Below are 72089 nucleotides of genomic sequence, written 5' to 3'. Positions count from 1 at the left end.
CATAACCAGAGGTTTAGGGTCATTCACAACATCTTCAGGAGATCAATGGAGACCATCTCTAGATACTTCAAGCGGGTGCTTTTTGCTATTGGGGAGCTTAGAGGAGAGATGATCAGGAGACCATCTAGCCAGACTCCGCCCAAGATTCGCGGAAGCCCAAGATGGTATCCATACTTCAAGGTGAGCATTGACAATATAGACTTTTCATGGCTTGATATGCTTGTATTGTTCAAGTTGAGCACTAACACAGGCTTGTGATGCCATTTTCAGGATTGCATTGGGGCAATAGATGGTACTCATGTCACTGCCAGAGTTCCGAGGTCACAGTCAGCAGCATACAGGGGGAGGAAGCACTACACAAGCCAAAATGTGCTTGCTGCTGTTGACTTTGCTCTGAAGTTCGCAAATGTGTTGGCTGGCTGGGAGGGGTCAGCGCATGATGCTAACATTCTCACTGACAGCATGAGTCGACCTGATGGGATCAACATCCCCGACGGCAAGTTCTAGCTTGGAGATGCTGGCTATGCATGTCGGCCGGGTATTCTTCCACCCTTCAGGAAAATAAGGTACCATCTCAACGAGTTCTCTGGTAGGAACTATCCTAGGACTGCACATGAGCTGTTTAATCTCAGACACTCCAGCCTTAGAGTAACTATTGAGAGGGCATTTGGAGCTCTGAAGAATAGGTTTAAGATCCTGGATCAGAAGCCATTCCACCCATACTCCACTCAGATTAAACTAGTTCTTGCTTGTTGCATTCTGCACAACTGGATCCTCCAGTGGGGCTTTGATGAACATGTGCCTGAGGAGGAAGATGTCGAGCCTGACGATGTTGTTAGCTCCGGCCATGGTGTCGAGGCATTTGACAATGATGGTTGGAAGAACAAAATGTTGGAATGGGCAGTGGCGATGTGGCTTAACAGAGGTCAGTGCAGGATTTGAAGAAGATGGAAAAAGAACAAGAAGCAGCAGCAGCAGAAGCAGAAGAGGAAGAGGAAGAGGTAGATCTGGTAGCAGCAACACCGATGAACTATCCTCTATTTAGCCAACGGCTCTTAATAATTTGAACTGTCATTTTATAGTAGTTAGGCTGAAATGTCATTTGTTTAAGTAGATGGCACTACACGTTCAGATTCTGTGTGGTAAGCCCACCACTAGTTAGAAGTGGTGACAACACCTTATGTAGGTTGCAACCAAACACCATGTCATATGTGCGCCTAATGCAATGCGGGCAACCAAATGTCGGGTCGAAAATGGTTGTCTCATGCAACTAGGGGCATGCAGGCAACCAAACTATGTGCATCTGGGGTTATTTGGCATGCATCCCCTCAAACCGGCTCAATAGAGCTAGGCTCACCGGGCCAGGCTCGAGCGACAATGTAACCAAACACGCCCGCAGTGTGCAAATTGTACACAATCACATAAGGTGGGCTAGTCATGCTGGTTGTCGTAACTCCATGTACTGTTGGAGGTTGTGGGTTCGATCCCACTCCAACCGTATTTCTTTTTCTTTTTTCAAACTACAAGCAGTGTGTGTGTAGAAGCGGAGAAGCCGCTTCCTTATTAGTAGGCGATTAAGACGGTGAAGTGTACCTTATTAGTTGATTTTTGTGTTTGATCATCGGGATGATCGACTATACACTTGTTTATACTATGGATAATGAAGCTACAAAATGATATATTTCCCCACACTTTGATGTGATAGGAATTAGAGAGGGTACCCTTGGAACCTCTCCTTAGTTCAAGCAAATGAATATGATTGAAAAGTTATCTAAACACTAAAAATATAGTTCATTTAGTTAGACCAAATAGGGCTAATTAGAGAATACTCTAAAGGATACCATTTGCACCTGGCCTTAAAATGAACGCAAACTAACCCTTAAATTCTGTCAAACGAGGATTTTGGCGGATATCCAACTTCAGAGAGTGGAGGCTAGATTGTTAACATAAAAGATCACTTCGTATAGCGGTTAATTATTTTCTGGTAATATCCTACCTCAGTAAAAAAAAGTGTATTCAAAAGCATGCCACCTAGCCAAAATCCTATTTAGGGGGCCAATTCATGACGGGAAAATGATATTGTAACATACTTTCCCGTAATAATATGAACACCTAGGGCCTGTGAACACCCCACCTTCAAAATAATAATATAAACACCCATGTGTATGTTTAGAAACAATGGATACATATTGTCATGTACGGAATTTTGATTTGTAGCTCAGACTCCATGTAGCCTCTTAAATGAAAATTTTCAAAAATCATTTTTCAAGTTCTAACAAATTTTAGAAAAAAATCCACATTTCTTATGTGTAAATTTTTATTATGAATGATTTAATATGTGAGCTACAAAAAAATTGTGGAGTTTTAGTGCTCTCTATTCACTATTAAAATCTACGAATTAGTTTTTTTTGGTGTGTAACTCACATCTTAAGTCATTCCAACATGAAAATTTATAGGCGTGTAAAATACATTCATATGGACATGTGGATTTTTTTGCCGATACTTTTTTGAAAACTGTAACTTTTGATTTTTACCTTTTTCGGAAGTGTTAGAAGGGAGAGAGAGGTTTGGTGGAATAGTTGTTCGTTATATTGCTTGAGCCTCGTGGGCATATTTATAGGAGTACAATGACCAACTTGGAGTACAAGACAAGGCAGGACCAAATCATAGTCTATCCTATACTTCCTAATAATCATATACTCAATATCCCCCGTAGTCACAACAGTAGCGACGCAGATGGTGAGACTGGAGAAGAATCTGAAGGCAAACCGACGAACACCCCCCCGCAGTCGTAACGGTCGATGCATCGCGGAGTCGTGGTTGGAGTGGAAACCGACAAGGTTGCTCAAGCAAGGCGGTAGCCCTTTGTGTCGATCTCGATGTAGCCGAGAGCGTAGGGTGGTGTAGCCGTTGTTGAGGTAGCCGTGCGAGGGATGCCGTGGTCGATGTCGAGTCGGGGTGGCCGGTGTCGAGGTAGTCGCCATGGACCGGGAAGAAGAGCGGCGGCGGTGGCCCGAGGAGGTGGCGGTGGCGGCTAGGTCAGAGGCGCGGCAATAGTGCTCGAAGTAGGCGAGGAAGAACCCGACAGCGTGACAGAGACCGGCGCCGACGGTGGCGTTCCCGCGCCAAGGGAGGCGGCGCGACACATACCACGTAAAAGTAGACACGCGGGAAAGTGGACCGCGCGTCATGACACTACGGCCCGAAGGGGCGACGGAGCTGCAGCGCGTGGGTCGATCGAGGCGATGACGGGGAAGACCTTAGGGCAGTTGCAGGGACCGCGTGCCACGTTCGCTAAGGACCGACAGGGCGATGCAGCGGCAGCGCGATGTCGGTGTCAAAACCAGCAGATCTCGGGTAGGGGGTCCCGAACTGTGCGTCTAGGCCGGATGGTAACAGGAGGCAAGGAACATGATGTTTTACCTAGGTTCGGGCCCTCTTGATGGAGGTAAAACCCTACGTCCTGCTTGATTAATACTGATGATATGGGTAGTACAAGAGTAGATCTACCACGAGATCAAGGAGGCTAAACCCTAAAAGCTAGCCTATGGTATGATTGTTGTATGATGAAGTTGTCCTACGGACTAAAACCCTCCGGTTTATATAGACACCGGAGAGGGTTAGGGTTACACAAAGTCGGTTACCATGGTAGGAGATCTAAATATCCGCATCGCCAAGCTTGCCTTCCACGCCAAGGAAAGTCCCATCCGGACACGGGACGAAGTCTTCAATCTTGTATCTTCATAGTCCTGGAGTCTGGCTGAAGGTATAGTCCGGCTACCCGAACACCCCCTAATCCAGGACTCCCTCAGTAGCCCCTGAACCAGGCTTCAATGACGACGAGTCCGGCGCATAGATTGTCTTCGGCATTGCAAGGCGGGTTCCTCCTCCAAATTCTTCATAAAAGTTTGTAAACACCAAGAGTAGTGTCCAGCTCTGCAAAATAAGTTTCCACGTATTGCCACAGAGAGAATAATATTAACACAAATCTAATCCGCTGACGTATTCCGCAGCGTGACATCACACTACGGCTAAGCCTTTATTCGAATCGTTTTCACTTTTCCACCTCAGCGTGTTTTGCGAGGCAGTTTCCTCGGCACGTCTTGTCAAAGCAGAGATCGTGTCCCCTTTATTTACGGGATTCTCATCAATACGGACGTGGGTAACCCAATCGTGCCCGTTAGCATGTCTTCTCGATTAAAGGCGAGTCCCAAACGGTTACGGGGAGGGCTCCTGGTATTCAACCTCTTATAAAGAGACCAAGGCCTTACTCCTTTTCTCCAATCTCAAAACAAGTTCGCCCGTCGCCTCGAGTTCCAACACCCTAGGCTCCAGATTCCAGGCGCTTCGGACCTTCGACAATGTCCGGTTCCGACCTTCAAGGCCGATGGATGACGGAGGAGGACGTGCTAAAGTTGATGGAGGCTAAGTTCTTGACCGCCAAAATTTTGCATAGGTTGCCTGCTCAAAGGCAAGCTATTCCCAGTCCCCAGCCCGGTGAGAGCGTAGTGTTCATGTCTCACTTCCTTCGGGGGTTAGGCTTCCCGATGGATCCCTTCGTGAGGGGGCTGATGTTCTATTATGGGCTGGAATTTCATGACTTAGCTCCGGAGTCCATCCTCCACATTTCCTCATTCATCGTTGTGTGTGAAGCGTTCCTCCGTGTTACTCCTCACTTCGGATTATGGCTCAAGACTTTTGGAGTGGAGCCGAAGATGATTGAGGGACGGCACGCAGAGTGCGGAGGCGCTATCATAAGTAAGAATGCTGATGCCCCATGGCCCGAGGGCTCCTTTCAAGAGGAGCTCAGCTTGTGGCAACGAGAGTGGTTCTATATCACCGCTCCCAGGAGCACCAAGTGGGTGGCGCCTCCTGCCTTTCGCTCGGGTCCCCCACCACGGCTAGCGTCATGGGTCAACAAAGGATTAGATTGGGGGTTATCCAAAGACGTGCCCTTGTTGCAGGGCCGCATTAGGGATCTCTTAGAAAGAGACCTCAACCTGGTCAAGGTGATGCAGGTCATGCTGATTCACCGAACACTTCCCGGCAAACGTCGCTCCCTTCGTCTGTGGGAGTTTAATCCGGAGGGACCACGAGCTCTCCAGCATTTTATGGGCGCAACGCCCGTGGAGATGTATAAAATGTTCTTCGGATCACAAGCAATGTGTCCGGATTTGACCGAGGACGCAGGTTTAAGCTGCAATCGCCTGGATACTCAAGTAAGTAACCTTGTGCCCGGACTCGCTATCCGTAAAATTGTCATAAATTCGCCCCTAAAAGAGCTGTCCTTTTAAACAGGAGTGGATAGCGAAGGCAAAGCTGATCAGGTGTCCGGCTCCCCTTCCTGAGACCAGGCCGGATCCCGTGCTAGTCAGGATGTTGAAGATCGTGCCTTTGGAGGGAAGTGAGGGGGAGGACAAGGAAACTATGGCCTCCTCGAAGGAGGCTGCTCCGAAGGGAAGAACCGACAATTCCTCTCCTAAGGGGAAGAGGGCCGCCTCTGACGACCCGGAGACCATGGCCTCAAAGCGGGGGAAAAAGTCCTCGTCAGAGGGTCCGACGTCGGGGAGATCCTCGGCTGAACTATGCCCTCAAAGGGATCAGCCCTCCAGCGAGCCGTAAGTAGAGAAAGATTTTCCTTTAGAGGGATGAGAGAAATCCTTGCTTTTCATCTGAGAAGATTAACCGAAATTTTACTTTGTAGCTCGGACCTCAGCCCTTCTCAGCAGAGCTCGTCTTCGGGGGATCTTCTTCCGGAGATGATGGAGAGTGGAACGCCTCCCCCTGTCGTACCGCCTGGCGAGGCAGGCGACCCTGAGGTGTCGTCGCGGAGGGTTTCTCCGAATCCGGCAGGGGTGGAAGGTAGCCATATGTCCCCCCAAGGTTCTCCACGTCCGGCCTTTGATGGAGGTCATAGGACGAGTCCGGCACCGTTCGATGCGCGGTCGGAGGAGCTGATGATTCTGCTGGGGCGAGCTTCTATCTCAGAGGAGCACCGTGCATTGATGGGTACGATGATTGGAAGGATTTTGTCCGCAGAAAGCGGATTGCATGAGGCCGTCAGAAGTTTGCTGACGGGTTTTGAGGTACGTTTGATAATTTACTTCTTTGTCAGTTGCGCATAAACAAGATGTGCCCTGTGTAGATAGTAGCCCCTGAGACTCTGTGCGTTGTCAAAATTGACGGCGCGCAGAGGATCATAATCCCAGGTCTAAAATGTCGCCTTTGTATACAGGTGGCGAAGTGTCCGGAATCGAGCCGAACTGATGATTTTGCCGAACTAAAGCGGCAACTTGACGTGGCAGATGCCGACATCGCGCTCGTCAACGAGCGGCTTGATGAGGCTCAAGGTATGCAATTCCTCGGGCGGCATCTGGTAAGAGGAGCTTTATGCCAGTATCTTACAATGTGTGTGCTTGACGCAGATGGTGCGGCCGCCGTGGAGAGTCTTCGGGCGGAACTTGCCCGAGCTAAGGAACAAGCCAGGAAAAGTGATGTGGCTGCCAAGAAGGCCCTTGAAGAGCTGAGAGCCGAACAGGCTGCTCACTGCCGAAGCAAGAAGGAGATGGCCGTGATGGCCGTGAAGTTAAAAGGTGCCGCTGACCGTTGCAAGTTTCTTGAGAAAGAAGACCGGGCGAGACAGACGGACTTAGAGAAGGCCGTTGCTGATGCCAAGGATGCTCGCTCTGCGATGAGGGCTGCGAAGGAGGAGCCGCGTCAGGCCGGACAGATTGCGGCTGGAAAGCCCTTTATGCTGCGGAGGAAGTTTTGCGATCCGAAGTTTGCTCCGTTGGACCGGATGTGGAGTGCGGAGGACACCTATCTGGATTTGGCAGCGAGTGCTGCTGATGCGACCGAATACTTTCGAGATCAAGAAGATCGCGAAGTGGAAAGGCTTTTCTGGTCGCGGTTCCAGAATCTAGAGCGTCCACTGGCAGTGGACGATCGTCTGGCTCAATGGGCCGAACTGAATACATTGTCCGGACTCGCCGTGAAGTACGTCATGGGTCATCTATGGCCGGGGAGATCGGAGCCGAAGAGTTATTTCAGCTTGGTGCAGCAATTCCTTGACGCGGTGCCACGTATCAATGCGATGAAGAGGTTAGCATGCATAGAGGGCGCACGGATGGCTCTTGCCCGTGTCAAGACATACTGGGCAGAGATGGAGACCATCGTTGTTGCATCCCGAGATTCAGACAAAAGCCGAGTACCCTCCGAGCACTATTTTCAGGAAGTCCTTGAAGGCGCTCGTGTAATAGAGACGCAGTGCTCGAAGGATACTATGTTCTGATAGCATATGTAATTATAAAGCAATATTTTGATGAATCTGAAAGATTGCGGTCGTTGGCTTTAGCCCCCACGCACATAGTGCGGGGGTGCTCGCAGAAGGCGCATTTTCACACTTAATCCAACGTCTTGGTCCTACAAAGGAGGTGATAGCGCAGCGAGCTAGGCAACCGGACTATAATGCTTTAACACTTTCACTTAGCCATAGGAGCTTGACAATGGGACTATTTAGGTAGCCCCTAGTGGCGACTACGCTCGCCCGAATTCGGGGCGCGTATGTGCCTGGCCGGGAAACGGCCCTTTGTTAATGCGGAGGAATCCTACATATTCCGGAGAGTCATCGAGTGGTTGACCAGTCTCACGCCATATCATGACAGTTGGTTTTCAGCTTTCTCTACTGAGGTGCTCACCTGGCCGAACCAGGGCACAATCGCAGTAGTTCTCCTGGTGCCGCCTTAGCCGATAGAGCGGAACGTAAGGCAGCCGAACACAGGAGCCGGGCAACCCAACATTTGACCAAAATCATGACTCAGAGCTGATGCATATAATTCCAAACTCGCGACGCCGAACACTCCCTAAGGTATTTGGTCTTTATGAGAGCAGGCGAGGTATAAGCCCCTAGTGTCCAGGTACGCGCAAGAATTCTGACGTGGCCACATGCCAAGACGCCAGCCTCCTCCTTGGTCATAGAACCAGGGGATGTGTATCAACAAGAGACAGTAAAAAAAGGTTTATGCAGGGTCTTAATCTAAAAAGAATCCTTGGAACGGGTCCCTACTACACGTCTGCGCCTGTGCCTCCGTTGTGCCGTATCCTGGACGGGCGCAGCACGACGTTCATCTGTAAAAAGAGAGCAACTAAGTTGAAAAAGGGGTGTGCCGAACAAAAGTTATATGAAATAAACAAAGTGTAAATTAAAATATGAAAAATTGAGCTTTATTGTCTCTTATTTTATACGTGTGAAGCCCCTAGTGCAGGGGTATATGGCCACTAAGCCTTTATCAATGATACTTTTGTGCCGTACTCGTCTATCCGTGTCCGTGGTCTTAATGACTTGTTCCGATGTTCTAGCTGGTGAAGCCATTGTATTGTGGGGCTGTTAAAGCGGTCGCACAATCCTCCGCTTGGGGGAGGTGTTCTCACTGCTTCCCCTTTAATGAGATGATGCCGCGTGGACCGGGCATCTTAAGCGTAAGAGATGCATAATGCGGTATTGCGTTAAAGCGGGCGAAAGCTTCGCATCCCAATAGTGCTTGATAGCGACTTGAGAATGGGACGATGTGGAAAGTCAGCTTTTTGCGACGGAAGTTATCGGTACAGCCGAAAATAACCTCGAGCCAGAGAAAACCCATGCAATGGGTGTCCGGACCTGGCGTTACTCCTTGAAAGGAGGTTTTGCTGTGGCGAATTCTTTTTGGGTCGATCCCCATGTGGCGGATTGAGTCCTGATATATCAGGTTGAGTCCGCTGCCACCGTCCATAAGGACATTTGAAAACTGGAGTCCGCCAATTATTGGATCGAGTACCAGGGCAGTCCAGCCTGGGTTCCTGACACTTCTAGAATAATCCAGATGATCGAAGATGATTGGTTTTGACAACCAGTGGCGGGATTCCTTTGGGATAGGTCGTGGGGTGCGTACCTTTATGGGCGCCACACGTTTTGTTATGTGGAGTAAGTTTACTGTTTTTACTTCTTGTGGGAAATTCTTTTGTTTCCTGGTACTCTGCTTTTGGGGTTCGTCCTCGTCTTCGCTTGGCGTGTCGAGCCCCTTGTGTTCGGCGTTGAGTCTGCCGGATTGTTTGAAAACCCAACAATCTCTGTGGGTATGGTTAGCGGGCTTTCCGGGAGTGCTGTGTATTTGACATATCCTATCCAAGATTTTGTTTAGGTTGGATAGGTCGTCCCTGTTATCTTGGAGGGGCGGCTTTTTCTGATTCTATCGTGAGCTTTTGAATCCGGTGTTGACCGCCGTGCTCTTTGGACTTTTTTCCTTAGTCTAGCGACGGTCCTTATTGCGTCGCGATTTTCCGTTTCCATCCCTAGTTTCGGATGTACTTGGGTCACTGGTGCTGCATCTTGCCAACCAACTGTCCTTTCCTGCGCAAAAGCAGGTCATGAGGCTTGTTAGTGCGGCCATTGTTCTTGGCTTTTCTTGGCCGAGGTGTGTGGCGAGCCATTCGTCTCGGACATTATGCCTGAAAGCCGCTAAGGCTTCAGCGTCCGGACAGTCGACTATCTGATTCTTTTTAGTAAGAAATCTATTCCAGAATTGCCGAGCTGACTCTTCGGACTGTTGAGTTATGTGACTAAGATCGTCTGCATCCGGAGGGCGGACATAGGTCCCTTGAAAATTTGCTCGGAAAGCATCCTCGAGCTCTTCCCAACTTCCGATTGTGTTTTCAGGAAGGCTTTTGAGCCAATGCCGGGCTGGCCCTTTAAGCTTGAGGGGTAAGTATTTTATGGCATGGAGGTCATCTCCTCTAGCCATATGTATGTGGAGGATATAATCCTCGATCCAGACTCCAGGGTCTGTTGTTCCATCATATGCCTCTATGTTTGCGGGTTTGAATCCCGCTGGAAATTCATAATCCAGGACCTCATCGGTGAAACATAGGGGGGGTGCGGCACCCCTGTATTTGGGTGTGCCGGATTCTGATAATGGCTTTATTTCATTGCTTACGAGAGCTTGCTTTCTTGGCCCGTAAATGGACCTAGCTGGGCCATGATGCGAATCTTTAAGCATGCCGGCTTAAGTGCGGCGCTGCTTGCCGCTTTATGCTGGCCATGTGGTCGTCTATCCGACCGTGTGGCTTTCTCACTTTTGGAATGCGGGGGCTCTAAGGCCTCCTCGTCAAATTCAGGCGGTAGCTTTCTCTTCGGATAGCTTTTAGTGCGGCGACTGTCGCCGCATTTGTCTGCGGTATTGATTACTTTACTCCATCTGATCCTGAGTGCATCTTCCGCAGTTTTTAGCTTCCGCTTCTGCTTTTTCAGGCTGCGTGCGGTTGCAACGAGCCGTTTGTGGAGGTTCTTCTGCTTCGTGGGCTTGTCCGGCGTAGGGTCGTCCGGAATGCCATTTTCACCGGGGAGGGATGTTCGGTTTCTCTATCCGGGTTGTCCTATTGGGACGGTTGCTCTAAGGCATGCTCATCGTCTACCGGCTCATCCTGCTCTATGGCTGGGTCTTTATCGAGGTGGGGCTTGGGTCGGCGTTTACGCCGACGCTTTGATTGTTTTTCGAGAGATCGATCCCTCTTTCCATCCCCATTTTCCTCGTTGTTGCTTCCTTTAGGGGTATCCACCATGTACACATCGTGAGATGAGGTGGCTGTCCAATGCCCTATCGGCGTTGGTTCTTGGTTGTCTCCTGCATCGTCGTCCATACCGTCGATGTCTTCGGAGTCGAAGTCGAGCATGTCGGTTAAGTCGTCGACAGTGGCTACGAAGTGGGTGGTGGGTTTTAAATTTCTTCATCATCCGAATCCCATCCTTGCTGACCGCAGTTCGGCCAGGGCTCTCCTGATAGAGAGAGGAGACTTTAGCGAATTCAGGATGTCGCCGAAGGGCGAGTGCTGAAAGATGTCTGCGGCGGTGAACTCCATTATCGACGTCCAATCAGATTCGATCGGCAGGGGCGCAGGGGGCTCGGAGTTCGTAAAGGAATCCGGCTCCTCGGAGTCACGGGCCATGCGGAGTGCGGGGCTGGAGTTCGGCTCGATCTCCTCTGAGATTGCAGCCCCTGAGGCAGCCTCCAACCGCTGATCCTTGATCAGCATAGGAGGCTCCGAATCAATGGTCGGAACCGATGCGTGTGCGGCCTCCAAGGCGCTGTTCGGCGGTAGAGCTATATCATGCCCATCGAGAGAGTGCGGCGCGCTTGGCTGTGGCTCAAATCCGTCGAAGATCAAGTCCCCGCGGATGTCAGCCGTGTAGTTTAGGCTTCCAAACCTAACCTGATGGCCAGAGGCGTAGCTTTCGATCTGCTCAAGGTGGCCAAGCGACTTGGCCCGCAGTGCGAAGCCGCCGAAGACGAAGATCTGTCCGGGGAGAAAAGTCTCACCCTGGACTGCATCGTTGTTGATGATCGAAGAAGCCATCGGGCCTAAAGGCAACGACACAGAGGAACTCTCAATGAAAGCACCAATGTCGGTGTCAAAACCGGCGGATCTCGGGTAGGGGTCCCGAACTGTGCGTCTAGGCCGGATGGTAACAGGAGGCAAGGAACACGATGTTTTACCCAGGTTCGGTGTTGGAAATATGCCCTAGAGGCAATAATAAAAGGATTATTATTATATTTCCTTGTTCATGATAATTGTCTTTTATTCATGCTATAATTGTGTTATCCGGAAATCGTAATACATGTGTGAATACATAGACACCAACATGTCCCTAGTAAGCCTCTAGTTGACTAGCTCGTTGATCAATAGATAGTCATGGTTTCCTGACTATGGACATTGGATGTCATTGATAACGAGATCACATCATTAGGAGAATGATGTGATGGACAAGACCCAATCCTAAACATAGCACAAGATCGTATAGTTCGTTTGCTAGAGTTTTTCCAATGTCAAGTATCTTTTCCTTAGACCATGAGATCGTGTAACTCCCGGATACCGTAGGAGTGCTTTGGGTGTTCCAAACGTCACAACGTAACTGGGTGACTATAAAGGTATACTACGGGTATCTCCGAAAGTGTCTGTTGGGTTGACACAGATCAAGACTGGGATTTGTCACTCCGTATGACGGAGAGGTATCTCTGGGCCCACTCGGTAATGCATCATCACAATGAGCTCAAAGTGACCAAGTGTCTGGTCACGGGATCATGCATTATGGTATGAGTAAAGTGACTTGCTGGTAACGAGATTGAACGAGGTATTGGGATACCGACGATCGAATCTCGGGCAAGTAACGTACCGATTGACAAAGGGAATTGTATACGGGGTTGCTTGAATCCTCGACATCGTGGTTCATCTGATGAGATCATCGAGGAGCATGTGGGAGCCAACATGGGTATCCAGATCCCGCTATTGGTTATTGACCGGAGAGCCATCTCGGTCATGTCTACATGTCTCCCGAACCCGTAGGGTCTACACACTTAAGGTTCGGTGACGCTAGGGTTGTAGAGATATGAATATGCAGTAACCCGAAAGTTGTTCGGAGTCCCGGATGAGATCCTGGACGTCACGAGGAGTTCCGGAATGGTCCGGAGGTGAAGAATTATATATAGGAAGTGCAGTTTCGGCCATCGGGAGAGTTTCGGGGGTCACCGGTATTGTACCGAGACCACCAGAAGGGTCCCGGGGGTCCACCGGGTGGGGCCACCCATCCCGGAGGGCCCCATGGGCTAAGTGGGGAGGGGAACCAGCCCATAGTGGGCTGGTGCGCCCCCCTTGGCCCACCCCATGCGCCTAGGGTTGGGAACCCTAGGGTGGGGGGGGGGCGCCCCACCTGGCTTGGGGGGCACCTCCACCCCTTGGCCGCCGCCCCCCTAGGAGATCCCATCTCCTAGGGCTGGCGCACCCCCTAGGGGGCCTATATAAAAGGGGGGAAAGGAGGGGCAGCCGCACCCTTGAGTCTTGGCGCCTCCCTCTCCCCTGCTACACCTCTCCCTCTCGTAGTAGAACGGCGAAGCCCTGCTGCGGTGACCCCTGCATCCACCACCACGCCGTCGTGCTGCTGGATCTTCATCAACCTCTCCTTCCCCCTTACTGGATCAAGAAGGAGGAGACGTCACGCTGACCGTACGTGTGTTGAACGCGGAGGTGCCGTCCGTTCGGCGCTAGGATCTCCGGTGATTTGGATCACGTCGAGTACGACTTCCTCATCCCCGTTCTTTGAACGCTTTCGCGCGTGATCTACAAAGGTATGTAGATGCAATCCGATCACTCGTTGCTAGATGAACTCATAGATGGATCTTGGTGAAACCGTAGGAAAATTTTTGTTTTCTGCAACGTTCCCCATCATTCGGGCCCTCTTGATGGAGGTAAAACCCTACGTCCTGCTTGATTAATATTGATAATATGGGTAGTACAAGAGTAGATCTACCACGAGATCAAGGAGGCTAAACCCTAAAAGCTAGCCTATGGTATGATTGTTGTATGATGAAGTTGTCCTACGGATTAAAACCCTCCGGTTTATATAGACACCGGAGAGGGTTAGGGTTACACAAAGTCGGTTACAATGGTAGGAGATCTAAATATCCGCATCGCCAAGCTTGCCTTCCACGCCAAGGAAAGTCCCATCCGGATACGGGACGAAGTCTTCAATCTTGTATCTTCATAGTCCTGGAGTCCGGCTGAAGGTATAGTCCGGCTACCCGAACACCCCCTAATCCAGGACTCCCTCAGCGAGGGTCGGTGCAGCCTCGGGGACGGCCTGGAGCGGACGGTCTCGGGGTGGCGGTTGACCGCGGGCCGCGGCATTACGGCCCGAAAGGGCGATGCAGCGGCAGCGAGCGGGTCGGTGCAGCCGCGGGGAGAACCACGGGCCGACAGCATGGACCGCGTGCCATGCTCGCTACGGTCCTACGGGGCGACGCAGTGGCAACGCAATGGTCGGTGCAGCCACGAGGACGGCCTGAAGCGAACGGCATCAGGGCGACCGTAGACCACGGGCCACAGCACTACGGTCCGAAGGAACGACGCAGCAGCAGCAGCATGCGGATCGATGCAACCGGAAAAAAACCCATGAGGCGACGACGCTGCGGTCCGAAGGAACAACACAGCAGCAGCCTACTGCTCGATCAGAGAGGAAGCACATATATTATTATATACCAGATGATTTTCACTGAATCTCATAGGAGATGCACCACGTGCAAACACCCTGCATGCACGGGGCACAAGCCTCCACGATTAGATCGGTGGATCTGCGTGAGCAACTGAGCAGCAGACCATGCGCACATGCGAGCGAATGTCCGCGCGGGACGCGGGAGCGGCCAGAGGCCACTCGTTGCCGGAGGACGGGCTAGCGCAAGAGGCTGCGAGGCCGCCGCAGTAACCGATCTCGATGCAGGCCGGGTCGGAACGATGCGCATACGTACGCGGGTGTTTCGAGTAGCCGCGGGTGGTCATGAAGCCTGACTGCTCTGGGGCGACACGCGGGTGCAAAAACGGCGGCAGCTAGGGTTTAGGATCGCTGATATCATGTTAGAAAGAAGAGAGAGGTTTGGTGGAATAGATGTTCGTTATATTGGTTGAGCCTTGTGGGCATATTTATAGAAGTAAGGGTTTTTATCAATTTTTGCCACTAGTTGTGTCCCACTACTCAGTTTTGCCATTAGAAGTTACAACTACACAAAAATGCCATCGATCCGTGAGATGTTTGCTCAAAAATGCCATCGTTCCGGTAGATGTTTCCTTAAAAATGCCATTAGACATTATTATTTTCACATCAAACTCATTGACCATGTTATATGACAAAAATAAGCCTAGACCCACATGTCAGTTCTCTATCTCACAATGATAAGTGTGGCCCCACTTGTCAGGAGTAACCAAGCGAATAATTTTATAGGAAAATAAGAACGTCGTTGGGATCAAGTGGGCCCCACACTTTATTGTAGTAAGATAGAAGGAGAGCTGGCATGTTGGTTCATAGGTATTTATGTCATTATAACATAATAAAAGAGATTTGAGATCACAATAATGATACCCAGTGGCATTTTTAAACATGTGCCTAATAAAGCGATGGCATTTTTGAGCAGTTGAAATTCCTAGTGACAAAACTGAATAGTAGGACACAACCGATAGCATAAATGATAAAAACCCTAGAAGTAAAATGATCAACTTAAAGTACAAGACAAGGCAGGACCAAATCCTAATCTATCCTATACTTTCTAATAATCATACACTCAACAGGAAGGACTCCATAGAGCTGAGTTCCAAAACATCTAACTCTTGTCAGGTTGTATTAATATATAAATTTTGAGTCATAATGCAAACTAGCTTAGCCCGCGCGGCGGCACGCCGCGCCTAATGCTTATCGATACGATGTGTCCATTTACAACAAATGTTACTGGTTTAAGGTAAGACAACCCTGTATGTAGAAAGATAAACTGGAAAGAGGCATAGAGAAATACACATTGTGACTCATTTATTCTCGCCATGCCGTTCTATAAAACAAAGAGCATGCTACAATGATAACTTCCTTCTGTTAGTTTCAGTATATAAAGGCACCATTAGCCGAGGGAGTGTCATATTAGTAGTTAACATGATAGAGTTCAAACATGGGACAAATAATGTGCATGAACCTATGCCTGAATCAGTCGTTTATGACCATATAGACTTCAGCTATACATCAAGATAATGTTTGTGTATAAAACTGGAAATACCAATGTTTATGTATATATAGGAAGAAATACCAATAGATACGACCATCTGTTGCAGTTTTTTTGTTTGACCGGTGACTAACTTGCATTCATGACATAGCAATTGGAAAATATTTTCTCAACCAGAAGCCAGGCAAAAGTAGACACATTTCACTTATCTTTTAGACTGGTCATTGTCTCATAACATTCAAAGGAAAAATTAATATACAACATAGAGAAACATAGCTAGTGATATGGGAACACATCACATAAAGAAGAAAAGGTACAGTGATACAAATTTTGATTCATAAAATAAGTTTTTTCCTCTCAAAAATATAAACTGGGAGAGAAAAGTAAGCTTTCAAAATCAAACACTGGGAGAAAAACGTAAGATGTCCATGTAAAGTTGGTGTGCTGCAGAAAAGAATGAATACTAAAACCGACAACTCACAACAACACCTTGCATTGTCCTGTTGACATGGTAAGCATTTTAACAGTTAGAACATGATAGTACAAACTTAACAGTTTTCATATAAATAATAAAATCTGGACCAACGTAAATCTAAAATAAACAGCAGGTCAAGAGGGCCATTAAAATGCATCTTGTTGTTCACCTCCAGTAAGCAACATGAGAAAAATAGGTTGTTAATAACTTGCCATTGCTTGCGTTTTTTCACCCTTAAGGATCTTATTATGTAAGTTAATAGTGTGTCTTCCAAATTCATCACAACTTGATGCCTGCATACAGATGAGAATAGGGTAAAACCATATTTTAGTATTGATGCCTACATACAACAAATATGAGAATGGGGGTAAACCCATATTGTTTAGTAAGTATAGAGAACCGGTGAAAAATGAGTTACAAAATAAATCTTGTAAATAAATAGTTTTGACTGGAATTGGTTCAGTTATTAATTGTAGTCAAGTGACACATATGTTAGTAAAGCATGACAGGCAACAACTAACCAGTGCTGTCCTTCCTATACTTCAGGAAATTATGTAAATTGTGGGCACATAAATCCACAACTTAATCTATATCCAATTAAATGTAATATCTCTACAATATAAGACAAAAAGATTCATGTCTAGGTGCGGCCATCATTGCTGCTTGCACTTGAATCACGGAGAAACAGTACACAGGTTCAGGATGAGTTAAACAATGCATCAGTTCAGCTTCAGAAGCTTGTTCTGTTGTCTGGTACTATAATGGCCAGAGCCAATGCGTTTCTTTCCGAGAGCCATTACGCTGAGCTCTAGAGAATTTTTTAAAAAATTCTCCATGTTTTTGTGTCATGGCATACTTAGAAAGATATATAGTACGTAGTACAAAGTATAAGCACATGTATTTTGTAGTTAATATAAGAACCTTTGAGCTCGTATAAGTAAATAAATACAAAGATGTACAGCCTGCCAGTGCTGCTTTCGGCAAGAGAGGCTTCTATGGTTGTACGTTGGCAGCGAGAGGGGCGACATCGTCGTCCACAGCGCATACAACTACAGAGCACGGACGCCGGCAACGCAGCAAGCACACGGACGCACACCTGACTTACACACGATTACACGAACTGACGAAGCTAGTAACCACTAACCAGCACACTGCACACACACGCGCGCGACACAGCAGGAGCGCACAAGCAGCACACGCAAACAACACAGCACGGACGGCAGGCCGCACGTCGTAGAGAGTGAGAAAGAGACAACCGTTGTGTACTCGCCATGCCCACGGTAGGCCGAGGCGCGGCCGGCCGGTGCACTGCGCACAGAGGCACATCAGCGGGCTGTCCCGCAGCGCTAGGTGCCGCCGCTGCTGAGCATACGACCACACACAGGCACAGCCCCGTTCCCGGGTGGAACAGCATCGGCGTAATCAATCACAAATTCACAGGCCGGTCGGGTAATACAAAAACAAAGTGGTGTGCGGACCTGAGATCGAGGACGCTGCAACGATTGGATCCCGCGGAGGGCTGTCTCCTCATGCGGCTTGGACCAGGCCCTGTCGAGCACGCCGTATACCTCATCGAGGTCCGGCACGCCCTCCCGGAGATAGTAGCAGAGGGCTCCCCGATAGAGTTCACAGCGTCCAGTATAAGTCGAGGTCGGCGGGGTCGCAGCCGTAGTACCGGTTGTACTGCACGTTCCCGTCGCGGTTGTCGACGATGAACTCGCAGTCCCGAGCAAAGCGCACACCTCGTTGAGGTGGGAGGGCACCATCCTGTGGTTGACACAACGCGGAGGGGGGAGGAGCAGGGGCGCCTCCTCACAACGGCTTAGGCGAGGTAGCACCTCTACGACGCGGGGCAAAGACCTCCGGTGGTGATGGAAGAAAAGGCGCCGGCGGCCTGGGCGAATGTGAGATCGAGATGGCGACGACGTGACACCGGATCGCAGGGCACTGGCGCGCAGATTGGAAGGTTGCGAGCTCGCGGTCTCCGTGGCCGCTGCGGGCAGGCCGACGGAGAGGAGCGAGGGCGGCCCAGCGTCAGCGCAGGGGGAGAAGAGGCACTCGAAGTCGCTGCCGGCCTCGATCGGCTTGGCCTTCCGTCAAGAACTGAGCTATGTATTCATAGAAGCCCAACAACGTCGAAAAACAACGATAAGCGGCGGACAAACCGACTAAGCGACATCACGAACCATCGCAGCGCTCCAACTACGAACACAAACACAACACGGTAGCAAAGTCTAGAAGCAGCAGGAAAAGCGGTTGCATGGGCCATAGGTGGTCACATAAAGAAAATTAGCTGTACATGCATGGCCCATCCACGTCGCCGTATGAGGCTTCACCGCCCGACAAACCAGCCGTTTGATCTCGAAAGCAAATCTCCAACAGAATCGCTAGATCCACACGAATAGTTGGACATCACGTTAAGAAAATTTTCACGGGACAGTTAGATCCACAAGCAGATCTTACCCCTCCACCTACCAAACTAATGCACGTGTCCAACACCAGATTATCAGGAAGTCATTTTCACATAAGTGGCGAAACGTCGAAGCGAAAACTTTGGCTGGAATAGATGTTTGGGATATTTTTTGCATCCCGTAAGGAACAAAAGGTAGGATGCTTAAATGTACTTGATTTGTCTTCTGTGGACTAGGGAGTAGAGTCCATAGAAATAGCCATGCATGCAAACTATTAAGAGTACGATTGTGAATGTTAGAACTTGCAAAAAAATGGGGATTCGAGTTAAAGAGATGCAAATAGGAGGTGGCTCGACGATGTAATGTCGAGGTTTAGAAGTTGTCATCACCCTGCTCCTCATTGACGGAGATTCAAACCATGTAGGCCTTCTTTGGTTCATAGGATAGGAATTTGATAGGAATATGAAAATCATAGGAAGTGAGATGACATGTATGTCAATTCCTATAAAGAAAAAGATGTTATTTGGTGCATAGGATAGGATTTTTTCCATTGAGTCTAGGCTAATATTTTTTTCCTCCAAAACGTGAAGGATTGATTCCTATCCTACATAGGAATAGGAATCCATTCCTACAAACCAAAGGGCTTCAAAGGAATTTTTTCTTTCCAAATCATATTCTATAGAATTCCTACAAAAATCCTACAAACCAAAGGAGGCCGTAGGTTATAAGACAACAAAATGTCTCGACAACACCGCCCAGAAGGAGCCCACCAATTGCATGCACACCTATCTAACTAGTGGCGGTGTTAACCCCAAGGCATGTCGCGCAGCCGCTTGGGGTGTGGCCGAGATGTGCTTCATTGGCTGTAGCGTACAGTGGTACTGTTTGCATATTATTGCCCATGGTAGGTACAAGTCTGGCCTGGGCCGTGGTAAGATCTTGGCTCTGGCATTCTATCCAACCATGGCTTATGGACCACAAAGGTCCAACCATGGCCAAAACCACAACGTGATATGTCAATTTCTATTTACCCTTCATAAGGACTCTTTCCATTGAATCCGATCCGACTAAAGTGGGAGAGACAGACACCCGCTAGCCACCTTATGCAACTAGTGCATGTCAGTCGGTAGAACCAGTCTCACGTAAGCGTACGTGTAAGGTCGGTCCGGGCCGCTTCATCACACGATGCCGCCGAATCAAGATAAGACTAGTAACGGCAAGTAAATTGACAAAATCAACGCCCACAACAACTTGTGTTCTACTCGTGCATAGAAACTATGCATAGACCTAGCTCATGATGCCACTGTTGGGGAATGTAACAGAATTTTAAATTTTTTTACGCATCACCAAGATCAATCTATGGAGTCATCTAGCAACGAGGGAAAGGGGAGTGCATCTACATACCCTTGTAGATCGCGAGCGGAAGCGTTCAAGAGAACGGGGTTGATGGAGTCGTACTCGTCGTGATCCAAATCACCGATGACCAAGTGTCGAACGGACAGCACCTCCGCGTTCAACACATGTACGGTTGGGAAGACGTCACCTCCTTCTTAATCCAGCAAGGGAAAGGAGAGGTTGATGGAGATCCAGCAGCACTACGGCGTGGCGGTGGAAGCAGCGGTGATCTCGGCAGGGCTTCGCCAAGCTCCAAGGGGAGAGAGAGAGAGAGGTGTTACGAGGGGAGAGGGAGGGGCCAGGGACTTGGTGCGGCTGCACTCCCTCCCCCCCCCCCACTATATATAGGGCCCCTAGGGGGGCGCCGGCCCTAGGAGATGGGATCTCCAAGGGGGGCGGCCAAGGGGGACTTGCCCCCCAAGCCAAGTGGGGCGCCCCCCACCCCTAGGGTTTCCAACCCTGGGCGCAGGGGGAGGCGCAGGGGGGGCGCACCAGCCCACCAGGGGCTGGTTCCCCTCCCACTTCAGCCCATGGGGCCCTCCGGGATAGGTGGCCCCACCCGGTGGACCCCCGGGACCCTTTCGGTGGTCCCGGTACAATACCGATTAACCCCGAAACTTTCCCGATGGCCGAAACTGGACTTCCTATATATAAATCTTCACCTCCGGACCATTCCGGAACTCCTCGTGACGTCCGGGATCTCATCCCGGACTCCGAACAACTTTCGGGTTACCGCATACTAATATCTCTACAACCCTAGCGTCACCGAACCTTAAGTGTGTAGACCCTACGGGTTCGGGAGACATGCAGACATGACCGAGACGACTCTTCGGTCAATAACCAACAGCGGGATCTGGATACCCATGTTGGCTCCCACATGTTCCACGATGATCTCATCGGATGAACCACGGTGTCAAGGATTCGATCAATCCCGTATTCAATTCCCTTTGTCAATCGGTACGTTACTTGCCCGAGATTCTATCGTCGGTATCCCAATACCTTGTTCAATCTCGTTACCGGCAAGTCACTTTACTCATTCCGTAACACATCATCCCGTGACCAACTACTTAGTCACACTGAGCTCATTATGATGATGCATTACCGAGTGGGCCCAGAGATACCTCTCCGTCATACGGAGTGACAAATCCCAGTCTCGATTCATGCCAACCCAACAGACACTTTCGGAGATACCTGTAGTGTACCTTTATAGCCACCCAGTTACATTGTGACGTTTGGCACACCCAAAGCACTCCTACGGTATCCGGGAGTTGCACAATCTCATGGTCTAAGGAAATGATACTTGACACTTAGAAAAGCTCTAGCAAACCAACTACATGATCTTGTGCTATGCTTAGGATTGGGTCTTGTCCATCACATCATTCTCCTAATGATGTGATCCCGTTATCAATGACATCCAATGTCCATGGTCAGGAAACCGTAACCATCTATTGATCAACGAGCTAGTCAAGTAGAGGCTTACTAGGGACATGTTGTGGTCTATATATTCACACATGTATTATGATTTCCGGATAACACAATTATAGCATGAACAATAGACAATTATCATGAACAAGGAAATATAATAATAACCATTTTATTATTGCCTCTAGGCCATATTTCCAACAGTCTCTCACATGCACTAGAGTCAATAATCTAGTTACATTGTGATGAATCGAACACCCATAGAGTTTTGGTGTTGATCATGTTTTGCTCGAGGAAGAGGTTTAGTCAACGGATCTGCGACATTCAGGTCCGTATGCACTTTACAAATATCTATGTCTCCATTTTGAACATTTTCACGAATGGAGTTGAAGCGACGCTTGATATGCCTGGTCTTCCTGTGAAACCTGGGCTCCTTGGCAAGGGCAATAGCTCCAGTGTTGTCACAAAAGAGAGTCATCGGGCCCGACGCATTGGGAATAACTCCTAGGTCGGCAATGAACTCCTTCATCCAGATTGCTTCTTGTGCTGCCTCCGAGGCTGCCATGTACTCCGCTTCACATGTAGATCCCGCCACGACGCTTTGCTTGCAACTGCACCAGCTGACTGCCCCACTATTCAAAATATACACGTATCCGGTTTGTGACTTGGAGTCATCCAGATCTGTGTCGAAGCTAGCATCGACGTAACCCTTTACGACGAGCTCTTCGTCACCTCCATTAACGAGAAACATATCCTTAGTCCTTTTCAGGTACTTCAGGATGTTCTTGACCGCTGTCCAGTGTTCCATGCTGGGATTACTTTGGTACCTTCCTACCAAACTTCTGGCGAGGTTTACATCAGGTCTGGTACACAGCATAGCATACATGATAGACCCTATGGCCGAGGCATAGGGGACGACACTCATCTTTTCTCTATCTTCTGTCGTGGTCGGGCATTGAGCCGTGCTCAATCTCGTACCTTGCAACACAGGCAAGAACCCCTTCTTTGACTGGTCCATATTGGACTTCTTCAATATCTTGTCAAGGTACGTACTCTGTGAAAGACCAATGAGGCGTCTCGATCTATCTCTATAGATCTTGATGCCTAATATGTAAGCAGCTTCTCCAAGATCCTTCATTGAAAAACACTTGTTCAAGTAGGCCTCTATGCTTTCCAAGAATTCTATAGCATTTCCCATCAATAGTATGTCATCCACATACAATATGAGAAATGCTACAGAGCTCCCACTCACTTTCTTGTAAACGCAGGCTTCTCCATAAGTCTGCGTAAACCCAAATGCTTTGATCATCTCATCAAAACGAATGTTCCAAATCCGAGATGCTTGCACCAGCCCATAGATCGAGCGTTGGAGCTTGCACACCTTGTCAGCATTCTTAGGATCGACAAAACCTTCCGGCTGCATCATATACAATTCTTCCTTAAGGAAACCATTAAGGAATGCCGTTTTGACGTCCATTTGCCATATCTCATAATCATAGAATGTGGTGATTGCTAACATGATTCGGACGGACTTCAACTTCGCTACGGGTGAGATAGTCTCATCGTAGTCAACCCCTTGAACTTGTCAATAACCCTTAGCGACAAGTCGAGCTTTATAGATGGCCACATTACCATCCGCGTCTGTCTTCTTCTTAAAGATCCATTTATTTTCTATGGCTCGCCGATCATCGGGCAAGTCAGTCAAAGTCTCCATACTTTGTTTTCATACATGGATCCTATCTCGGATTTCATGGCTTCCAGCCATTTGTCGGAATCTGGGCCCGTCATCGCTTCTTCATAATTCGAAGGTTCACCATTGTCTAACAACATGATTTCCAGGACAGGGTTGCCGTACCACTCTGGTGCGGAACGTGTCCTTGTGGACCTACGAAGTTCAGTAGCAACTTGATCTGAAATTTCATGATCATCATCATTAACTTCCTCTCTAGTCGGTGCAAGCACCTCAGGAACATTTTCTTGAGTTGCGCCACTCTCCTGTTCAAGAGGCAATACTTCATCAAGTTCTACTTTCCTCCCACTTACTTCTTTCGAGAGAAACTCTTTCTCTAGAAAGGATCCATTCTTGGCAACAAAGATCTTGCCTTCGGATCTGAGGTAGAAGGTATACCCAATAGTTTCTTTAGGGTATCCTATGAAGATGCATTTTTCCGATTTGGGTTCGAGCTTTTCAGGTTGAAGTTTCTTCACATAAGCATCGCATCCCCAAACTTTTAGAAACGACAGCTTAGGTTTCTTCCTAAACCATAATTCATACGGTGTCGTCTCAACGGATTTCGACGGAGCCCTATTTAAAGTGAATACGGTAGTCTCTAAAGCATAGCCCCAAAATGACAGCGGAAGATCGGTAAGAGACATCTCGTATTAAACGAGATCCTGATACAATATTCATGCTCAAAGCTGGCACTAAATAACAATTATTGAGGTTTAAAACTAATCCCGTAGGTAAATGTAGAGGTAGCATGCCGACGGCGATCACATCGACCTTGGAACCATTCCCGACGCGCATCGTCACCTCGTCCTTCGCCAGTCTCCTCTTATTCCGCAGCTCCTGTTTTGAGTTACAAATATGAGCAACCGCACCGGTATCAAATACCCAGGAGCTACTACGAGTACTGGTAAGGTACATATCAATAACATGTATATCACATATACCTTTGGTGTTGCCGGCCTTCTTGTCCGCTAAGTACTTGGGGCAGTTCCGCTTCCAGTGACCACTTTCCTTGCAATAAAAACACTCAGTCTCGGGCTTGGGTCCATTCTTTGGCTTCTTCCCCGCAGCTTGCTTACTGGGCGCGGCAACTCCCTTGCCGTCCTTCTTGAAGTTCTTTTTACCCTTGCCTTTCTTGAACTTAGTGGTTTTATTCACCATCAACACTTGATGTTCCTTTTTGATTTCCACCTCCGCTGACTTCAGCATCGAATATACCTCAGGAATGATCTTTTCCATCCCCTGCATATTGAAGTTCATCACAAAGATCTTGTAGCTAGGTGGGAGAGACTGAAGGACTCTATCAACGAGCGCATCATCCGGGAGATTAACTCCCAGCTGAGACAAGCGGTTGTGCAACCCAGACATTTTGAGTATGTGCTCGCTGACGGAACTATTCTCCTCCATCTTACAACTGTAGAACTTGTCGGAGACTTGATATCTCTCGACCCGGGCATGAGCTTGGAAAACCATTTTCAGCTCTTGGAACATCTCATATGCTCCGTGTTTCGCAAAACACTTCTGGAGCCCCGGTTCTAAGCTGTAAAGCATGCCGCACTGAACCAGGGAGTAATCATCAACACGAGACTGCCAAGCGTTCATAACGTCTTGGTTTGCTAGGGGTGGTGCTTCACCTAGCGGTGCTTCAAGGACATATGCTTTCTTGGTAGCTATGAGGATGATCCTCAAGTTCCGGACCCAGTCCGTATAGTTGCTACCATCGTCTTTCAGCTTGGTTTTCTCTAGGAACGCGTTGAAGTTTAGGACAACATTAGCGTGGGCCATTTGATCTATAAGACATATTATAAAGATTTTAGACTAAGTTCATGATAATTAAGTTCATCTAATCAAATTATTCAATGAACTCCCACTCAGATAGACATCCCTCTAGTCATCTAAGTGATACATGATCTGATTCAACTAGGCCGTGTCTGATCATCACGTGAGACGGACTAGTCATCATCGGTGAAGATCTTCATGTTGATCGTATCTTCTATATGACTCATGTTCGACCTTTCGGTCTTCCGTGTTCCGAGGCCATGTCTGTACATGCTAGGCTCGTCAAGTCAACCTAAGTGTATTGCGTGTGTAAATCTGGCTTACACCCGTTGTATGCGAACGTTAGAACCTATCACACCCGATCATCACGTGGTGCTTCGGAACAACGGACCTTAGCAACGGTGCACAGTTAGGGGGAACACTTTCTTGAAATTATTGTGAGGGATCATCTTATTTACTACCCTCGTTCTAAGCAAATAAGAAGCAAAAACATGATAAACATCACATGCAATCAAATAGTGACATGATATGGCCAATAGCATTTGCTCCTTTTGATCTCCATCTTCGGGGCGCCATGATCATCATCATCACCGGCATGACACCATGATCTCCATCATCATGATCTCCATCATCGTGTCTTCATGAAGTTGTCTCGTCATCTATTACTTCTACTAGTAGAGTGCCCGTGCGTTGCCACGGGCTCTTGAAATGGTTTACCAGAGTTACATGTTAAAATCCACACATACAAACAATATAACACAAACTGAAGTCCATTATTGCAATGTAACAAGCTGAGTGATGTTACAACTTAACATCTATTACAAAAATATTAATATCTAGATGATGCGCTTAAGAAATTCTTTCACAATATCAGGAAAGTTTCCTCTAGCTTCATTCCCGCGATGTTTTAGCAAGTATAATAAAAAAATGCTTCCTCAGTTCATACCCATCCTGTAGAAAAAATAAATGTAGTTAGTGTGAAAAATTCACGGAGAAGGTCTTAAAACATGTAACCCACAATACTCACCGCGCAAACCGGCTTGACCAATTCTTTACCGTTCCACCAGAGCATAAAATGAAAAACAAAATAGCCAGACATATTCCTGGAAAACTTTCAATTAATATTATAAATAATATAATGATAACAAAAGTAAATATTCTTATTATGAATTCATTACCCGTCTATACTCGTTGGAACACCGGCCGGAAATAAACGATGCCATTTAGATATATCAGAATTCCACCCAGGCAGCTTTATTTCGAGTACTTCTTTGAAATCCCTTGAAAAACTTTTTAATTTCAGTGAATGCCTCAAGTTTTTATCCTCTGACGATTGTGATGATTGAATAGGATCCATAATATGTAGACGACATGCCTCTTTGTCGATGATGTACAGGATGTATCGGCCGATGGATGCATAGGGAAGATAAATCTACAAGTGGAGCTTTTAGAAACAAAAACAAACCATGATAACAATGGTCAAAATATTTTATTTACCTTATTGCAAGATGAGATGTTGGTCTCCATCCCAGGCCAGCTATCAAATAATGTTGCCAACGTCTGGATAGTTTCCTTCTCACAAAACTTCTGACCTCGTGTTGACTCTAGCAGCATGGACTAAGTAGAAGAAAAAAATATTGTTTCAACATGTTGATACTAATGGCACCTAGAATGAAGAGTTATGGTAACTTACACAAAATCGTAGATCCATGTAGTGTATAGGAGGGTCTGTGAACAATACTCCCTCTTCACATGCCAGCATAAGCACGACGGTGTTGAAGCAATCATTGTCCATGGGCTGCTCCATGTTAAGTATGCACTGAAGTTTCTTAAGACTTAAGCTCATTGGATCGGGTGTGGAGCTCCAGACCCACACCTTCCTGTAATTTGGATGGTAAAAAGAATAATAATATACATCCGCACATTAAATATTGATACATGATACTTACTCCAAACATCCAGCATCATTGATCGACATGATGTAGTTGCAGAGGCCGGCAAGTATTTCACGTTGGTCCATGGGAATGATAGTGATTGGGGCGGGACGTTTCTCTTCGACCACGCCAGATGGAATATCCAGGATCTCAAGATCAGAATTAGCTAAAGTTTCTTCGTTAAGAGGTTGATGGTACATGGGACATCCTTTTAACTTATTAAGCTCTGAATCGAGAAAAATAATTGCTAATTTTTGTCGAAAATGTTTCATATCCTCCTACAAAAAAAATTGAAAACAATTTATAAAATATTTTGATAAAACATTATGAGATAATGTATAAAACTGAAATACCTGCGTAGACTGGTCTGACGGTCCATGTGGTGTCCAGTATTCCATATAATTTAGCATAAACAATCCACATGATACACTATAATATTATAAAATAATGCTTTAGAATATCACACAGATGAATCTAAAAACAAAATATTGAAACAAGTGCTTACCCATCGGTTTGTATTGCCTCCTGAATTTGCTCTACAACCGTCCATTTTGTAACATTGAGATCAGGCCACTTATGACCTTTGATAAACTCCGGACTATGCTCTGCAAGTTTCAGCCATTTCTCGAGCCCTAATAACTTTTATGTATATATGAGAAATGTTAAGGATGAAGTCAAACAAAATAAATGCTAAGACGAGAAAAGAAATAGATAGTTACCGTAGTAGCAAGGTCATTGCATTTGACATTCTCACCAAGTGAGTCCAATACTTGGATCTCTCGTTTTTTGGCGTTGGCAACTGCTACATACCAATGGTAGCCCGGCATGTTAATCGGAATGAATAACTGGTGTAAATAAGATACAAGTCACAGTCACAATTAGATATAGTTATTAATAAATCATTAAACATATGAACTAAATAAAAACAATCCATAATTATATGCATGGATTACGAGACAAAAACTAACCATATCTTGTTGTAGATAACTATTAACATGACGCACGATGCGACGATATTTTGATGGGTCTATGTCTCTTTCCCCGTCTTCTTTTATCTGGCCCGATACAAACGTGATAATAATGTGTACCTTTTCACCCGCCCTGTCTTGTAGATGCTCGTGAGCAAGCATGCAATATATGTAAGCATTTATCACCTGTAATGGGCATTTAGATTATATTTATATTTTATGATATTATATATTGTTCGTATTATTAATTAAAAAGTTTGTGCAATTGGTCTTACACCGTCATGTAAGAACATATCATCTTTAATAAGGCATTCCAAATCATCGGTTGATAACAAGGCATCTCCAATGTCTACGAACTGGGTATTCTTCGGGGCAGACTTGATTGATTCGATGACTATAATATCCCTAGCGGTACAAACATAGTCTGTCGAATTCATAAAAATATGAGCCAACTTAACAATCAAAATGAGAAAAATTAGTTGAACACAAAAGACAATACTACAAAAATAAGATTGATAATAATATTAAAAATACCTTGTGGGATAATATGTAAATTAGCATCCTTTTTTGGTTTGTTATGAGATATAACCTCTTCGACATTTTTATGTTGTGAATCTTCGTCCCCTTTCAGCATCATCGCATCTGAACCCTCAATGGATTCTTTCCGTGCATCTCCAAAGTCCATATCCATGTCTCCTGTATTCTGAAAAAACAAGAAAAATAAAGAAAGCCCTTCCGTATTATCATCTATAAGATACATACAGAGGAAGGTTAGCTATATGCACCTCTTCTCGTGGTGTTTCACTGTGGTCTGTCATCGTTTCATCAGTGAGTATGTCGGAACCCATCAATTTATATCTATGCTGAAATATAATTAATACTTTTTACTGCATCATAACATTATATAAAATATATGATAAATCTGAATGTGAAACCAACACAACTGTTTTCTCTGCTAATAAAAATAGTATTTGGTTATATTAGGAAAAAATGACGCTTAGATCATTTTACTAACACAACAAATCGGGGCAAAAAACAAAATATAATGTTCATATATAAGTAATTAAGCGTCTGAAATTGCTTAAGTTATTTTAAATTATTTGTATTGGCTATGGAAAATTGCCATACAAAAACTAAAACAAACAAACCAACATCAACCAAGTATATTTATTTTTTATATGATTTGTTTTGTGATACCCTTAGTATATGTCATAAGAATATAAATATTTATTTTTATGCACCATATTTAGTATTCTAGGTATGTATACTGTAAATATATATGATATTTTGTGAGGTATAAAAACAATCACAAAAAAAATCAGACGTCCACTAATAGCAAATATACCATGATGAAATATTTAAGATGAAATATAAATGGTATTCCATAGTGCATCATGTTTGTATATATAATATATATATAAAATAAAAGTGAAACTAACAGAATTTTTTTCTATGCAAAAAAGGATACCTATTTAAATAAATGTTGGCTAAATAAATGTCCTACCCCATGAAACTCGGGATAAACAACAAACCTCAATGTTCATATATAAGTAATTAGTCATTTGATAATTATTTAAAATATTTTTGTAGGCTATGAACAAATGTCCAACAAAAAAACATTTGTAAACTATTACAAACAAAAAACTATAGTGAATTACACGGGCCATAAATAGCACGTCCAGGCCCAGACCAAATGCATCACGGGCTAGGCGTCGGCCCACCTCCCCCGCGCGTCGGACCGCCTCCCCCGCGCGTCGGACCGCCTCCCCGCCGCGTCGGCCCGCCTCCCCCGCCGCCTACCTTATCCACCCACTCGCTCCTCTTCCTCCACTCACTTCATCTTCCCACTTTCCCCTCCGCCGCCGCATCGCCGCGAGGTAGGTGGCGGCCGCGCGACTCCCCCCGCCGCATCAGTCCCTCTCCCCTCCACTCATCTCTCCTGTCCACTCACTCGCCAGCTCTCGCCCTCTCACCCCCCCCCACACCCGCCGCATCGCGGCGCGCGTCGCCGAGCTCGCAACCACCACGCCATCTTGCCGCGACTACCGCACCAGTCTCCGGCGCCACCTCTCGCCCTCCCACCTCCCCCCGCCGCACCGTGGCGCGCGTCACCGAGCCCGCAAACCACCGCACCAGTCTCCGGCTTCACCTCTCGCCCTCTGACCTCCCCCGCCGCATCGTGGCGCGCGTCGCCGAGCCCCCAACCACCGCGCCATCTAGCCGCGACCACCGCACCATGCTCCGGCGAGACGTGTGCGACTGCTGTAGACGCACGCATGGAGCTTCATCGCCCAGACACGGGTGCTGGATCCCGTCGCCCTCCGGTCGGATCCACGGCGGTGCTAGTCTCTGGCGAGTTCGACGGTGGATCCGCAGCGCGGTGCCTGGATCTACAATGCCAGCAGCTCCGGTACGCAGATCCGACCCCTTTCCTCCTCTACTTTTCTTTTTGATGATTCCTGAACTGATCTCCTACTCGCTGCTCTATCAAGGCGTCGTGACCCGGCCTCACAGGCAGGGCCAGGGCGAAGACTGCTCCCCGACGGCCAAGACACGGCCATGGTGGTGCAGCCTGTGGTCTACATCACCTACCACTCCGCTGTCTTCCAGAACCCCCACCACTTCCGCAGCAAGGTGAGACAGACGGCCCCTCCATGATGACAACAACAATAATTACCGTAGCATGCCTCTTTCTTGGTAATTAGTTGTTGCACTCAATTCAATTAGCCTACTAACTAATCACCAGTGATGAAAACACATCACCAGTTTTGGTTCAATTTCTATGTATGCACATCATTCAAGTATCTTCAATGAATGAATAAGCAGCAGCATTTTATGGTTCAAGCAATGTATAGATTCTGTTATTACCATTGGTCCTTTAAGTTCGTTTGTTTCAAGTGATTTGGCTTATTACTGCTCTCATGGCCATATTTCTGCTCTATGGTTGTTTACACCTGCCCATGGCATGCTAATGTTTAAAGCCGCCTCTGCTCTCAGACTAAAGCTATATGTAAAATGGTTCTGATTTCCTTTGCTGCAAATCTCCCATGGCGCGGACGAGACGGCGACGTCGGCAGGAGGGCACTTTGCAGCCCCTGGCCTGAGGAGGATGGGTGCACATAGCCACCAAGGCCTCTAGGTGTATGCTCGGGTTATGTACTAATTGTATATGTGCTAGACCTTCCTGATGGTCCATTGCCAGGCATAGAAAGGCTACAATTTTGATTTTCTGTCAAGTCTTTTGATCTTAGTTTCTTGGAAAGACTGAGTTTCCACTTCTCTAATGTGCTAAATGATCTCCAGCTAACTTTTGTATATTGATTGATACACCTCTCTAGCTTCCAATTTTTGTACATCCTTAACTGAGTGCATCCTTATTATGTCATGTTCATTCTAAAATGCAACAGTATTGGTAAGGTGCTCAATCAAATTCTTCTGCTGGCTTGGTTATGTTCTTGATACTAACATGGATAGTGCATAGGTACTCACTTAATTTCTACTGAGCTATAATGGCCAACAACAGTAGCTCACTTAATTTCTTGATACAAACGTTGAATTTTGTTTCTTTGTTCGCAGGCAGCGGAAGGGGTATAACAGTTTCTTAGACCACATAGAAAGTGCTTGCCTGTTCTCTGCACACACCTTGAGTTGGCTCTAATTAATCCCCAGTATGGCGTAAAAAATTTCGCTGGTTGGTGAATAGTTGCATCAGCTAAACCCACTATAAATTTTTGTGAGATGCCTAGGAATATGGAATTTGCCCCTGATGACGTATGGATCACACTTTTGCCAACATATGATCAATAAAGCCAATTTTGTTGTGCGGCAAAGTGCCCATCATGACTGAAGTATGTAGTCCAATGATCAATCATGCTATGACCACCCAATAAATTGACCCAGCGAGTGAAGAACGGCGCGACAAAGCGCGCGACAGCTTCTAGATAGCTAACAGTTAATAAATCTATAAAGTACAACCTGGTAATACTATCATCGTCAATAGTTGTTGTTCCCTATGTGCCATGTGCATCACCATGATGAATATCTTGGGAATATGAGTTTGTTATAGACAAAACAGTCTTTGATTGTAAATCTTCACAATATATTTTTATTTTAGAACATCTTGTGTATATTTTTAAAGATTTCAAAAGGAAGACTTTTTAGGTGTTATCATCTATTACATGTAGTTATGCACATACCTTAACTATTTTACGTTTCTCATGACAGATCTTTCCCAAGCCTAGATATTCTCGCTGAGAGCTCCTTGATGCAATCACTAAGATGGACTTACAAGACAGGCATGGATAAAACCATGAGGTCCTCAAATGGACAGATTGCTCTGGTAAATTGTTCTGCTTGCTTAACTTATGTTCAACTTATGACTGTTCACTAAATTTTAGCACCACATACATAACATGTAAGATAAAACATACTTTTGATACTATACATCAACCAAACATGATCCTAATATAACAACTATTACACTTTTAGAGAAGATAAGATCCAGAATTGTTCGTACCTAGAGCAACTCGCCTTCTTGATGCTCCTTGCTTACACAAGGTACTCCTTGGGAAATTTTCCTCCAGGTCTGCTGTTGTGATGGACGAAGGAAGAGCAAGGAGAGGGAGGAGGGATGGCAGAGCAGAATAACATATATAGGTAGCCCATGCGGAGAATAACTGGGTAACAGATCATGGCTGAATATAGTTATACCATATATACCATTGTTTTCTACCATATATACCATTGTTTTCCATGAAATGCACACCTGTTAATAAATTAGGAAAGATGTAAAAAAATCATAACTTACTAAGAAGAATTAAATTACTGTATTAATTAAATAAAGAACTTTTCATTGCTTGCATGCCAAGTTTAGGTACAGCAAAGTTAAATTCACGGCATGCACACTAATCATTTTCCTGCTTAGCTAATTTTGTATGATTTAACATATTGTACTAATACTTAATTCCATAATTTCGTACTAATGTACAGTCTCAATATACTATTTGCAGTTGTAATATATCAGAGACCACACAAGTTCGATGAATGATTTCAATTCCAGTTTCTCCATGGTTTCCCAATGCCAAAGGTAACCAATACTAATTCCAGTTTCTCAGTTGTTGTATATAGTTCTTTTTGCCAATTATAATTCATGACTTTATGGTTCGTGCGTTAATATGGCAGTTGTAGGATTTATATAAGTATAGTAAGCTATAAATCTGCTACGTACTCTACATGGAATACAACTTACATTCACTGCTATAATTCAGCATTTGGTGTGAGCCTAAGACAACATACAACAACTGAATATTGCAGAATGTTGAGAAATATTGGCCTACCTAGAAAGCTAGAAATATTTGCAACAAAAAGGCACCAAATCTCTATCTTCTGCCACATAGAGATCCCCAAGACCACCTGAACTTTCAATGAAATGGATGATTAATCACTATACATCAACATTAGCTCCCCCAAAAAAGTAGAAACAAAAAACTGTGACTTGAGAGGGAGATAAACAGATTGAGTTTATTCATGGTCCCACATATTCCAAGTTTTCCTTGCTATTGTTATGCCGTACCCACTACCTCGGCTTCTTGCTCGTCCTCTTCTTCCTTACAATATTCCTACTCATCCCAAATTCCGAGCGTGGCAGAGGTCAGAGCAGAGGGTGAGGGAGAGGCGCATGGTGCCGGCAAGCGAGTGGAATAGGATCATGGAGTAAGAAGGAGAACTCCTTATGCGCCACCCCCATTGCCATCAACGACCAGTCGTCGACGTCCAAGACGCTCATGATCCATAGCTAACCCACGTCCGCCTCCACATCCTTCTTTGGTTTGTCGTAGGCTCCCTGAGTGGTGGGGGCGAGAGTTAGTTGTGGTTGAAGGCAATGGAAACCAGTGGGGGTTTAGAGGGAAGGAGCAGCGAGAGGGAGAGGGGCACGGGGATCTCGGGAACATCGGCAATGGGAGTGATCCTCGGCATAATTTTTCGTGAATGGAGCGGGGCACGGCGGGTGAATATTCATCCTCCCGGCAGAGTATAGACCGTCAATTAATTGCTATGTGCAATCCTAACCTCCGTTTTAGGCCATTAGATATCATTAAGTGGGATAATCTGATGGCACAAATTAATGTTGGTACACATAATGGGGTGGTTATAGAAAAGACAATAGATGGTACATGCCTTATATCCAGCATGTTTTTAATTTGGCTATTCCATAGCTGGCATGTGACGATTGCCGACAAAGTAAACCTCGTATCGTATAGCAGTGTGTGTATGGATGGAGTTACACGATACGAGTTAGTATATGATGTGAGGCATGACTGAAAACCTCATTTGCCGGCTGAACCTGCAATGGTCCTTTACAAAATGCCTCTGGTTCAACTGGAGCAACAAACCTGCTCCTGACCGCACGGATATTATAGTACAAAATATACATAGAAGCCAAAATATATAGATAGAACCAAAACAAGCAGACAACGTTTAAGCGAATACGAAGCTAGAGGGTGCCATCAAACAGTTTATTCCCTACATATATATAATCAATTCCATTATTCATAATGCCAAAAGGATAAATCTCAATTTGATCCCTAACAAGGTTCTATTAGCTTATTATATTTGCGACATTCGAATTAGCATTAGTCCATAGTCATTCCTCCAAAAACCTCAAGCATGCTGTAATTTCAGCTGGGATGCTTCCAGCTGCTTCATTGCCTTTGATCATCAGCATCTGGACTAGCAGGTGCTTTCTGAGCTGTAGTGAATCCTAGAAAACATAAACAACAATTTAATAAATAGCTGAAAAATGAATTGCACAACAGACCTACGTGATAGGATGCCCATAAATTTATAATTAACAAAGCTATGTAAGACAGAAACTTGTTATATATGCACATACCGAAGTCCTGGACATGTTATGCCCGAGAGTATCATCTTGGTGAGCCATCTCCTGTAGGACTTTGAATCCAGAGTCCAGGCTATGACCAAAAAACTCAATATGTTAGAACCTATATCAGTGTGGCTATAATATGCATGACCAATTTAAACTATTACCGCGGAGCTGTAATATAGGTATGATCTTGTGGCCAATCCACGAGTTGGGGATTCAACCCAGGCCTCCCCTGTTGCAGTACACTCCCAAATTCTTGCAAAACTATCAGGGCTTCCTTCTTAATTTCCTTGTCATGAAAGTCCTCTAAGCCTAGGAATGACTCATTGGAATGATCAATTATGAGAGTCCTCCTATTTTCAATATTAACTGCAAGGAGGCCATAGGAGGAATCCACCAAATACAACGGCAATAGGTACTGCAATAGGTATATAAAGTTAATGGAGAACAGATAGTATATAGACCAATTTTTAAGAATGAAAATCCTTACAATGGACGGGGTCATGAGCACGTTGTATTTCGGCAAAGGCCGTTCAATGACATGGTTGATCAACAAGTTGGTGCGTTCTGCTTGGCATAAGTCAGTCTGACTCATCACCCGTGCTAGGCGATGGAATTGCAAATCAAACATATGCATGGAGCCAACAAAGTCTGTTCCTGCATTCCTCTGTATCGCGTCGCTAATAAGCTTACGAACTGCAAGATCGAAGCAGCTCGGATTGACCCATGTATCACCTCGCATGGTGTCTTGGATAGTCTGTAGACTTAACTCGGTTAAGAATGGACGAGGGCTCCTAATCCATATTGTGCTGCAAACAAACCAGCATGATAGCAAATCTGTTAGAAAAATAAGGGGTATCAAAAACATGTAGTACCTAAATGTGTGGGCAAACAACAGTACATTTTTTCAAAACTTTAGTAAGGTCTGAAATGTATGTATCTTATAATTAGAGTTGTACTGTCACTTGAGGAGAGAAGTACTATTGAAAGGTCAGGTTGACTTTCTGTAGTATTACAGTAAGAAAAAATATGTAGATTGCAATGTATTGTTGTAGTATCAAAAACATGTAGTACTTAAATGTGTGGGCAAACAACAGTACATTTTTTCAAAACTTTAGTAAGGTCTGAAATGTATGTATCTTATAATTAGAGTTGTACTGTCATTTGAGGAGATAAGTACTATTGAAAGGTCAGGTTGACTTTCTGTAGTATTACAGTAAGAAAAGTTAACAAAATCTATTATGACATGTTAGGTTGCAATGTATTTCTGTAGTATTACACTAAGAAAAATTATGTAGATGGTACATGTATCATGCAGCAGGACCCGTTACAATATACTACCGTCCATGGCCAGTTTTTTGCAGCCACTACGTTAGATCTTAAGAAGATTTTGGAATTTGAAAGGATAGCATGATCCTAACCAGTACATGCATGCAACAACTTATGAACGTGACCAACTAATCGCCATGGATTAGGTGAAAGAACAGATTTTTACTCGGGTTTAAAAAAAGAAGCAGATAATGCAAACTATAATGGTAGTGATCTGCAGCTAACAATTGCAAATACAGTATAGATGGAGTTTAGGGCTGCCAGAACAAACTCTAATTCCTCCTCGTCGGAGGAAACAATGACGTAGTTGTAGATGTACTCGACTACGTCGTCCACTCCATCAAAAATCGGCATTGCAGCCATTACCGCGAGCAGAAAGTAGTCTTAGCACCAGGATGAGCGAGCGAGGGGAAATTAGACTATGGTGGACCCTCATCCGGACGATATATATATGAGAGTCGGAGGGGAATTGTCCGGCTAACCAGGTTGGAAAGTGCCCCTTATCATTCCATCCTTGCATTTTTCCATTACAAAACCTTGCTAATAAACGGGAAAACATTTATTTTCGTTCCTTACTGCACTTGCTTAATAAATAAACGCTGGATTACATATCTATTACATAAGGAAACAATAATTACAAAACCGGGAAATGAATAAACTCTGTTGATCACAATCACAGAGTATTTAATGGAATCAGATTTGTTATTCGATGTGATCAACACAATAGTATATTACAAGGAAAAACAACGAACATGCCTTTATATAAACACCGGATATGATCACCTGCCGTAACAAATACTGAGTATGCCGATAATATATTATTTGTTTCCGGATATTATATCTTTATAATGGCTTCTTTTATTTTGGATATATATTATTAAGTCTGCATTTATTAAAATTAAGTTATTTCCTATTTCGGTTTGAGGTTATGTTTTAAACATGCCAATAAACTATAACCTGCATGCTAAATAGTAGGACACAAACTTAATATTGAACTAATGGCATCGACTTTGGAAGGCCAGTGCGTTGCTACTTCACACTCGTGAGTATCCAGATGGATCATTTTGTGCAATAAATTATATTGTATTTATTGCTAAAATATGGAAGTTATTTCTCTTGCCTTTTACAAAATAGTAAGCGTGCACGTGCAATGCACGTTCGATAATGCAATCCATTTTCTGAATTCCATCTTGGTCTACAATTTTTTTTCAAATAGGCAAAGCAAAAAAAATGGAATGAAATTTGTCGATGCAGAAGTCCTCCTTAGCCACCAATCTCTACTCCTCGTAGGGTAGGAGATATGATTGTGGGTGAGATTGTTTTTTAGCTATCAAATGTGGCTCAATGATCATTGACGTCAGACAAAAAGAAATTACCAAATCAACAAACCTAACAGCGAAACCAACTTGTAGTAGTACCAAAACTCCAAATAGTTCATAAATATTGTAAACCCAAAAACAAAAATTATAGTTTCCATCCATAACCAAACATGACAAGATGATTCAAGTATTCCTGACGGTTCTGCATGCATAGAAGCATATTTAGTTGTTCAAAACCCTCAAGGCCGCCGTAATCTCCTGAGGGATGTTTCCAGCAGCTAGATTGTCTTTGACCATGAGCATCTGGACACCACTTGGCTCCTAAGCATAATTGGATCCTAGAAACAATGAAACAAATTCACCATGAAACGCCGAAGTGGTTGGATTATAAATGGCACATTAAAACTCGTCGTAAAGATAATTACTGTAGTGTTCATCCATGTCATGCTACGCAAAGAACCTAGCTGGTGGGCCATCTCTTGTAGAACTAAGAAACCCGAGTCTTTGCTGTGACAAACAGAATAAAAACTTGAGATTTCTACATACTGCATCTTATTCATCTGAAAAATTTATTAAATTACCGCCGAAAATTGAATGACATGTTGTCTTGTCGCCAATCCATGAGTTCGGTGTTCCATCCAAGGACCCTAGCCTGCAAAACTTCATTGAGTTCTTGCTTCAAAATAGTGATCTCCTTCATCATCTCTTTGTTGTGAGAGCTATTTCCCACTTGTCATACGTCTGGTGATGGATTAAATACGATAACCCTTCTCCTCATCCGATTTACCACAAGTAGACCATACGATGAATCCGGGATAGACAACGGAAGTAGATACTACATAAGGTCAACACAGGTTAATTGCTATCAGGAAAGAAAAAATAATTTAGGAATTAAAAACTCTTACAATTGTGGAGTTGAACACATCATATCTAGGAAAGGGCTATAGAACAGCATTGTTGATCAGCGTCGAGGTGCGCTGCCCTTGCGGCATCCAGGAATACCTTAGAGCTCGTGATTGAGCATGGAACTGCAAGTCAAAATAATGTTTTCCTCCAACCATGTTGGTGCCTGCATGCCTCTCTACTTTAGCGCTAGCAAGCTTACGAACAGCGAGACTGAAGCAATCGGGATGTAGACTTGCGGACGTTACAAATAGTGTGTCCTTCAGCATTCTGAGGCTGATTTCGATCCGGTACGGTGTATCGCTTCTTATCCAGATAGAGCTGCACGTAAAAATCCATAAAAATGGTTAGCACTATGAGTGGTACTTTAAAACATAAAAATGTTCATATGGTAACATTTTCTAGATAATCTAATAGCTATGAGCAGAACGTAATATTTTGTTAAACTATAGAGCATGAAAATGTTTGCAGCACCTTTTAGCAAAAGCTAAAATTAAATAATATCTTCTCTGTTGTAACAATATTAATTTGTTAGAAATTGAGAGCAGGAAAATGTAGGTAGCACCCATTATAACAAGTTTGCTGGCTGTTCAAAAGCAATATTAAATTGTTGTACAATATAGTAAGGACACTAAGTTGTTCAACATTTTGTTATTCATTACATACGGTAGATGTGCAACGGAAATACTGCCAAAACATTTAACAAAAAAATATATGTACAGCTGGCCGCAAAATGTAAGATTTAATCTAAAGAAAAACAAATCAAGCAATATCATACTCCTATATCAAACAGAGTCTGCTGTGTACGACCTAGTTCTAATAAGATTTCTTTAGAGAAAATAAACATACAATAGCATATCTTACTCTAGTGTCTGCTCATCATGAACGCCGTTCATGAAGCCGAATATATATTGGAGTGCATCTTCCACGAAATGCCTGGGTGGGGGCAGAAGATGCAGGGGTGCGGGCAAATCCTCCTGGGGGTCGCCCACAGCATCATGGAGCTGCAGGGCAGCCTCATTGGGGTCGGGGCCAGCGGCATCCGGGGGCCTGGGTACAGAAACCTCCTAGTATGTGCGCGCTGTCAGAACCTGGATCGCCGGCGCATTGTTTCCAATGATGGGCTCCATCGCTGATCGATACGCGTGAGTGATCGTTCACTGAGGTGTCTTGGCAATTAGGGTGTCTATGTAGCATATATATAAACGGATATATTATTAATGCTTTTTATTGCCTGCCAAATATATCAAGTCGTTTTTAAGACGTAGATGATTCTTCCTAATTATAAAAAAACGTGACGGGGCATATCAGATCTTGCTCCTTTTTATAGTTGAATATTTTGTTCCTATGGCATGGCATATTTACAATTCAATCTCAACGAATTGAAAAAAATAAACCTTTGTCTAAAACCAGATATCCCAAATTAAGTACACATACAAACAATACATATACTGCCATAATGTTTCTGTGTGGGGATAGTTCACATTTATCGCCTTTAAGCATCGTGATTCATGACAAGTGATTTTCTTTTAGCGCTGATGTTGATAAGTAGGCATTGACATGTTAGTTATATATAGTTTGTATTGCCAATTATGTAGTTCATGACTTTACTGTTATAATTGACGTTAACGCACATGAGTTATAGGGTGTGTCGCAAAACAAATGTTTAATATATAAAAAACAAAAAAAATGTATTTAAACCTATATAAATCATCCAATGCATGTAATAGATATCCGTATTGCCAAATAGATAATTCTCAGTACGATGCCTAACAAAGATGTAGTAGCCATTTATTTGCGACATGTTAGGCGACAAAGCTCAAAGGGAAGCATTAAACAATATCTGTTCTTTATTCACACTATCATAGTTTGACTCCATATTGATTACAATGCAAACTACTCTTAAGTAGCATTGAAACATAAAACATAAAAAGCTGTAAAGAATATTGTATAACTACTCATGATTGCTCCTTTCAAGGCATTACCGTCTTCTTGTCGCATTCTTGCATGTGCTTCACAAACATATGTTCCAACTGTTTGATCTTCTTTATGAGAGTTTGCATCAGCTTGTTGCTCTCCTTGGTTGCCTGCAGAATTAGATCGTTTCTAGAACCCCAACCATGCCCCAAACCTTCTTTCATCTCGTCTAGGGTAACGGGATATGTACTACTAATAGGTAGGTTAATAGACTCGATGTGATTATGCATCCTAATCCTTTTTGGCTTTGGTGTGTTACCATTACCAAAGGGACGCATCGTACATTTCATGTGTGATAAACCGATTAGGAATGTTTTTAAAAGGAAGAAAATAAAATAGTTAACATGCACGTATTGTACATTTTTCAAAAACACTTTTAAAATTTCCTTAAACACGGGATTTTATTAGAACTATGTTGAATACTGTTTTCTTCAAATGCATTAACACTTCATTCAAGTTTGTGCCAGCTGTAACATTTACTTACATTTCCTTGTTCAAAGAGGGATGAGAACATCAAAAAATAAACAAGAATTAGGGAACTAAATAAAAAGAGACCTTCATAGCTATAGCTATACATGAAAAAGGTACAACATTTAAAACTGGGTTCAACAAAAGAAATATAACACAGTCATAAACACTCATAAAGCTCAAGGCAGTAGGCCAACATGTAAGATTTTAGCCATTTAATGAGTATGTAAAAAAATTTATCACACACACTGAAATTCAATGTATCAAATATAATCTGCATGCTTAATGATGACATCACATGCATGCTACAGGTTTTAATCAAACTGTACAAAGTAATAGTAACATGTAGCGGCTCTATATGAAGCCAAACATTATTTAGGAATCTCAAATTACAAATAACACAGTACGCTGTGTGACATATACATTGCCAGAAACATTGTGATAGTGGAAAGCAAATAACAGTGATAAAGGTTAAATATTAATTAAACATGATGCAGATCTTCATGATGCCAATCATTATTTCTGATTCTAGTCTTACACGTAACACAGTACGCTGTGTGACATGTACAATATCAGATTACACATAACACAGTATAAGTTTATTGAAATGCAGTTATTACTTTAACTTATTGGTGTATAACTCTAACAACCGAGATACCAAATGAAAAAATATGTCATACAACCGAATTTCAGCAATTCTTGACCATCGGAAGAGTAAATTTCATATATAAATCCACCAGGTCTTATAAGACCTAACTTCATCCTGTAAGTACTTCCTTGTAGACGATGTTCTTCATTGAAGTCAGCAAGGAAACGGTCGGTCTTTTACGCTTCTTCGGGTTGTTATATTGCTTGTTGGCCTTATCCTTTGGCTTCTCCTTCTGAATAAGTATTTTAATGTTTCTCTTCACGGTGGCTCGAGACAAAGCAACATTGAGTTGACCATGAGAGAACACTGGATTAGGTAGATACACACCAACAATGGGGACGGTCTGCCCTTGAGCCTTGTTAATCGTCATAGCAAAGCTAAGCCTTATCGGAAATTGCTTCCTCTTAAACTTGAAAGGAAACATGTCGTTGTCAGATGGGCATAGAGGTATTCGACGAAGGAAGACCCTCCTACCAGCGTGTTGTCCAATCACGATTTCTGCATCAATGGTGTTCCTCTCAAAACCTCTAACAACAAGCCTAGTCCCGTTACACAGACCATTAGCTGGATCAATGTTCCTTAGAAGTATCACAGGGCAGTTCAACTTTAGTTTTAGTGCATGCGGAGGAAGACCATTGGGAGTCAATCCATTTAGAAACTCAGGAGCGTAGTAGCCGTATGGGTCGTCCTCCGCACTGTCAAAGCTATGGTAGATTACTTCGTCTCCTTGGAAACGCTCTATCAAGCGGATGTTTATCTTGTCGACGTTATCATTTGTCGTGGAAAGGATTGCGCGAGATGTCATGTAACTCGAATCTGCCATGTTGTCATCTAGACTTGGAAACACGTGGTCAATCAGCTTCTCCAGGTCGTCAACCTCGCCTATAGATGGCAGACAAATATCATCTAGGAGTAGTATGTTGCCTTGGTCGTCGGCTTCCTCAGTGCCATTACCGACCCTGAGCAAGTAATCTGCAAACCACGTGTCATTACCAGCCCTCATGTTGGTGATGAGCCGAAGCTGCCGCATACTCTTCCATAGATGAGAACTTCGGAGGCTTGCATCAATTATCTGGCCCCGTGACCCCCTTCTGACAACCGGAAGCACTTGCCTAAAGTCCCCGCCAAAAACAACAGTCTTTCCTCCAAAGGGTCGGTCGCGTATTCCCATGATGTCGCGCATGCTATTGTCTAATGCCTCAACCGCTTGTCGCTTAGTCATGCTGGCCTCGTCCCATAGTATCAATGAGGCCATCCTTAGCAGCTTGGCGGTCCCACTCTGCTTGGTGAAGCTACACGATGCTCCATCATCGCAACTCAGTGGGATTTTGAACCTTGAGTGGGCAGTCCTGCCTCCAGGCATGATAGAAGCCGCGACACCCGACGTCGCGGTAGCGATAGCAATCTTGCCCTCGCGTCTCACCTTGGCGAGCATTGCCCTATAGAGGAAGGACTTCCCCGTACCTCCAGGACCATCAACAAAGAATATACCCCCATCACCGCGTTCAACAGACGCTAGTATTTCGTCGTATGCAGCCCTTTGCTCAAAATTCATGGAAGATGACAATTTAGTGTCACTTTCGTCAAACTCAACAGTTGATTCCTCGATGATCTCTATGGCCTCGCCCTCGGTTGGGTCAAACGCATCATCGATCGTTGGAAGAGCGAAATCAACAATGTCTTTACCCATAGACTGCAACATACCCCTAATGTCAAGCAACATCATCTGCTCCACCTCGTTCGGGGACGTGCGTGTCCGACGGTAGTCATCGGACATAGGCTCGAGGTGTCTATCCCATAAACCGCGCACGTCGCCTAGCTCGCAGTGCACCAATATTGTTGCAAAAAGCCTCCTAAGAGAACATGGCATAGCCCACTGCTCCGCCTCAGTAAGATAGTCGTGAAGCGTGTTGTCTGCCTCGATGAGTCCCAACCTTTCACCGGCCTCTCTAAAGCTCCCACATACCACGCCGTCGACAGTGAGCAAGTCCTCAAATGATGTTTTCCCCGTAACATGGTTCAACAACACACGAAGGTAGTATCGTTCCCCCTCGGCAGGATTGGCAGACACGATACGACCTATTTGAAAACGCTCCACCCGCCTCTTCCAGAACTTCTTTTTCTTCTCCCACGTGAAGCTTCCGGGGAAATCCTTGTACAATATATGCCTTGCCCAAGGGTGTTTTTCGTTTGCCTTGAAATATTCCGTTAACATGGATTTTGAAGCATTCTCGGAAGATACAACATTCTTCAAGTCAGCCTGTGCATTGAATGCAACCCTGTGCATATTCGGGAGATGAAGATGCAACTGCAAGACAGGCGGGTAATTGGCACACAGTGGGAAACCAAATATCCTCCACATAGCCTCCGGAGGGGTGACCCATCTTGCGTCAACGTATCTCTTGATCTCATCAATGTTACCATCAGCGTCTGGCTGGTCAATGCTGAAAGAAGCCTTATCATGGCCCTTATAAATGTACTTATAAATGTATTTTACAGCCTTTATGCTAGAGCAGACCTCGACGTTTATGTGGCAATTAAACATCCGCAGAAGGTAAGGGTTATATGGCACAACCCATCGGTTGTCCAACATTTTCCCTCGAACCTTAGCGCGTCTACCATCGTCTCTACGACGATAAACTGGGTATGAGTCCTTCCCTTGTATCATGTTGTCATTGAACGGCCGCGGGTATCTGCACTTGCATTCATTATCTTGAATGCAAACATTCTTCGGGTTGAGAGCACCGCATGGTCCATGCATCATATGTTTTACCACCATTGCATACAATTCCGGATACTTCTGCTTGTCTGGGAGCTCTGCGAAAATGAGACGGTCATACTGCTCTGGGACAAGAAGCTTATAATTTGAATCCATGATCAACAAAAAATGTGCGTGGGGGAGGCCTCTCTTCTGGAACTCGACTACGTAAACATAAGCAACAACAACACCCAGGACCATCTTCTTGAGCAACAAATCTTTCATAGCCTCTAGTTTGCCATAGAACACGCGAGCCACAATATCAGGTCGGTCTTGCGTCGTCTGTCCAGGAAGCAACTCATTTGTTATCTCTTCCCATTTAGGGTTGCAAGTCATGGTCAAGAAGATGTCAGGCTTCCCGTATGTATGGACAATTGCCATGGCATCCATATGTCTCTTCTTCATGTCGCGGTCGCCACCAGGGTAAGTTCCAGGGAGAACTATTCTCACCCCAACAGCGCTTGCTCGCGTCTCCCCCGATGATATCGCATCAACAACTCCTTTATACAAATCGGCATGGATCTGCGTCTGGTTCTTCCTGTACCACCTCAACCGACAGCTCTCAATCTTGATGTACATGTCAACCGCCCATTGCTGCAGTAGGCGTGCTCCACATAGAATTGGATTGAATATCGCAGGCCTTGTTTGCAGCATGTAACAGTAGTAGTCTCTAACGGAGACGCATAACCTGCTATTCCCCTCTGCACACGTTTGATTTAGATCGCGTGAGCATTATCTTAAAAAACAAGAAGATATTTTTAACAAAGTGGGACACAAAACGACATACCTGCATCATCCTCATCATCATGAGACAAAAGAGGATTTTGGACAACATTCCAATCAACATTACGTTTGGGTAGCTTCGGATGCCAACCTAGCTCCCCCATTGGATAGAATAATGGATAAGACAACGGGTCGTATGCCCCTAAGGTCACACGAATACTATGCCTTTCGTTGTTGTTACCACAAAGTGTTATCTTGCGGTCAAACCTTTTTGCTAGGTCAGTGCCCTCAAACCAAATTGCAGCGACCTCAGAGGACACCGGTCTATTATACCTTCTTTGGTCCAGCCTCTTATCGGTGTTTAGGTCTATCCTATAATCATCGAGGTTGTCTTTGTGTGCACCCAAACTCCTAAATTGCTGGGAGTATGGGTTTTCTTTGAGTATGTCTACTAACCTCTTCACGACATCCTGGTCTAATTGCTTGGTGGCCGCCTTACGATGATCTAGGTTAGGGTCGTCATCATAGAAGTACAACTGCAGATGTTCTGGACACGAGCTAGGCCCGAACGAATGGACATTGTGGTAGATGGTGCCGTGAGCTCGGAATGTGTACACCCCAGACCTCATGTTTGTGTAGTTTTCATCAAGGCTGACCCCAAGGGTGGTGAAGGCGAAATGCCCGTTGAAGAACCGTATGTTCTCCCGAAAATGTCTCGAATCTGCATCCATGCTGGACCATAGCCTCATAAGCTCTGGGATTGGTTCCGGTTGCTTAAGCTGGATCTGGCCATTGCGACAGCAGAAGCCGTCAGTCTCAGATTCAAACTTCCTGGCCTTACAGTGTTTGCAATTTTCATTGAGTTTTAGGACGTGAGTGTTGTCTGGAATATTTGAGTAGACAGTGTCAAATGGATCAATCTCGCTAAGTTTATCGGTAGACTTGCTCGCTTCCTCATCATCATCCAAAATGTCATTATCGGATCCTACGGGGATTTGTTGAAAAATCATGTACAATTCACTAACAACAAATAAATGAGACAACAGTAGAGCTCCAAAGTGTCATAGTGTAGGGTTTTCAATACCTTCGTTGCAAAACATGTAGTACTCCTCATCAATCAATTCATGTGCTTCCTGCTCATGACGCATGGTGCCGCTTTGGAAAACATCGATGTCTTCTGCATTGTCGTCATATAGATAGCGACAACGGACACAATCATGTTAGAACAACATGCTGAGAATGAGCTTAAGAAACTGACAATCGCAAATTCATACCAGTGGCACCGGCAGAGTATGTCGGCATATTCGTCCTCGGATCGCCATCAGATGAATCATCTTTTGCGGCCCGGAAGACGGGTGACGCGCGGCTTGGGCATGTGGGACATTCGGAGTCTGAGTTTGCTAGGTCTGTAAGGGGGATTGCGATGCATTCTTTGCACGGTGTTTTTTTTCCTTCGGTCATAATTGGCCTTCCTCTATGCAGTTGACTCACCCTTCTCATTCACCGACATGCTTTTGCGGTGTTGCACGCTCCTCTCGCGTCTTTTTTCGTTCATTACTTCTCTGACCTCCAACGTTAATTCATCACTTCTCTTCTGATGGCATGCTCTGCTCCTTGCGTTTTTCGCCTCCCTTTGATCGTTTGTTAAATTACGTTTCCGCTCATTGTCAGTCTGCCTCCTAGATAGAACAGTGTCCTGAATGACAGACGCGTGTAGAGTTGAAGGGGGACATGTTGCTCCCTCTGTCATTAATTCTGTAACGCTAGGGCTATTTCGGTCGTCTGGATCAAAATTAAGTTCAATTCGTATTTAGTTAATTTTGATTCATCGGATTTGGAGGAGTCACATATATAGAAATAGCAGGGCCTGCCATAGAAATGGATATTGAACGTAAGCGCATACCTGAAGTAGCAGATGCATGTTTGTTTTGATCTTGGGTACGGTTAACCTTGTTCCTCCAATAAGCAGCTCGCCGTAGGGCGTTTCTATGGTCTCTCTTGCGTTCTGCTTCTGTTTTTTCTTGCGTTTCTTGTATGTCATTCAAGATCCCGTCTGGAGCCATTACAAACATTACCGAAAATAAAAAAGCATGGATCTAAGATGGAAGCAATTTCTGTTATAGTATAACAAAATTAGAATACCTTGTAGCTCTATGTCATTTTCGATCCCAGTCGAGACCTCCGTTGTATCAGGAAATGCCGACGCATCATCCGAGAATGATGTATAGTTAGAGCTAGTGTGGTTGCCTTCCATACAAAAGTTGTCCAGACATATTATTGCCTATTTATTAAAACAGTTATTAACATAATGATTAAATCATTAATAGCATACCTGACAAATGCAGGGTGTGTGCATGTTCAACTTGTACGGTATATTGTTTCTTCCGCCGATAGGAAGCCCTCCTCAGGGCGTTTCTATGGTCTCTTGCGTTCTTCTTCCATTTTAAGCTCTGTTTCTTCGGTGTATTACAAGATTACATTCACGAATATTAGAGAATATCACAGATACGCCCACGAAATTGGTGGATGATTAGACACAAATATGATTACCTTGATGCCCGGTGTCACAGATGATTCCAGATGAGACTGTATTTGAACTTGGAAATGTCTCCGAGCTGTCTGGGTTGTCTGTTGAACCAGATTTGACCAAACAAAATTATGCTAATAGGTTAAGACGATACCGACTATAATGTTAAAAACATTTTGAACCATACCTGTTAACACAAGGGGCATTGCAATTTCATCTCGGACATTAGGTTGCTTTTTCCGCCGATATGAGGCCCTTCGTAGTGCGTTTCTATGGTCTCTCTTGCGTTCTTCTTCCGTTCTATCATCTGTTTTTTTGGTGTAATTATGGACTGCTCTTGCATCTGATGTCATTAGGGGCAAACACATAATTTTGATAAAATAACAGAAACATGTTAGGAATTTGTTGAATGAGTAGGCAAAATATGATCACCTTGAATTTCATTCTCATTAACGAGACCAGAATGGCCCGTAGTTGTAATAGAAAATGTTGACGCATCATGCGAGAATGCTGTATAGTTAGAGCTAGCTGGGTTGTCTGGTTTACAAAAGTTGTCCAAACATATGTCAGCTAAATGGTTTTGACATACCCAATATCATGGTTACTACTCTTTAAGTTTACCTGATGATTGAAGGGCAAATGCATTTTCATCTTGGACATTAGGTTGTTTTTCCCGCATACAGAGAGCACTTTCCAGTGCACTTGTTTAGTCTATTTTGCATTTATATTCCTGAATTGGCGTAATGTCTGTGATGAAATTAAAGTCACATAACGATGACATTAATTTAATTATCTCTAAAACGAAATGAGAAAAGTCAACTTGACAGAATATCTCCAAATGATAAATCACAACCATGGAGATGGAGAGATCATGTCACCTTCTTTATGTCCAACACAAAGGACATCCGATGTGACCATCGCATTATCCGGGTATGAATTATCGTTAGGCGAGACTGATGTATAGTCCGAGATAGCTTAATTTTCGCCGGTCTGTGGTCAGGGTTTTTTTTCGTTCATCTGAGATAATAAGGGCGGGAGTTTGTGCGGGTGCGGGACTCCATTGGGGGGTTTTTTTGGTTTTCCGCGGTTGAGAGGGAGGTGGGAAGTAGTACCAAAGAAGTACCAAAAAAGGCCGGGTGAGGTGGGATGAAAATAAAACCCGGAACGTGACCTACCAACTGAGATATTAGGAGTTTAGACTACTACGGCTAACGGTTTAGCAATAAAGTAGAGTAATTACATGACATTTATATTGACACGCAGGTCATAAATAAATTAAGACAACTCCTATGGCTCCTGCCGGTTGTCATACTCATCGACATGCAAGTCGTGATTCCTATTACAAGAACATGATCAATCTCATACATCACATATATCATTCATCACATCCTTTTGGCCATATCACATCACATGGCACATGCTGCAAAAACAAGTTAGACGTCCTCTAATTGTTGTTGCAAGTTTTTACGTGGCTGCTATAGGTTTCTAGCAAGAACGTTTCTTACCTACGCCAAAACCACAACGTGATATGCCAATTTCTATTTACCCTTCATAAGGACCCTTTTCATCGAATCCGATCCGACTAAAGTTGAAGAGACAGACACCCGCTAGCCACCTTATGCAACTAGTGCATGTCAGTCGGTGGAACCAGTCTCACGTAAGCATACGTGTAAGGTCGGTCCGGGCCGCTTCATCCCACGATGCCGCCGAATCAAGATAAGACTAGTAACGACAAGTAAATTGACAAAATCAACGCCCACAACAACTTGTGTTCTACTCGTGCATAGAAACTACGCATAGACCTAGCTCATGATGCCACTGTTGGGGAACGTAGCAGAATTTTAAAATTTTCTACGCATCACCAAGATCAATCTATGGAGTCATCTAGCAACGAGGGAAAGGGGAGTGCATCTACATACCCTTGTAGATCGCGAGCGGAAGCGTTCAAGAGAACGGGGTTGATGGAGTCGTACTCGTCGTGATCCAAATCACCGATGACCAAGTGCCGAACGGACGGCACCTCCGCGTTCAACACACGTACGGTTGGGAAGACGTCTCCTCCTTCTTGATCCAGCAAGGGGAAGGAGAGGTTGATGGAGATCCAGCAGCACGACGGCGTGGTGGTGGAAGCAGCGGTGATCTCGGCAGGGCTGCGCCAAGCTCCAAGGAGAGAGAGAGAGAGAGAGAGAGAGAGGTGTTACGAGGGGAGAGGGAGGGGCCAGGGACTTGGTGCGGTTGCCCTCCCTCCCCCACTATATATAGGGCCCCTAGGGGGGCGCCGTCCCTAGGAGATGGGATCTCCAAGGGGGGGCGGCGGCCAAGGGGGACTTGCCCCCCAAGCCAAGTGGGGCGCCCCCACCTCTAGGGTTTCCAACCCTAGGCGCAGGGGGAGGCCCATGGGGGGCGGACCAGCCCACCAAGGGCTAGTTCCCCTCCCACTTCAGCCCATGGGGCCCTCCGGGATAGGTGGCCCCACCCAGTGGACCCCCGGGACCCTTCCGGTGGTCCCGGTACAATACCGATTAACCCTGAAACTTTCCCGATGGCCGAAACAGGACTTCCTATATATAAATCTTCACCTCCGGACCATTCCGGAACTCCTCGTGACGTCCGGGATCTCATCCGGGACTCCAAACAACTTTCGGGTTACTGACGAGGACATGTATTGGGGGTAGGGTAATAGGCCTGACCTAATGGCCCTACCCATGGACACCGTATACTTTGTACTGGGCCCCTGGGCCAGATCGCTGTCTAGATGTACCGCAACTTGAAAGTCACTCGGATGGCGACAACCACTCGGAGCACGACACTTCACTCGACGAGCTCATTCCACTCGACCGTGTAACTCACTCGGATATGCAAAGACCAATACTCAGCATGACGGTTTTGTAGTGGGCAGGCATTATGGCATTGATGCTCCACCGTGTAACATAAGGGGTGAGGGGGTGGCACACTCTATATAAGCCACCCCCACCACTAGACTAGGGGGTCTTTTCTTCCACCTCTCTCTCTTTTCACCATTAGTCTCAGGACTTAGCTCAGGCATGGGATTCGTTCCCTTCTCTCACACATTGTAATCTCCGGATACATACTCAGATAATACAAAGCCTCTCCAGAGCACGAGACATAGGGCTGTTATCTCCACCGTGAGAGGCCCGAACTCGCTAAAACCACCGTGTTACCCATATGCATCTCGATAGATCATGCTCCGTTACCCTATACCTTATTATTGTCGGAATCGTTCCCACGACAGTTGGCGCCCACCTTGGGGCATGGCGTTTATCGATCCATGATGCAAATGGTTTTCTTTCTTCAATATTCGTCCGCCGATCAACAATCATCAATGGAGGATCTGATCCAGGATGTTTCAGACATCACTCCATTCACAGGGGAGTCATGCTACTCTTTGTATATTGGGATCAGGAAGTCTCATTCCATACTATCTTATTCTTTACAATCGATCTTTAATCTAACAATGGTTGTTTTTCTTTTTGACATCAACTAGAGAGCGCGAGCAACAGCAGCACCATTCGGACAAACGCCATGGAGGCAGAGCTCCCGACATGGCCAGTCCGCTGTCGCTTGTCTTCTTCATCACCAACTGCCGACGTGAAAGCAGGAAGTCAACCGTGCCTCCGCGCAGGACCACCGGTGACGTCCGCTTCATTGTCGTCATGCATGACCACCAACGCCGTCCGCATCATCATCATCACGCACGACCACCGGCTCGTCGTCACGCACGGCCACCGTCGCCGTTCGCCTCGTCGTCGACTTCGGCATCATCTTCTCGGCTGCTCGGCGCCGACCTCCGTAGTGGAGGCGCAGGCCCGGCGCGGCGTAGGCACGCATCGCTCCTTCCTCCGGCGCCGGTCGCCGGCGGTCTAGGATTGAAGGAATCAATGCCTGGTAAGTGCATGCATAACCTGGGCCGTTTCCTCTCTTAATTAACTGCATGCAGGAAACAATGGAAATGGAAAGACGCGGTGAAGGAATCTTCAACGCCGGATTAATTGGCTGCCTCATTAATTAGCCATTCAAACAAGGTGCATTGATCCATATTTTCCACAACCTCCAGCCCAAACGCAGCTTGCATTGACTTCAAGCCGGCCCGGCCACTCTGCTAATCTGAGTCAGTACTCTGGTACGCTCGGACAAGTACAAGTCTACACTCGACATATGCAACACACAACCAGCCCGACTGGTCAACCCAACACTCGGGCACGCATCGTTTTCTTAGACACGTTTAGCCGACTAACGTGCAGGCACTTAATCATTCATGTGTTCCCACTCGATCGGACGCCTCCTCGACGACATGCTCAACTCGACCGCCTCATGCGGTGTCACTCGGTTGGACACGTCCTCGACAGTCGGACGCCCTGCGCCTCGTCACTCCGAGGGACACGTCTATCTCACATGAACGCGACACGTCTACTTTACTCGGTCGGCCTGGGCATCGTCACTCCGCAAGAGTCGTCTACTTCACTTGGATGTCCTGCGCGTCGTCACTCTGCGGCACGCGTCTACATCACCCGGACGCTTCGCGCGTCGTCACTCTACGGGACGCGTCTACGTCACTCGCATGCCCCGCTCGTCGCCACTCCACGGGACGCGACTACATCACTCGGACGCCCCGCGCGTCATCACTCCACGGCACGCGCCTCTACTTCACACGGACACCCTGCGCATCGTCACTCCGCTGGATGCGTCTTCATCATTCGACCGCTCCGCGTGTCGCCAGTCGGTTGGTCACCTCATAACCATTCGGCCGCCCCGCGCGTCGCCATCGGTTGGTCACCTCATCACCACTCGGCCGCCCCGCGTGTCGCCATCGGTTGGTCACCTCATCACCACTCGACCGCTCCGTATGTCGCCACTCGGTTGGTCACATCATAACCATTCGGTCGCCCCGCGCGTCGCCATCGGTTGGTCACCTCATCACCACTCGACCGCTCCGCGTGTTGCAAATCGGTTGGTCACCTCATAACCATTCGGCCGCCCCGCGCGTCACCATCGGTTGGTCACCTCATCACCACTCGACCGCTCCACGCGTCGCCAATCGGTTGGTCACCTCATCACCACTTAACCGCTCTGCGTGTCGCCAATCGGTTGGTCACCTCATAACCATTCGGCCGCCCCGCGCGTCGCCATCGGTTGGTCACCTCATCACCACTCCTGCTCCGCGCGTCGCCAATCGGTTGGTCACCTCATAACCATTCGGCCGTCCCGCGCATCGCCATCGGTTGGTCACTTCATCACCACTCGGCCGCCCTGCGCATCGCCACTCGGTTGGTCACCTCATAACCACTCGGCTGCCCCGCGCGTCGCCACTCGGTTGGTCACCTCATCACCACTCGGCATCCCCCAGTGGGTGACTTAGCTGCGAATCTTTTTCGCCTGAGTTCAAGAAATCCTACCGAGTGATGAGTCAGCCTCTCACTCGGGGGCTTAGCGGCAAATCTTTTTCGCCTAAGTTCAAGAAATCCTACCGAGTGATGAGTCAGCCTCTCACTCGGGGGCTTAGCTACGAATATGTTTCGCCTAAGTTAAAAAAATCCTACCGAGTGGAGAGCAAACCTCCCACTCGGGGGCTTAGCTGCAGTCCAGTACTTGCCTAAGTTTGAAAAAATCCTACCGAGTGGAGAGCAAACCTCCCACTCGGGGGCTTAGCTGCAGTCCAATACTCGCCTAAGTTTGAAAAAATCCTACCGAGTGGAGAGCAAACCTCCCACTCGGGGGCTTAGCTGCAGTCCAGTACTCGCCTAAGTTTGAAGAAATCCTACCGAGTGGAGAGCAAACCTCCCACTCGGGGGCTTAGCTGCAGTCCAGTACTTGCCTAAGTTTGAAAAAATCCTACCGAGTGGAGAGCAAACCTCCCACTCGGGGGTTTAGTTGCAGTCCAGTACTCGCCTAAGTTTGAAAAAAAAATCCTACCGAGTGGAGAGCAAATCTCCCACTCGGGGGCTTAGCTGCAGTCCAGTACTCGCCAAAGTGTTTGAAATCCTACCGAGTGGAGAGCAAGCCTCCCACTCGGAGGCTTAGCTGCAGTCCAAGGACTCGCCTAAGTAGCCAAAATCCGACTGAGACAAGAGCAAACCTCTAACTCAAGGAGCTGCATCACAAGTATAATGTGTGATCCATCCCTATCCGCAAGGACACCGAGACGAAGGTCGACTATCACCATCGCCTCGTCACCACTCGGCCACTCACGCGCCTTCAGACAGCTAAGTCATTTTACATTCTGTTATTTCCGTCTTCCTGAGTGTCCCGTAATTCACACATCACGTTCACTCGAAGGCCACGCCACCGAGTGTACCTCTACGCTCGGCTGTTTATTTTCACATACTTGCTTAGTACTGGTTATGTGACTCCCGAGTCCAACTTCCATTTTTTCGCACACATCATTCAGGAACACCATGTGTCGTTCTTCATTTCGAGTTTGCATCGGTCCTCTGGGGCTGCAACTTAGTCGAAACACTACACTTTCATTTTATTTGAGCCATTATTCCAATGAGTTCAATCGGATCCGTCGCTTCGACAAGTTCGAACGGATCCTTCGCTCTTTCAAACTCTTGCTGGTTAACCAGCAAGCCCCTTGCACTCCCAGCGGGTGTCTATGGGTGTTATTCACACAAATCATTTCAGCACACATCAAATTTCCTCGAGAAATTATTTCGTTGGCTTGTGTCGTTTTTTACACAAGTTACACGATCACTCGACGGCCCTATGCGCCAACTTCATCGCTGCTCGGACTTGGTCACCATACCGGTCCCAGCGCACCACAACACCGACCTTGTCGCTCTATTGACTTCAAACACATCCGGTCAACCCCTCTGCGGAATCCTCTTCATCGTATCAATAATATAGACCTCGTCAGGCATGAGACAGATATGTCCCTTTTATAATCAAACTTCACACTTCACTCTTTTGCGAGTTTGCCTCTTTCGAGTATCACTCGGAAATTTCTCCTCATCCTTACCCGACTCCAACTCGATGAATTACAAATTATCCATTCAACACTATATTTCCCGTATTCCGACATGTCCATTGTTGAAGCCTGTAGTACGCTCGGGAGCTACGCCACACTCAGGGGCTGCAACTCATTTGGAATGACACTCTCCTGGGTGGTCGAGTGCTTCATCACCAGTTAGATCCTTCACTTCAACAAGTGCATTCGACCCACCACTTTGACAAGTTTTATAATCACCCAGACGCTCTGCGCGCCATCTTCATTCCTACTCAGACTCAGTTGTCACACTGGTCTTGTTGCGTCGCAACCACACTACATCAACCTTGTCGCTACATTAACTTCGAAAGCATCTGGCTAACTCCTTCGAAGACAATTTCATCCACTTGGCTGGACACGTAGTCCTTCACTCAGCCACCTCATGTATCTTCACTCAGCCATCCCGCACGTCGCCACTCGGTTGCGCACGTCTTCACCGCTTGGTCGCTCCGCGTGTCGCCTCTCGGTTGTGCATGCCTTCACCACACGGCCGCCCCGCGCGTCACCCGTTGGCTGGACACGTAATCCTTCACTCGGCCACCTCGTGCATCCTCACTCGGCCGTCCCGCACATCGCCACTCGGTTGTGCACGTCTTCACCACTTGGCCGCTCCGCGCGTCGCCTCTCGGTTGTACATGTCTTCGTCACATGGCCGCCCCACGCATCACCACTTGGCTGGACACGTAGTCCTTCACTAGGCCACCTCGCGCATTCTCACTCGGCCGCCCCGCGCGTCACCACTCGGTTGTGCACATCTTCACCACTCGGCCGCCCCGTGTGTTGCCACTCAGTTGTGCATCTCTTCACCACTCGACCGCCCCGCGCGTCGTCACTCGGTTGTACACATCATCGCCCCTTAGCCACCTCGCGCGTCACCATCAGTTGGACATGTCTTTACCTCTACACCCCCAACACGGGAAAGACTAAGTTACTCATATGATCAAACCTCATATCACATTCTGTAGCAAGCTTGCCTCTTTCGAGCATCACTCGAGGGCTACGCACAGCCGTTCGCCATGCCGCCCTCGGGGGTTACGCCCATTCAATCAACCCATTGATCACATCAGGAATATCTTTCTGACCATACTTGCCCAGTCTGCCGAAAATCTATAAGGGTAGTACTGTCCACTCGGACGATCACCCAAATCATTACCTAAAGTCATCTTCAAGACTGCAAAAGGGTGAAAACAATGCTCCTCTACGGATAACTTGGCCCTATCCTAGGTTCCAAGGCATCAGTTTCACAAACTTGGACTCAGAGATGGCATGTGCTGGTGTTCCCCCGGGATAATGAGTGGCCTCTCTCCGGAGAGTCAGCCTACACACTAGCCTCGTCACTCGGGCTTCATGGCACGTCCATGTCAGACCACTAGTCTATCTCCTCCGGGAGACATACAAGTGCCACTAAGTCTTTCCTTGCAGTCAACATACCTCGATCAGTCGGGAAGCATGTCCACTCGGACAAATGCCCCTTTCATGCAAAAGGGTGAAAATGAAGCTCCTCTGCGGATACAATGTACTCTTACAAATACCCCTTTCATGCAAAATCTAATGGTAGAAGTACTAATGGAAAGATTACTCCCTGGAGTATCCAGTTTTTTTCTACAATCGGCAGTTTCAAAGCCGAATTCATTCACCGTGCCAAGAGCACGAAGATTCACCTGCTTGACCGAGTTCCAGGCTGAATTTATTCCATGCCGAGTGCACGAAGATCATTCCGACTGACTCAGCTCTAGGCTGAGCTTATTTACCATGTCAAGCACCTGAAGATGCATCCGATTGACTCAATTTCAGACTAAAAGATATTTACCGTGTCGACTGCGTGGAGGTTTACCAGGAGACTTAACCCCTCTGCCCGACTCATCTAGTCTGACAGAGGCTCGGGGACTACACCCAGCGGGTGCACTCAGCGTGCCCCCACTGGAAGAGAACTCGGAAAGAAACATTTTGCTCGATGCAAAACCAGCTCCAGAATTACTCGACCTTCGAGTCAGAGAAGAACAAGTTTGATCAGTACCAAGAAGAGTTTTAGTTCTCTCAGACCCCCGCCGACTGCCCGCAGTCAATGGTGGTCTCGGGGAATACACCCACTGGGTGCACTCAGCGTGCCCCCACTGGAGTAATCTCCACTCGGTATGGCCTGACCAGTCCGAGTGATGAACACAACAACAAAAAGACAGGCTCTAAGACTCCCGCCGACTGTTGGTATCCACTCGGAACGGTCCGCCCAGTCCGAGTGACGGACAAACAACAACAAAAAAGACAGGCTCTAAGACTCCCGCCGACTGCCCGCAGTCGACGGCAGTCTCTGGGACAACACCCAATGGGTGCACTCAGCGTGCCCCCACTGGAATGGTATCCACTCGGAACGGTCCGCCCGGTCCGAGTGACGGCCAAACAACAAAAAAAGACACGTTCTAGGCGTGAAGAAATTCCGAGTAATCAGTTACTCAATGCAGGTCCAGCTCCAAATCACTCCAAAAAAAATTTGCTATAAGGTGAGTTTAACGCTCCTCCGCGGACCCGTTTGAGCTCATTTCACTCGGACACCATACAGTCTGGAATCCGTCAAGGCAACATGCGGAGATAAGATCGCCGGGTGACCAGAGGGAGTTCATAAGTGCCTCCGTAGCACTCGACTCATCTGGGAATTCACCGCGACTCGACCCGCTCAACCTCGACCGATTCGGGGGCTAATGACGAGGACATGTATTGGGGGTAGGGTAACAGGCCTGACCTAATGGCCCTACCCATGGACATCGTATACTTTGTACTGGGCCCCTGGGCCAGATCACCGTCCAGATGTACCGGAACTTGAAAGTCACTCGGACGGCGACAACCACTTGGAGCACGACACTTCACTCGACGAGCTCATTCCACTCGACCGTGTAACTCACTCGGATATGCAAAGACCAATAGTCTGCATGACGGTTTTGTAGTGGGCAGGCATTATGGCATTGATGCTCCACCGTGTAACATAAGGGGTGAGGGGGTGGCACACTCTATATAAGCCACCCCCGCCACTAGACTAGGGGGTATTTTCTTCCACCTCTCTCTCTCTTTTCACCATTAGTCTCAGGACTTAGCTCAGGCATGGGATCCGTTCCCTTCTCTCACACATTGTAATCTCCGGATACATACTCAGATAATACAAAGCCTCTCCGGAGCACGAGACGTAGGGCTGTTATCTCCACCGTGAGAGGCCCGAACTCGCTAAAACCATCGTGTTACCCATATGCATCTCGATAGATCATGCTCTGTTACCCTATACCTTATCATTATCAGAATCGTTCCCACGACAGTTACCGCATACTAATATCTCTACAACCCTAGCGTCACTGAACCTTAAGTGTGTAGACCCTACGGGTTCGGGAGACATGCAGACATGACCGAGATGACTCTCCGGTCAATAACCAACAACAGGATCTGGATACCCATGTTGGCTCCTGATGAAGCTATGTACCTAGGGTAGGGGCATGGACCTATCCTAAGAGCCCTACCCAAGGACATCCCTAGAAGAAGTCACCTTTCAATCGACTTGAAGGTATCCCACTCGACGGATTCAAGACACTCGACCAGGAAGCCATCACTCGACCACGAAGCCAACCACTCGACTGCCAGGAAATCTAAAGTCACTCCGCAGGCAAACGGTCGGCCATTAAGTAGTCTTTATGGTCATCATAGCACTTTATTAGGGACGTTACCAGTAACGCCCAGTCTTAATGTATTTTAACCCTGCATTACTGAGGGCGGGAGAGGTCTGGCGAACTCTATATAAGCCACCCCCTCCTCAGTAGCAAGGGTTCGCACCCCTGTTATTCACACACCTATAATCCAATCGACCGCCTCCGGGCACCGAGACATAGGGCTATTACTTCCTCCGCGAAGGGCCTGAACTCGTACATCCTGGTGTGTTTACAACTTCTCCATAGCTGAGATCTAGCCTCTCCATACATACCCCCCTACATCACTGTCAGGGTTAGAACCACGACAGTTGGCGCCCACCGTGGGGCTAGGAGTCTTAGCGCCTAGTTGGGAAAGTTGCGATTTTTCCGATCCCTTTGATCATGATTTTGTGCGGAGTTTTGGTGGAGGGCCGCGAGATCCGTCTCGGCGCGCTCACGTTCACCGCCGACGACTCCGCTTGGCTTTAGGAGGCTCCACTAGACATCGACGCGCTCCCCGTCCGTGGTGCGACGCACTTCCGCGCATGTGTTCGTGGCGTCCTCCTGCGGCAGCCGTCGACTCAATATCAGTCGGCTCCCGTGTCATCTCCCCGCCCTGTCTCCCACCGTCACAAGCGCTCCGGTCGGTCAAGACTTCAGAGGTGGGTGAGGCATGTCGTGGCTCTCCAGTCGGCCGCCCCACAAGTCGCGGCAATCGAGCCCGACGAATCCCTCTACGGCCTGTTTGACCTGTCGACTGGCTCCGCGGAGACTGCATCCGAGTGCGACAGCAGCAACCCGGCGGCTGAGGTTCTGGCGGTCGATGGAACACACAGTCCTCCCGGTTTCCCTCGCACCGATGGAGGCGCGGGTGGGGGCGACCCGTCGCATCCCCACGATGAGTATATCCCCGAACCTCTCACGTCATTGCAGCGAGAGGAGTTTCGCCGCCGGAACATGGATGCACTCCACACTCCTATCGTCGGAGAAACCCCCGAGGCCCGGGCCTTGGAGGACGCGCGCTTGGCTAACTTGGCTGAGCGCACTCGACTGGAGAACCTCCAGCGAATACTCGACAAGCAAGCGCATCAGCGAGCTCCCGAGTCCAGTCGACGTCAGCTCTTCCCGCCTACGCAGGTATACCGAACCCCAGTTCAGAATTTGGAAGCCGCAGCCCATATAGCATAATCGATTCAGCCCTCCCAGTCAGAGGCTGGCAGAGGCTTGTTGCAAATCAGAGCGTTGCTCCGGGCAGCGGGAAACCAGAATTCTGCTGTTTCTCAGTCGCGGAATAGGATCCATAGTCGATCCGTTGCAACGGATACAGTCCAGTCGGCTCACAGCCCAAGATCGCCCCCGAGGCGTGAGGGACGTGGAGACCGGCACGATCAGTACAGAAGAAATGAGCAGTATGATCACCGATTCGATCGTGATGATCGACGTCGAGTGCCAACCCCTCCACCGAGGAGTGGGTCATATGCGCCTCGACAGCGGGATGACAGACGCCCTCATAGTGTTGGGCGGAGGATTCCAGTCGACCCCAGGGACCCAGGCTTTGATGCGAGATCCATCCTCGTTCAAGGTTTGGTTGACAGGAACAGAGCTCACCGAGAAGGCCACGACAGAGATGCGCCTGCCAGCAGCAGAGTACATGTTTCGGGGCCGGAGTGTTTCAGTCGAGCCATCAGAGCCGCAGTGATTCCCCCCAACTTCAGGTTGGCGACTGGAGTCAGCAAGTTCACCGGTGAGTCTAAGCCTGACACTTGGCTCGAAGATTACCGAGTGGCTGTACAGATTGGCGGCGGCAATGATGAGGTGGCTATGAAGCATTTGCCTCTCATGTTAGAGGGCTTAGCGAGAGCGTCGCTAAATCAGTTAGCACCCAGTAGCATCTACACTTGGGAGGACCTCTCCCGAGTGTTTGTCACAACATTTGAAGGAACATGCAAGCGACCTGCAGGCCTTACAGAATTGCGGTCTTGCGTGCAGAAACCGAATGAAACTCTGAGGGATTACATCCAGAGGTGGATCACATTGCATCACACGGTTGAGAATGTACCAGATCATCAAGCAGTTTGTGCCTTTAAAGAAGGCGTTAAGTACAGAGAATTGAATCTGGAGTTCGGTCGAACTGGAGAGATGTCTCTAAATCGGATGATGGAGATTGCCACCAAATACGCTAATGGTGAAGATGAAGATCGACTCCGGAGTGGCAAGCACAAGACAGTCGCCCAAGAAACCGGAGGAAATTCCAGTCGGAAACAGAAGCGGAAGGCCGAGCCAGCCGCCCCTGGGGAGGCCCTGGCCGTAACCCAAGGAAAATTCAAGGGAAAACCCAAGGGGCCCTGGAACCCCAAGAAAGTTAAGGATCAAGATGGAAATGATGTTTTGGATCTACCATGTCACATCCACACCAAGAAAGATGAAGAGGGTAATCTTATTTACCCAAAGCATACCACTCGACAGTGCCGGCTCCTGATCCAGCAGTTTCAGGGCAAGCAGTCGAAAGATAAGGAAAAAGAGTCGGACAGAGTTGAGGACAAAGAAGATAGTGACGATGGATACCCCCAAGTCAATTCCACCCTGATGATTTTTGCTGATGTCAAAAGCAAAAGTCGACTGAAAGTCATTAACCGTGAGGTGAATATGGTTGCTCCGGCAACACCCAGTTATCTGAAATGGTCTCAGACTGCCATCACATTTGACCAGTCTGATCACCCTACGCACATTGCCACCCCTGGGAGGCAAACTTTGGTGGTCGACCCAGTTGTCGAAGGCACTCGACTGACCAAAGTCCTGATGGATGGTGGCAGTGGCCTGAACATACTGTATGCAAAAACATTGAAAGGGATGGGCATTCCGATGTCCAGGCTCAGTACCAGTAACATGAGCTTCCACGGAGTCATTCCTGGGAAGAAAGCCGAATCACTCGGCCAGATTGCTCTTGATGTGGTTTTCGGTGATTCAAAGAATTACCGCAAGGAAAAGTTGACATTCGAGGTTGTGGACTTCCAAAGTGCTTATCATGATATTTTGGGCAGGCCAGCTTATGCACGCTTCATGACTCGACCATGTTATGTGTATCTCAAATTGAAGATGCCTGGCCCCAGAGGTGTGATCACTGTTAGAGGCAATCAGAAGAAAGCAGAAGAGTGTTTTCAGAAAGGCTTGAAGATCGTTGATGCTCAGATGGCAGTGGTCGAGCTGCAAGAGTACCAAAAGATTGCTGATCCGAGTGAATTGCTACGAGCCAAGAAGCCTGCTTCAGAATCAGCTTTTCAGTCGTTCGGTGAAACGAAGCCAGTCCACATTCACCCGACCGACCCCAATGCTGCCCCGACTCACATCTCAACGACACTCAACTCCAAATAGGAAGAAACGCTCATCCAACTCCTCCGTGAGAACTGGGACATCTTCGCATGGAAGCCCTCTGACATGCCTGGAGTGCCCAGGGAGCTGGCTGAGCACCGTCTACGAGTCGACCCAAAATTCAATCCTGTGAAAGAACATCTTCGACGGTCCGCCGTCCAGAAGAGGAAAGCTATTGGCGAGGAGGTGGCTCGGCTCTTAGCAGCGGAGTTCATCCGAGAGATTTACCACTACGAGTGGCTCGCCAATGTTGTCATGGTCCCCAAGAAGGACAAGTCACTTCGCATGTGCATCAATTTTAAACATATCAATCGGGCCTGCCCGAAAGATCACTTTCCTCTCCCTCGCATCGACCAAATAGTCGACTCGACCGTGGGGTGCGAGCGATTGTCTTTTCTAGACGCCTATTCTGGGTACCATCAGATCCGTCTGTATGGGCCCGACGAGATCAAAACGGCTTTCATCACTCCATTCGGATGCTTCTGTTATGTCACCATGCCGTTCGGCCTCAAGAATGCCAGAGCCACGTTCATGAGGATGATTCAGAAGTGTTTACTCACTCAAATCAGTCGGAATGTGGAGGCATACATGGATGATATTGTGGTTAAGTCACGGAAAGGTTCCGACCTGCGGACTGACCTTGCTGAAACCTTTGCCAACCTCAGGAGGTATGATATCAAACTCAATCCATCAAAGTGCACATTCGGAGTTCCAGGTGGAAAGTTACTCGGTTTTCTCGTTTCCGAACGGGGAATCGACGCCAATCCTGAAAAAGTTGGTACCATACTCCGGATGAAGCGTCCTGTGCGTGTGCACGATGTCCAAAAGCTTACAGGTTGCTTGGCCGCTCTAAGTCGATTCATTTCTCGTCTCGGTGAAAAGGTGTTGCCTCTTTACCGACTGATGAAGAAGTCTGACAAGTTTGAGTGGACTCCAGAAGCTGATGCAGCATTTGCAGAGCTCAAAGCTCTGCTCTCCACCCAGCCGGTGCTTGCTGCCCCAATCAGTAAAGAGCCTCTGCTGCTTTACATTGCAGCCACGGGACAAGTTGTCAGTATAGTACTTACGGTCGAGCAGGAAGAAGAAGGAAAGGCCTTCAGAGTGCAGCGCCCAGTATATTATGTGTCTGAAGTTTTGACTCCTTCAAAAAAAAGATATCCTCATTACTAGAAGCTTGTATATGGGATTTATATGACCACGAAGAAGGTTGCACATTACTTCTCTGACCACTCCATTACAGTCGTTAGCGACGCCCCACTGTCAGAGATTCTGCACAACAGAGATGCAATTGGTCGAGTGGCAAAGTGGGCGATTGAACTCCTTCCCCTAGATATCAAGTTTGAAGCAAAGAAGGCTATCAAGTCCCAAGCAATCGTAGATTTCGTCGCCGAGTGGATTGAACAGCAACTTCCGACTCAAATTCACTCGAAGCACTGGACCATGTTCTTCGATGGATCTAAGATGCTGAATGGTTCCGGTGCTGGGGTAGTATTAGTCTCCCCTGAGGAGATAAGCTTAGATACGTTCTCCAGATTCACTTCGATTCCTCCAATAATGAAGCAGAATATGAAGCACTTTTGTATGGGTTGCGCATGGCCATTTCACTCGGCGTCCATCGCCTCATGGTCTATGGCGACTCAGATTTGGTGGTTAATCAGGTGATGAAGGAGTGGGACGTCAGAAGTCCAGCAATGACTGGTTATTGCAATGCAGTGAGAAAGTTAGAAAAGAAATTCGAGGGGTTAGAGCTTCATCACATCCCCCGACTGAAAAATCAAGCGGCTGACGATTTGGCAAAGATAGGCTCCAAGAGAGAAGCCATTCCCAGCAACGTGTTCCTGGAGCACATCCACTCACCCTCAGTCCAAGAAGATCCTTTTACAGAAGAAGCCCCGCAGCCGAAAAGTGCCACAGATCCGACTGAAGTTGAAGTTCCTGCTGTGGTCGACCTGATCATGGAAGTCTTGGCAATCACTCCCGACTGGACGATACCGTACATCGCGTATATCCTAAGGAAAGAACTCCCGGAGGACGAGGAAGAGGCTCGACAGATCGTCTATCGATCCAAGGCCTTCACAGTCATAAAGGGATAGTTGTATAGAGAAAGCGCGACTGGAATCGGTCAGAAGTGCATAACACCAGAAGAAGGTCAGATAATCCTTGATGATATCCACTCGGGGACCTGTGGTCACCATGCGTCTTCTCGGACCATTGTGGCTAAAGCATACCGAGCGGGATTTTACTGACCAAGAGCAAATGAAATGGCAAAGGAGATAGTCGACAAGTGTGAGGGGTATCAGTTCTACTCCAACATGTCGCACAAGCCTGCATCAGCCCTGAAGACCATTCCGCTCGTCTGGCCCTTCGTTGTTTGGGGACTGGACATGGTTGGCCCGTTGAGAACAGGCAGGAGCGGCTTTACACATGTTCTTGTGGCAGTCGACAAGTTTACCAAATGGATTGAAGCTAAACCTATCAAGAATCTCAACGCTTGCACTGCTATCAGTTTCATCAGGGAGTTAACATTCAGATATGGAGTCCCGCATAGCATCATCACTGACAATGGATCAAACTTTGATTCGGACAAATTCAGAGCTTTTTGCGCCTCACAAGGCACACGAGTCGACTACGCATCGGTCGCCCATCCCCAGTCGAATGGACAAGCTGAAAGGGCAAATGGTCTGATTCTCAAAGGACTAAAGCCTCGACTGATGCGTGATCTCAAGCACGCGGCAGGTGCTTGGGTCGACGAGCTTCCGTCAGTTCGGTGGGGATTGAGGACCACCCCGAACCGGTCGACTAGAAGAACTCCATTCTTTCTGGTTTATGGAGCCGAAGCAGTCCTGCCGAGTGATCTACTTCACAACGCACCACGAGTCGAACTTTATACCGAAGATGAAGCAGAACAAGCCCGGCAAGACGCAGTCGACCTCCTAGAAGAAGAGAGGGAAATGGCCATGATCAGATCGACCATTTATCAGCAAGACTTGCGTCGATTCCACGCCAGAAATGTGAAGAGTCGAGCCTTCCAAGAAGGAGATTTGGTCCTCCGAGTGGATCAACAGAAACCGCACAAGCTTGCTCCTACTTGGGAAGGCCCCTTCATCGTCACCAGAGTCCTCCACAATGGAGTGCATCACCTCTACAATGTTGATCGCCGGATCGCCGAGCCGCGAGCTTGGAATGCGGAACTGCTCCGCCCCTTTTACACTTGAGTTCTCTCTCGGATGAGATGTAATAAGAAAAACTTCTACAGTTCATTTTTATCAAAGACAAGAGTGTTCCAATAATTGCTGTCACTTTTGTTTGCGTACGAAATCCCCCTAGTGGGTGACTTAGCTGCGAATCCGTTTCGCCTAAGTTTGTAAAAAAATCCTACCGAGTGGTGAGCCAGACTCCCACTCGGGGGCTTAGCTGCAGCCTAGTGCTCGCCTAAGTTTGAAAAAATCCTACCGAGTGGAGAGCAAACCTCTCACTCGGGGGCTTAGCTGCAGCCCAGTGCTCGCCTAAGTTTGAAAAAATCCTACCAAGTGGAGAGCAAACCTCTCACTCGGGGGCTTAGCTGCAGCCCAGCGCTCGCCTAAGTTTGAAAAAATCCTACCGAGTGGAGAGCAAACCTCCCACTCGGGGGCTTAGCTGCAGCCCAGTGCTCGCCTAAGTTTGAAAAAATCCTACCGAGTGGAGAGCAAACCTCTCACTCGGGGGCTTAGCTGCAGCCCAGTGCTCGCCTAAGTTTGAAAAAATCCTACCGAGTGGAGAGCAAACCTCCCACTCGGGGGCTTAGCTGCAGCCCAGTGCTCGCCTAAGTTTGAAAAAATCCTATCGAGTGGAGAGCAAACCTCCCACTCGGGGGCTTAGCTGCAGCCCAGTGCTCGCCTAAGTTTGAAAAAATCCTACCGAGTGGAGAGCAAACCTCTCACTCGGGGGCTTAGCTGCAGCCCAGTGCTCGCCTAAGTTTGAAAAATCCTACCGAGTGGAGAGCAAACCTCCCACTCGGGGGCTTAGCTGCAGCCCAGTGCTCGCCTAAGTTTGAAAAAATCCTACCGAGTGGAGAGTAAACCTCTCACTCGGGGGCTTAGCTGCAGCCCAGTGCTCGCCTAAGTTTGAAAAAATCCTACCGAGTGGAGAGCAAACCTCTCACTCGGGGGCTTAGCTGCAGCCCAGTGCTCGCCTAAGTTTGAAAAAATCCTACAGAGTGGAGAGCAAACCTCCCACTCGGGGGCTTAGCTGCAGCCCAGTGCTCGCCTAAGTTTGAAAAAATCCTACCGAGTGGAGAGCAAACCTCCCACTCGGGGGCTTAGCTGCAGCCCAGTGCTCGCCTAAGTTTGAAAAAATCCTACCGAGTGGAGAGCAAACCTCTCACTCGGGGGCTTAGCTGCAGCCTAGTGCTCGCCTAAGTTTGAAAAAATCCTACCGAGTGGAGAGCAAACCTCCCACTCGGGGGCTTAGCTGCAGCCCAGTGCTCGCCTAAGTTTAAAAAAATCCTACCGAGTGGAGAGCAAACCTCCCACTCGGGGGCTTAGCTGCAGCCCAGTTCTCGCCTAAGTTTGAAAAAATCCTACCGAGTGGAGAGCAAACCTCCCACTCGGGGGCTTAGCTGCAGTCCAAGTACTCGCCTAAGTTTAAGAAATCCTACCGAGTGGAGAGCAAACCTCACACTCGGAGGCTTAGCTGCGGCCTAGTTGTAACGCCCTCGATGCGGCTATAGCTCCCACGTGTCGAGGCACGACTTAGAGACATAACCGTATTGAAAGCAATGTCGCAAGTTAGGCAATCATCACAACATCCCATGTAATATATAGAATAAAAGGGGAGATACATAGTTGGCTTACACTCGCCACGTCAAATCAAAGTACATAAATAGCATACATCATCCAAACACTCATGGCCCGACTACGGCGCCAAAATAGAAGAAAACCCAACATGCGACACGGTCCCGATCACCCCAACTGGGCACCACTACTGATCATCAGGAAAAGACACATAGTAACGCTGAGAGTCCTCGTCAAACTCCCACTTGAGCTCGTACTCGTCACCTGGAGTGGAATCACCTGGACTTGCATCTGGTATAGTAGGAATCTGTGAGCCACAGGGACTCAGCAATCTCGCACCCTTGCGATCAAGACTATTTAAGCTTATAGGAAGGGTAAGGCAAAATATATATGGAGCTGCAGCAAGTGACTAGCATATATGGTGGCTAACTTATTCGCAAAAGAGAGCGAGAAGAGGAGGCAAAGCGCGAGCGAGAAGCTAGAGGAACAACCTGCGCAAGCATTACTCCAACACCGTGTCCACCTCTCAGACTCCGCCGAGAAGGGGCCATCATGGTAACACACACGGTTGATTCATTTTAAATAAGTTTATGTTCAAGTTATCTATAACCGGACATTAACAAATTCCCATCTGCCCATAACCGCGGGCACGGCTTTCGAAAGTTCATTCCCTACAGGGGAGTCCCAACTTAGCCCATGACAAGCTCTCACGGTCAACGAAGGAATAGACCTCCTCCCAAGACGTTCCGATCAGACTCGGCATCTCGGTAATTCAAGACAACTCCGACAATGGTAAAACAAGTCCAGCAACACCACCCGCTGTGCCGACAAATCCCGATAGGAGCTGCACATATCTCGTTCTCAGGGCACACCGGATAAGCTAAGCGTACGGCAGCCAACGTAACCCAAGTTGCCAAGGGATGGCCCCGCACGGTGCTCTAGGTTGGGCCAACACTCAGAGGAGCACTGGCCCGGGGGGTTTAAAATAAGATGACCCTTGAGTCCGCGAAACCCAAGGGAAAAAGGGGCTAGGTGGCAAATGGTAAAACCAAGGTTGGGCATTGCTGGAGGAGTTTTATTTAAGGCGGACTGTCAAGGGGTTCCCATTATAACCCAACCGCGTAAGGAACGCAAAATCCGGGAACATAACACCGATATGACGGAAACTAGGGCGGCAAGAGTGGAACAAAAAACTAGGCGAGAGGCCGAGTCTTCCACGCTTTACCAAGTATATAGATGCATTAAGATAACATAGCAATATAATGGTATCCCAACAAGTAAATAAATGTTCCAACAAGGAACGGCTCCAATCTTCACCTGCAACTAGCAATGCTATAAGAGGGGCTGAGCAAAGCGGTAACATAGCCAATCAACGGTTTGCTAGGACATGGTGGGTTAGAGGTTTGACATGGCAATTGGGAGGCTGACAAGCAAATGGTAGGCATCGTAGCATTGGCATAGCAAAAGAGCGAGCAAACTAGCATAGCAAAGATAGTAGTGATTTCGAGGGTATGATCATCTTGCCTGCAAAGCTGTCAGAGTTGACTGGATCCTCAAAAGCAAACTCAACGGGCTCCTCGTTAGCGAACTCGTCTCCCGGATCTACCCAAACAAGACAAACAAGCAACAAGGATACAATCAACCACTCCAAGCTCAAACAATAAGATGCAAAGATGGTATGCTATGCGGGATGCGATGCGGGATGCAAAATGCAAGATATGACAGGAAATGCATGAACCTGGCCTCAACTTGGAAAACCAAGTATGCCACTGGAAAGATGGGATGAAATCGCTTGAAAACGATATAAAGAACACCGGAATCGGAGTTACGGTTTGGAAATGGCAAGCGATTCAAAATTGACACCGGTCTGCGATTTACAGCAAGTAGGCATCTAAATGCAATGAGATGAACATGCTACAGCACTCAAACATGGCAACAAAATACATGGCAGGGAAGCATTCAAGATGCTTAACAAAAGACTAGCACTGAGCCATGGCCAATTCATCAATTAACAGGTTCAAACAAGCATGGCAAAAACGCAAATGGTAAACAGATCTCAGACTTAGTGAAATTAACACTTGTCTGAAATTCCAGATCATGAAGCCCTCTTCGGAGCAACAAAACAACATGCTACAGGACCTGATTAAGACAAAGAAGAACATGGCATGGAGCTACTCAACAAGCTTAAAAAAAAGTCCCTTACTGACCTTGAGCCAAAAGGGATCGGAAAATATACTAACCAGCACACAAACATAGCTAAAACATAATCAGTTTTCAGACTTAGTGAAAACTGAAACATGCTGAAATATAACTCACGAAGGCATGTTAACGAGCTCGATGCACTCACTACGGTGCAAGTCATGGCAAGGCAAGCATACATCCATTAAGAAGGCACAAAATTCAAGCTAGACATGGCAAGAATAATAGCATAGCATGCACGGATCAACTACAACATCACCGGCAAAATTGCAAACGAGTTGACAATCTGCCCAGATTCACAATGAAGCAAAAGTAGAGCTCGATTGACTCAAGCTAGGGTGCTCCATAATTGCAAACAAAGGCATGGATGGATAGAGCATCACAATATTAACAAAACTCCTTTACTGATCATCCTCAAAAGAGGCACGGATCACTAGGAAACAACCTGAACATATGGCATCATGAACTAAACAATCCCAGGACTTAGTGAAATCTCTAAGTCCCTAAAAACAGATTTACCGGGTGCCTCACTTTGCAAGCTTGCACAAGTCACCACACACATCACAAAAATTCATGGGTTGCACCTCTGGAAAGATAACAAAATCCTTAACAAAACATATGCAGGACTCATGGGCATATCATGCACACAATAATCATGGCAAAAATGACAAATGTCTAAGATGAACTAGCAGATCTGACAATTAACTCATGAAGCCTCCTTCTAACAGCATTTCGGGCATCAAGATGAACTCTAATGAAAATTATGCAATGGAATGAAATGATGTACTCATCGAGACGAACATTTCGATATGCTATATGTCCAAATCGGAGCTACGGATGCGGAGATATCACAGGTCAAAGATTGCATAAAGAATCAGGAGGAGAGGGGGAAAAGTCAACCCCGATCTAGGGTTACTGTAGCAGCAGATCGGATCTGAGCGCGGCACTGTTCACCGGCGGCGCGGAAGCAGAGGACGGCCGGCGACGGAGAGGAAGCAGCCGGCGGGGCGAGGCCACCGGACGGCGAGGGCGAGGCGGGGCCGAGGCGGCGGAGGCAGTGGCGAGGCGGCGCGGCCGGGCGGTGATGCGGCGGCGATGTCGCGGCGATGCGGTGCGGCGGCGCTGGCCACCGGAGATGGCGCACGGCGGCGGGGCGGCCGGGGAGCGGCGCTCGGGCACCGGCGTCAGGGGTGAGGAGGCGCGGGCGAGGAGCCTGGCGGCGCGCCTCGGATGGGCCGCGGGGGCCGGAGGCGGGCTCAGCGGGCCGCGCGGTCAGCGGGGGCGGCGGCGACAGGTGTCGGGCGGCGGTTGGCGGTGGGGATTTTGTCCGGCGCGGATCCGGACATGTCCGGCGGCGCGAGGTGGAAAACTAGGGTTTCGGGGAGAGGGGAGATCCGAAAACGGAGGGGTCCTTTAAATAGGCATAGAGGGAGCTAGGAGAGTCCAAATGAGGTGCGGTTTTCGGCCACGTGATCGTGATCGAACGCTCTAGATGATGGAGCAGAGTTTGGTGGGTTTTGGGCCAAATTGGAGGGGTGTTGGGCTGCAACACACACGAGGCCTTTTCGGTCCCTCGGTTAACCGTTGGAGTATCAAACGAAGTCCAAATGATACGAAACTTGACAGGCGGTCTACCGGTAGTAAACCAAGGCCGCTTGGCAAGTCTCGGTCCAATCCGGAAATGTTTGATCCCCACACACTAAAGAAAGGTAGAAATGACCACCGTAGGAGAACGAAGCGCCGGAATGCAAAACGGACAACGGGGAAAATGCTCGAATGCATGAGATGAACACGTAAGAAAATGCAATGCACATGATGACATGATATGAGATGCATAACAATGAAAACAACACACGGAGACAAAGACCCGAACCCGAGGAAATAAATTAACTTAACGCCGGAAACGGCAAGAGTTGGAGTACAAATTGGGAAAGTTATATCCGGGGCGTTACAACACTCCACCACTACGAAAGGATCTCGTCCCGAGATCTAGGACTGAAAGAACGCCGGGTACTCAGAACGGATGTGATCCTCGCGTTCCCAGGTAGCTTCACAGTCGGAATGGTGTGACCACTTGACTTTGAGAAATTTGATTGACTTGTTGCGAGTCTTGCGTTCAGTCTCTTCGAGAATAGCAACTGGGTGCTCACGATAAGAGAGATCTTCTTGGAGCTCAATGTCCTCGAAGTTGACAGTGCGGTCAGGAGTCTTGAAGCACTTTCGAAGCTGAGAGACATGGAACACATCATGAACATTTGGAAAGTTTGAAGGAAGCTCGATTTGATAGGCGAGGTCGCCTCTCTTGCTGACAATCTTGAAGGGTCCCATGTATCTAGGGGCAAGCTTCCCTTTGATACCGAAGCGACGAGTACCTTTCATAGGAGAGACGCGGAGGTAAACATGATCTCCGATCTCGAAGGCCAAATCATGGTGCTTACTATCATAGTAGCTCTTCTGGCGGGATTGGGCTGCTTTGAGGTTATCACGAATGACTTTGCACATTTCTTCTGCCTCTATGATAAAGTCATTACCCAGCAGCTGACGTTCACCGGTTTCAGACCAGTTGAGAGGGGTACGGCACTTCCTGCCATACCGAATTTCAAATGGGGCCTTGCCCGAACTTGCTTGAAAACTGTTGTTGTAGGAGAATTCAGCATAAGGAAGACAATCCTCCCACTTCATGCCGAAGGAGATCACACAAGCCCTGAGCATATCTTCAAGAATCTGGTTGACACGCTCGACTTGACCGCTTGTTTGAGGATGGAAAGTTGTGCTGAAGCGGATGTTGGTGCCCATGGCCTTCTGAAAAGAATCCCAAAACTTGGAGGTAAAAATGCTGCCACGGTCTGAAGATATCACTTGAGGAATACCGTGCAGAGAAACAATCCAAGAGGTATAGAGTTCTGCCAATTGAGCTGCAGTGATCGACTCTTTGATAGGTAGAAAGTGAGCCACTTTGGTGAGTTTGTCAATGACAACGAATATAGCATCATTGCCACGCTTGGACTTTGGAAACCCAGTCACGAAGTCCATTTCAATGTGGTCAAACTTCCATTCTGGAATGGCAAGAGGTTGGAGGAGACCTGCTGGCCTTTGGTGTTCTGCCTTCACTCTTCTGCAGACATCACATTCATTCACGAATTGAGCGATCTCGCGCTTCATTCGAGTCCACCAATTAGCTTGCTTGAGGTCCTGATACATCTTCGTACTCCCAGGGTGGATGGAGAGGAGAGAATTATGAGCCTCGTTCATGATCACTTTACGGAGGTCACCTTTGGGTACAACAATTCGATCCTCGAAGAAGAGAGTGTCCTTCTCATCAAGGCGGTAGCACTTGTACTTAGACTGACTCTTGGCAATCCCAATCTTCACCTTTTTCACCATAGCATCAAGAAGCTGGGCTTGGCGAATCTGGTCTTCTAAGGTAGGAGAGACTTAAAGGTTGGCGAGGAAACCTTGAGGAACAACTTGCAGATTGAGTTTGCGGAAAGCTTCACAAAGCTCGGGTTGATAAGGCTTAAGAATCAGACTGTTGCAATACGCTTTTCTGCTCAATGCATCAGCAATCACATTGGCCTTGCCTGGAGTATACTCGATACTCAGATTATACTCTTGAATCATTTTGACCCATCGAGTTTTCCTGAGGTTGAGATTAGGCTGAGTGAAGATGTACTTGAGACTCTTGTGATCAGTGAAAATGTCCACTTTTCTTCCCAATAGAAGATGTCTCCAAGTCAAAAGAGCATGCACAACTGCCGCCAACTCGAGATCATGAGTGGGGTAGTTCTTCTCATTAGGCTTCAACTGGCGAGAGGTATAAGCAACAACTTTCTTCTCTTGCATCAATACTGCGCCAAGACCTTGAAGAGAGG

At 47.0% G+C, this 72089-nt stretch overlaps 3 protein-coding genes across 3 annotated transcripts; all 3 read right to left on the bottom strand.

Moving 5' to 3' along the window:
- Positions 1-25823: 25823 nt before the first annotated feature.
- On the bottom strand, positions 25824-26977 carry LOC147967751 (uncharacterized). The gene is made up of 5 exons (XM_087522684.1): positions 26721-26977; positions 26465-26651; positions 26269-26388; positions 26147-26203; positions 25824-25874 (listed from the first exon to the last, which is right to left on the bottom strand). The coding sequence occupies exons 1-5, from the start codon at positions 26975-26977 to the stop codon at positions 25824-25826; spliced, it is 672 nt and encodes a 223-aa protein (XP_087378810.1).
- A 14333-nt stretch (positions 26978-41310) lies between these two features.
- Positions 41311-44538, bottom strand: LOC147967750 (uncharacterized). The gene has a single exon (XM_087523237.1). The coding sequence runs from the start codon at positions 44536-44538 to the stop codon at positions 41311-41313; it is 3228 nt and encodes a 1075-aa protein (XP_087379363.1).
- Positions 44539-44717: 179 nt separating this feature from the next.
- LOC147967749 (uncharacterized) lies at positions 44718-45984 on the bottom strand. Its single transcript, XM_087522533.1, has 3 exons — positions 45957-45984; positions 45767-45859; positions 44718-45667 (listed from the first exon to the last, which is right to left on the bottom strand). The coding sequence occupies exons 1-3, from the start codon at positions 45982-45984 to the stop codon at positions 44718-44720; spliced, it is 1071 nt and encodes a 356-aa protein (XP_087378659.1).
- Positions 45985-72089: the final 26105 nt, after the last annotated feature.

Source organism: Triticum urartu, chromosome 5A (assembly GCF_056163025.1).
Source record: "Triticum urartu cultivar PI428250 chromosome 5A, HENAU_Tu73, whole genome shotgun sequence".
NCBI classification, from domain to species: Eukaryota; Viridiplantae; Streptophyta; class Magnoliopsida; order Poales; family Poaceae; genus Triticum; species Triticum urartu.
This window is presented reverse-complemented; position numbering and strand designations above follow the sequence as displayed.

What these genes read in the sequence shown, in the direction of transcription:
- LOC147967751 (XM_087522684.1), bottom strand. Translation starts at nt 26,977, where the DNA reads ATGAAACATTTTCGACAAAAATTAGCAATTATTTTTCTCGATTCAGAG. An exon ending in AATGATGCTGGATGTTTGGA is followed by an intron (nt 26,652 to 26,720) that starts GTAAGTATCATG and finishes TCCAAATTACAG; the next exon opens with GAAGGTGTGGGTCTGGAGCT. An exon ending in ACATCTCATCTTGCAATAAG is followed by an intron (nt 26,204 to 26,268) that starts GTAAATAAAATA and finishes CTCCACTTGTAG; the next exon opens with ATTTATCTTCCCTATGCATC.
- LOC147967749 (XM_087522533.1), bottom strand. Translation starts at nt 45,984, where the DNA reads ATGCCGACATACTCTGCCGGTGCCACTG. An exon ending in ATACTCTGCCGGTGCCACTG is followed by an intron (nt 45,860 to 45,956) that starts GTATGAATTTGC and finishes ACGACAATGCAG; the next exon opens with AAGACATCGATGTTTTCCAA. An exon ending in CTACATGTTTTGCAACGAAG is followed by an intron (nt 45,668 to 45,766) that starts GTATTGAAAACC and finishes AAATCCCCGTAG; the next exon opens with GATCCGATAATGACATTTTG.
- LOC147967750 (XM_087523237.1), bottom strand. Translation starts at nt 44,538, where the DNA reads ATGTACATCAAGATTGAGAGCTGTCGGTTGAGGTGGTACAGGAAGAAC.